Source organism: Phoenix dactylifera, chromosome 7 (genome assembly GCF_051530095.1).
Source record: "Phoenix dactylifera cultivar Ajwa chromosome 7, Ajwa_hap1_PhDact_Kaust_v1.1, whole genome shotgun sequence".
Classification (NCBI taxonomy): domain Eukaryota; kingdom Viridiplantae; phylum Streptophyta; class Magnoliopsida; order Arecales; family Arecaceae; genus Phoenix; species Phoenix dactylifera.
Window position 1 is genome coordinate 8,883,328 of NC_143196.1, and position 60,948 is coordinate 8,944,275.

At 38.3% G+C, this 60,948-nt stretch overlaps 3 protein-coding genes and 1 long non-coding RNA gene across 9 annotated transcripts in view; 1 reads left to right on the forward strand and 3 right to left on the reverse strand.

Moving 5' to 3' along the window:
- Positions 1-17,776, reverse strand: part of LOC103715928 (protein DETOXIFICATION 42-like) — a 19,565-nt gene extending 1,789 nt beyond the window's left edge. For 2 of the 4 annotated variants that reach the window (XM_088701192.2, XM_008803728.6), the window contains exons 1-10: positions 7,554-7,999; positions 6,214-6,698; positions 5,930-6,051; positions 4,860-5,069; positions 4,465-4,658; positions 1,956-2,091; positions 1,297-1,393; positions 1,098-1,198; positions 250-413; positions 1-68 (exon numbers count right to left, since the gene is read on the reverse strand). The exon at positions 1-68 is cut by the window's left edge and continues 4 nt beyond it. In XM_088701192.2, coding sequence (XP_088557318.2) covers positions 1-68; positions 250-413; positions 1,098-1,198; positions 1,297-1,393; positions 1,956-2,091; positions 4,465-4,658; positions 4,860-5,069; positions 5,930-6,051; positions 6,214-6,572 — 1,451 coding nt within the window. In that variant the 5' untranslated portion in view covers positions 6,573-6,698; positions 7,554-7,999. Of the gene's footprint in view, positions 69-249; positions 414-1,097; positions 1,199-1,296; positions 1,394-1,955; positions 2,092-4,464; positions 4,659-4,859; positions 5,070-5,929; positions 6,052-6,213; positions 6,699-7,553; positions 8,000-9,802; positions 10,261-17,229 lie in introns of those variants that run through there. The other 2 variants (XM_039127446.3, XM_088701191.2) reach the window with 2 other exon arrangements.
- A 13,739-nt stretch (positions 17,777-31,515) lies between these two features.
- On the reverse strand, positions 31,516-46,720 carry DIT1 (dicarboxylate transporter 1). Its single transcript, XM_008803729.6, has 3 exons — positions 45,473-46,720; positions 37,495-37,716; positions 31,516-32,180 (listed from the first exon to the last, which is right to left on the reverse strand). Exons 1-3 carry the CDS (start codon positions 46,562-46,564, stop codon positions 31,818-31,820), a joined length of 1,677 nt encoding a protein of 558 aa, XP_008801951.4. The 5' UTR covers positions 46,565-46,720; the 3' UTR covers positions 31,516-31,817.
- A 3,375-nt stretch (positions 46,721-50,095) lies between these two features.
- Positions 50,096-55,926, reverse strand: LOC113463303 (uncharacterized). The gene is made up of 2 exons (XR_003387329.4): positions 54,231-55,926; positions 50,096-52,671 (listed from the first exon to the last, which is right to left on the reverse strand). It is a non-coding gene; the product is annotated as an uncharacterized LOC113463303 (long non-coding RNA).
- A 126-nt stretch (positions 55,927-56,052) lies between these two features.
- Positions 56,053-60,183, forward strand: LOC148714141 (uncharacterized). 3 transcript variants are annotated; one of them, XM_089924272.1, is made up of 6 exons: positions 56,053-56,361; positions 56,508-56,599; positions 56,746-58,568; positions 58,653-58,786; positions 58,875-58,950; positions 59,043-60,183. In XM_089924272.1, the coding sequence occupies exons 3-6, from the start codon at positions 57,383-57,385 to the stop codon at positions 60,065-60,067; spliced, it is 2,421 nt and encodes an 806-aa protein (XP_089780398.1). In that variant the 5' UTR covers positions 56,053-56,361; positions 56,508-56,599; positions 56,746-57,382; the 3' UTR covers positions 60,068-60,183. The 3 variants fall into 3 exon arrangements, with proteins under 3 accessions (XP_089780398.1, XP_089780399.1, XP_089780397.1); XM_089924273.1 differs by having other exon boundaries at positions 56,526-56,599; XM_089924271.1 differs by having other exon boundaries at positions 56,053-56,599; positions 56,764-58,568.
- The last annotated feature ends 765 nt before the right edge of the window (positions 60,184-60,948 follow it).

The following is a 60,948-nucleotide window of genomic DNA, read 5'->3' on the forward strand; positions in this document are numbered from 1 at the left end:
ATTACACGAGCTGTAGCAGTCACCGCCTTGTGAAGGTCCCCTCTTGCAAATGCACTGGCAAGTATTGCCTGCAAAGAAGTAAAGTTCAGTTGCTTGGAAAACTAATCATGGTTTAAAATGCACTAACTTTTGTTGACTAAAGATAAGATGTAAACATAATTATGAAGCTAGAGATTTTTTATGATGCTTCACATGCTTCCTTCAACTAGTGCACATTAGTCATAAGCTCTGATGAAAATGAGGTCTAACCTGTCCAGCGACAGCCAGTCCATCAGCAAGGAGAGATGTAGACAACCAAATCTGCAAGCATATCTGAAATGCTGCCATAATAATTGGTCCATTGTGTGCAGCCAATGATGCTCCTAGCGTCACGCAGAATGTTACAGCTATCACCCTTCCCAGCAGCAGAAATCCTGGGTTCCAGAATAACAGTTAACCCAACTTTGATCAGAACCGGAAGCAAAAGCCTGTGCTGAAAGCAGTTAGTGTATACCCATGTTCTGCAGTTATCTGTAATATTTTTCATATAGTTTTCAGCCATTTTAAATTTCAAGAAGAAGATATTGCTATTACTGCTACAACTGCATGTTGGTCAGGAATTGGCCAGGTCAGCAACTGCTGACCACTGCCATTGTGGAAGAGCTCATGCTCAGGTCCCTTAGGACCTGAAACTATAGGCCTTAGATGCATCCACCCCAGTCTTCACCTCAATCTGGATGTCCATGCCTTCTCAGATGGAGAAAATGAAAGATTGCTTGAAACCACAGCAGTCACTTAACAACTTAGTTATTACACTGTTTTAAACACACCATCTGAAATGGCTAATATGGAAATTTATCAAATTATATGAGCTAAATCTCAGGCACATACAGAATCTAAAATTTAGGCCAGCATGACATTTAAATTAGCCACATTAAGCTGGATTGGAGATTTAATAGAACAGCAAGCTCATCAGGCCATAGTTTGAAGCTTCACAAATAATCAGAAGCATCAACTAAATCAGTTCAGTTTAAGCAGAGGATCAAGGTAACTAATATTAATTTGATATTCCAAAACTTTTGCTAGGTATTTTACTGCTGGAAGGTTCCAAGTCTTACCACATCTAAGGAATCTGCTAAATTTCAGGGCTTTGATACTAGGAGGCACGACATTAACTTGTTGCACCAGTCTAACGAACAGTATCAGTGTAATAAGGTACCTGCAAGGAGCAACTTCTGTGAGACATCAAATGATAAACATATGAACATAGGATTCCAAGATAATAAATAGCTAAAGAAAGTAGGTAGTAGTACATACTGAGAAATAACATGGGCAATGGCTGCACCACTGACTCCCAGGTGAAAAACAAATATCAGAATTGGATCTAAAATGATGTTGGTCACATCTCCCACCACTGAAATGCCAGGGAAGGAATTTTGAAGGAATTAAAATGACATCATAAATCATAAAATGAAACAGAAAAAATAGATTTAATATCTCTTGGATTAACCACTTGACAAATGACAAGCTATATCCCATTCACTGGGTTTGCTTTATCAAATTAAGACATCATACACAAATGCTTGAAAATGCTGCACGGCCAGATTACAAACTTGATGTCAATCAGCAATTGATAGGTGTCTGATTGATGGTCAAGGCATCACTTGATCAAGAGATGATTGGCAAGATAGGTTTTCTTTGGGATTGATGCATATACAAGTTTAAGCCAAGAATCCAAACCAACACTCCAATCATGTATATGTCAAATCAGTAACAGATCCAACCTCCGAACTCACTTGACCCTTTTGACAGTAGTCTAACCTTTTTTTATTGGCTAACAGAGAACATAAAGATCAACTGTTTCTTTGTTTGCCCCATGATGATTAACTTGCAAGGCAAGGAGATACCTTCTGAGGCAACTGATAAAGCAAATTACCTAGTTGTTACAGGTATATGCTAAGCTAAATTAAACTTACCAGTAGCATATAAAGGAGTTTTTGTGTCCTTGAATCCTCGGAAAACCCCTTGCATGGCCAGAGACAAGAGAACAGCAGGAGAGCCAAGCGACCTCAGTGTTAAGTACCGTAATGCTGGAGTTAGCATAGGAGAGCCCTAATATACAAGGAAAGCAATTAGCAAGGGGAAATTCACTGACATCTACTATGTTTAACCATAACAAAAATTAAAAATTGCTAACAAAGTTATTCTATTTGTCATTTGGTATGATAATGCGTATAGACACACAATTGGAATATGCAATCAGGTGAATTTGTAAATAATCATTGTTTGTCTATCTGTCAGAGACAAAGCAGTCATTAATAAATAATGCAGCAGGACACAAAATATGTTCTACTGATAGAAAAATAGAAGTAGAAAACACCAAGGAGACAACCTATAGCATTGAAACTGACATAGAACTCTTATTTCGGACTAAAAGCATAAAACAACTCCTCAAGTAGGCAAAACAAGGAACAAGAGCAGGAAAAATACTACAACATAACATTAAAAGCTCACAAGAGGCCCAAAAATATGTCAAACGTAATGTAGAGTTTTATTCCATCAAATTACCATCCACCAATGTTCGTGCAATATTTGATGATGAAAATTCATAATGGTCAGTGAAGCACAGTAGACCAATTCCGTTGGCCACAACTGTTTGCATAGCAGAAATCTCCTTTTTGGCCATCCTCATCTTCCTCATTTTACCATTAGAAACTCAAAATTCTCCTATTTAAACAAGAAAACTACGAGGATGCAATCATTTTAAGGAGAGAAAAAGAGACAGCAAGTAGAGTGATGTCACTTCACTTGTTAGACATAGTATGGAGCAACTCCTCAAGTGATAGCCCCTATCCTTGAGGTGTCGTGCAACAGATTAAAAAAACCAAATCGAGCATGATGCTGAATGCAAGACTTTAGCCATCTTCATTTAAGTATTCAGAACCTCAAGGAAAGAAATTACTATGTTTCTTTAATTGTTTCTTTTAGAATGGAAGTTGATAATAATTATACTGTAAAATAAAGGATTACAAGTAACCTAGAATACACCAAAAGTTGCTCTAGAACATGAAAACATGCTAATTGAAGATGTCGTACTGTCCAAATCTATACAAGAAAGCATATATCCTCTCCATCTTTAGCGTTTTGTGTCAAAATCTTCCAAAACTGCTCTCCCAAGTATTCCACAAACTGACAAAGGGAAATCCTAAATTTGTCAAAAGTACCTATTTTGAAGCATGCCAGGTACCATCATCTAAACAAACTGACTAACAAGTTCAAGTCGAATTGGTATTTGATCGAAAGAGACCACACTTGCCTTGGAGTAAACAGATGTCAACATCAAGCAGAAAAGTTTCATAATTCATCTACATCTTTGCCACAGTCTAAAGCTATCATCCACAAGGATTATTGCAAGGATCATAATCCAAGAAAAAAATCATTTTAAGAGGAATAGAAGCTCCAAAACTTGCACAAGAGCATGAAAATAGGCTCCTGATCCAAACGATAACAGTAGATTCCCTCGATATCATTCTCGTTGGCCCCACCTTTCAACCATGATATGAGCCATTTTAGGAAAAGAGGGAAAACATTGAAGAAACTTGAAAGAAAAAAGGAGAGATGTATGATTTTGATATCTGTGTGATTCACCAGTTAATCTCAGTCAACTAAAGTTACGATCATATCAGAATATGTGTGTGACACACACACACACAGAATGCAATCTTTAAGGAGCGTCCTTCCAAAACCTGTCTCTCTCTTGTAGTTACTGTCCTGGTCATTTCTGTCACTCCACCGATCCTCAGTGTGATGCTTATAGGGAGCTCCAATGCAGATTATGTCAATGTTATCGATATATAAGTGAACAATTAACTGAAGGTTAAAACTTGTGCGACATACAGCAACATGTGACACTTAATTTGTACCCATTTTCACAATGGGTACAATGTTCATGTTTCCATCTGGTGACCCTAGAGAAGTTTGTTTTGTTACAAAATTTGCTTTGCTTTTATGTTCTTCAGTGACACTCTTTTTCTTTTGGACCCCGTATTTTACTTTCTTGGCTATCTTGGTGTTCCTTCAAAAAAAATTTGCAGGGGCAGAACCTCATTTCATAGCATTGGAATATGGATTTGAAGCACACTTGATGTCACACAGACCCTCACAAGATCAAATATGGTATAGATGACTTTGGCCAAACAGGAAGAGATTTATGTGTCATTTCCATAATACCATATTGAAAAAGAAAGTTCAGTCATGCATAATCATGATTACGAGGATAAGTTTTTCTTTGTGAATATATTATATCTCAGTTCATACTTTTTCATTATGAAAGTTGAAGATTTGCTGATCTAAAGGCATGATTAGACAAACAGGTTATCATTCTAAATCTGAACATACTCAAGCAAGGTGATATGAGTCGAAAACCACAAAGCAATGATAGATGCAATATATTGAGTTTTCATAAATCTTAACTCATATACTTACAGACTTTACACCCATGATGCTTAAGACCTGCCTTGCTGCAAGAGTAAGGAACATAGTCTGAAGAAGCCCAAGCACTCCACCAACAATCAAGGCTGAAGAAACTGATGGAACATATTTTCGGTTACGCTGAGACCCGGATAGTTTCATACATTCACTGGCAATATATGATACATTGCACCTTCTCTTCTCAGAATCTGAAGCAGGGACAGATATTTCAGAGTTGGTCAAGCTATGTACAGTAGAAAGGATGAAACAGTTAATGCAAGCATGAAAGCTAGCACACATGCACACATGCAAGTGCAAGTGTTCATGCACACAAAAACACACAGAGATAGAGAGAATTCTGCATATTCGTTCAGCAGAATGGATTTGGATTTTAGACTATACAGGCATACCATGGCAAGGGGGAAACTCTTTCTCATCAGTATTTACACGAGAGGCCTTTTCCAAGTCTTTGCTGTCCTGTTCTTCAATGCCCTTGCCAATGATGGCATCTTCCTCTGCTACAAAGGATGTTGTGACACTGACAAGTGGATAGATGCAAACTTTTGAAACTTGATTGAATATGGCAATGGAAACCCCTACAGCAGCAATCTCCACTGAACCTATACTCCATTGACAAAATAAAGAAAGGGATATATAAGGGACACTTTTAAAATGTTTGACTATGAAAAACTCTACTCACCAGATATGATGATTTAAGCAAATAACACGACGAGCAAAAGATGATAAATTTTAATATCGTGGTTTGTGGTACCAATTTTGATACTTGTAATGGTATCATGCTAGCATAGTTGTACAGGTTAGTTCATGGTGCCAAAACTTGTATGCCCCTGTATCAAGTATTTGTTTGCTACCAGTATGGTACGGTACACCTAATACCATATGGTATGGTCTGGTACAGTGAACCATGTTTAGTATACCAAATGTCAATCACCCATAGTTGGTAGCTACAAGCAACAAAAGTTACTTTTAACTCAAAAAGGAAGTTTAGCATCATAACAAATGTACCGTCGGTTGAAAGAATGCACAATCAGTAATATCTGGCCCTTAATTACCTGTTGATTTGCTTATGGTTATAGTATCCTTACCTCAACTCCCTGAAGCATCAAAACAACAAAAAGCACTCTAATGTAATATAGGCATGGGAATTTAAGAGACGGCTGCAGATTTCAAACCTCCAAATAAGGAATTAGTACATGATGGTAAATGGCAATTAAACCTTCATAAAACCCCTCGAAATATGCAGGGTATCTTCATAATATTTTCCGTAGTATGTCAACAAAATGGATAATATCACCACTACATGCAACATAAAGATTAATCCACCAACGACTATACAGTAAAATGGGAAGCACACACTTATTCAAAGCATGATGACACACACGTCATGAGTTATGCGCACAAGGAAACTTGAGGTGACCAAGGATCTGGATAAAGAAAATATAAAGGTTAAAGGACAAACCTAGTCGGCCAATGAAAGCAGTGTCAACTAGCGAAGCCAGTGGGTCAGCTGCTAATGCCAGTGCAGCAGGCACCGTGATCCGCATAATCTCTGACCCCAGCTCATCCAACTTGTAGACACATCTGGTCAGTCAATTGTAGAAACAAGCATTAGCTTAAAATAAACTCTTTCAGGACTCAGCACATATTTCCTTGAATAATCCATGTCTAGCAAATTAAATATACTGTGATATTTGCTTAGTTTCAACTAAAAGTTTTTGAATTAGAAACAGATCCATGTGATACCTTATGTTCATGAAAAAGATATGAAACCCTGTCTTCCTTGGTTTCCCCAGTGGTGATGGCAATATAGTCTCCTCCTCTTTGGTGTCTTTTGGAGTCATTCCATCCCTTGGTGCATCCACAGAACTCATGGTTCCCTCCAAACAAGCAGGGGTGGTAATTTGCCTAGTTGGCGTATTTGGGGCGGTTTCCTTTAGTACATCCAAGGATTCCTTTGTGCCCTCTGAAGGAACCAGGACAGAGATCTGCTTCTCTGGTGCATCTGGGGCGGTTTCCTTCAGTTCATCTGAGGAAACCTTCATGCCCTCTGCAGGAACTGGGATAGCAATCTGCTTCTCTGATGTAGTTGGGTTATTTTCCATCAATCAAAATTCTCCCCAACAAACAACAATGTTTCTGATATCAAGATGCCGCTGTCCTCGGCAATGACCTACTATGACAATAGGCACTGCAGGACTGCTAATCCTTGCCAGGTGTTGCCGGTTCCCCTATAACATGTGGCAAGTGTCAAATAAACCAATTGTTTTTGTACAGTGTATAAATGCCGTGAATTTATTATATGCCTAATCTCAAACAGAGATGAACCTGGACAGAAAAATATATCAGCAAAAAAGAACACAATTTAGAAGAGGTTGAAAGATAGCAAGTGAAATCAGATTTCAGTAACTAGAAGCACAAATTAATAATTTCTGGCAAAAAACCGATGCCGCATACACCTTTCAGGGCTCCATAGGCCTTGGAAATATACACAAAAATTGTCCGAAATTCATAGTGTTTGATATACCCAGAGAAAGAACTGTCAGACAAAAATGCCTGACCTATATAAACCCCCTCCCACAGGTTGATTGCACAAACTTTCATCCAACAACTTGTAGGTGGATATATCATGCAAAGTGTATCATAAATTCAAAAATTGATGGACGAAGAGAGCACCAATTGCAATTTAAAAAGCAAGAACCCCTCAGTATTAATAACCAGTCAGTGCAAAAGATTGCATTATAATGATTGGTTTATTTATACATCTTATAGAGAGAACCATGGCATCTCCAATTTTAAAAATGCCTACCCCATTTAAACATCCCTCCACAATGGGGATTGCTCAAATTTTCGTGCCAAACACCGTCAGTGTTATACAAGGTACATCATAAATTCAGAATGTGATGGAAGAAGAGACCAACAAATGCAACTTAAATGCAATCAAATACATAGTTGGTGCGAAAGACTAAATTTTTAAAGATTTGTGATGGATGCAAATAAATACATAAAGGAAAGAAGGAATGAGAGACCAATCTAAGCAACAACCGTTTGCGTTCTACGGGCAATCCCATGGGAATGGAACCCACCTTCCCCAAATAGAGCTGGTTAGCTATCTTTCACAGAACCGAGGTCTCGATTTTGATCTCTCTCTGCCCTTTTTCCTCTTCTTCGTCTCCATTTCGAGGGGCAAATGAAACAGAGAGCCAATTGGATCGGCCCGTAGGCAATGAAGCTCTTCGAATCCATAGAAATACGAGAGAGCACCAAAAATCTGAGAAGAGAGTCACGAGCTCTTCGACTGATTCCCATTGTTTCTCGTGCATCGAACCCAAAATGATCGATCGCGAGCCAAGATCCGAACGGGAAACTGGGGGTTGGGAAGAGAGAGAGAGAAAGAGAGAGCTTTTCACTCCCTTCTCTTATACAGAGAAACCGAGGTTAGGGTTTAGGGTTTCGAAAATTGCCATGAACCGCCGGAGCCGAGCTCCATGCATCACGGATGTGCTGCTTTGCTCTGAAAAGCAGAAGCATCTGTTTTTTAGGTGGATAAGGCGAATAGGAGAAGGAATAGGGATTTGTGCCAGCTGGAATAACTATATCATAAGTTATTCTTTTTTTTTTTTTTTTGCTTTGCTATATATAATTTCCGAAATTACTGTGGTGCTTTTCACCCTATCCTATTCCCTAACACTGTAAATAATAAAAGATCAAAAGAATTTAAATCGAAGAAAAACAAGGAAAATAGAAAGACAGGCATATGACTTTAAGGTAGGAATAACTTATGACAGTTTTTTCTTCAAATAATTGTATTCGACATAAACACAATTAATTATTTAACTATGCCTATTTTCTAAAACCTATATGGCAATTAAAAGACTTATTATTCCATATCTTATACCCACTTTATTCCCATACCAAACACTGCCCAAAGCCTCGGTGGTTTCTAAGAATATTCTTGTGCATAGGATAAACGACATTAGGCCTAGCAAGAGTTGCGAGTGGCCAAGCTTAAAGGAGGCTTAGCCATAAGTTTATATACTAGAGGTCAAGGTTGTGCAAAGTTGCCTTAGCTTGATGAAAGGAGCATTAGAGCACACATTTGAATTGCACAAACTTGCCCAAACTTGTGCTTAGTTACTTACTTGAGTTGGCAGACTATTTGGCTCCAAGTTATTTGTTGCTCAAGTATGAAGTATTGGACTGAGATCAGCTCATTCTCGAATTGAATTAACTTGAATGAGTCTATTATCAAGCCAACCTTTAGTTGTTCATATATTCTACTTGTATTTGGATATGTTTATTGTTAAAGATAAATTATAATTGTATAAACTATGCATTGTGAATTAATGCATCACCTAGATTTGACTGATCTTATCCGAAAGACAAGATACTATGTGGCTTTAATTTCCTACAGGAAGACGCAATGGAAATGGAAATTTTTGATGTTATCTAGAAAAAATCTAGTAAGTTTTTTTTACCAATAAAAGATGTAAAACTGATCAAACAAGAACTCAAAAGATATTTTTAATGACCACAAAAGTCTTATATGCTTCAATTGATTTATTCCCTTATGTTTGATTTATTTTCAATTTGAAATGTCCATTCCATTTAAATTTGATTGCTTCTATGAAGTAAATGATGTCTAAGTTTCATAGAACATAAAAATCTCACATATCACCTGATTGGAAGAATTTCTTACAATTGACTTTATCGAGGACTCAGAAGGGATTAGATCATTTATAGAAATTATTGGTTTTTTTATGCTGTGGCTTTCTGATAATGTTTGGGATCATAGATTTCAAACCACCATCAACCTTTATATATATATATATTCACACTAACCATCAACCTAGAAAAAAATGGAACTTGTAAGCAAGTTTTAACATATGAGATGCAAAAAATGACTTGAATGAAAGTGTCTCTAATGGATGAATATGGTACAATCAAGCAATGCTTTTAGTGGACTCTAAATACACTCCCAAGTTTATTATCCTCTACAATATTGCATAATAGAAAAATATGATCAAGAGAGGCATACTTGGTACGAATAAATTGCATTGTTATGCACATTATATGCAAACCAAGATAATCAGGCAACTTCATATGAGGTTCATGTATTTGTAATTATCAAAGCTCTAAAATTTTGGTTGCAGTGGAATATATGTTTCATTCATTTGGAATTTCTAATTTCAGGAACCAAGGTGTTGTGATTGGGTTGGATCAATCTTCTATTCAATGATCATTACACCTAGAATAACCCTAGATGAATGACAGAGAATAATCAGTTTGAAAAAATGGATGCAAAACTTTCCAAAGTAAATACATGAGAAATCACCTCCCAAAACTTGGACCCAGATCCTTTCGGAAATTAAGGATGTAATTACTGCATTCTTGACCAAGCTACCACTGGATTTCATGTGCTTGTTGATCCAAATCAAATCACTCCTTACCCCTACACGGATCTACAATTGGACTTGCTTGTTTCTTGCTTTGTTTCTCGAATTCTTTTATTTTCCAGGGCTCCAACCTCTCTCAAGTGGAGAGCGATGCCAACCAGCTAAACGAAGGCTGGTCGACTTCAATCCTAATCTCTGACAATTGTTACAGTTCAATTCGCTATTGGATTACACAAGCAGCTCAAAGACAACTCCTCCGTACACCAAATCCAGATCTAAACTCTAAAGTACACCAAGACAACAAGAAGTGATAAGCTTTTTTTTTTTTTTTCCCTGTAAGAATACAAGGAAAGATATGCATACTCACATGCGACGAAGTAGACAGCTAGCTTCCGCTAGTCTTGTCTTGACCCATCTACCATTGGATTTTATGAGCTCGTAGATCCAAATCATGTCACCCTTACCCCTACATAGATCTATAATTGCAAGTCTCTCTCTCTCTCTCTCTCTCCCTCTCTTCTTTTTTGTTTTCTTATTTTTAAAAGTATGATAAAGATACCACCACCAGTGATTTAATGCTCCCCTTCTTCCAAGTGGAGGAGAATACCAACAAGCAAAGGCTGGTTGACAACAATCCCATTCTCTTACCATTGACATTTGCCCAATTAGCATTGAATTTCACAAGCATCTAAAAGACAATTCCTTCATACACTAAACCAAAAATGCTAAACTAGCTAGGTAAAGACAATAAGGAGTTCTACTTCAAGAGGATAGGCCAAAAATAAAAAAGAAAACAATGAGCACAAAACTAGGAAAAAAAGAAAAAAAAAGAGCAAAGATACTTTGTGGTACACAATTTATATCGTTAGATACTATGTCTCACTCGAAGGCTACCATCAGGATGGCCATCAAACAAGACAGCCTTACGTGTGATGTATGATGCGCTTTGTTTGATTGTTGTCCATCACTGATGGTAGTTATTGAGTACTGCATAGTACTCTATGGTGTAATTAAGCACCATGCAGAGGATTTTAGATCAAAAAGAAAAGAACAAACGGGAAAGATAATTGCCTTGGCAGCGACGAAGTAGACAACTAGACGTCCAAAGACTAGCCAAATTTCCTCAGTCCTCCCTGCACGGATTGGCCGGTTGGGCTTTCAGACTAGTCCATTTATAAGGACTAAGTTTTTGTCGCCTTTGGTTCGGCCAGTTCTCTTCTCTCGCCCTCCACGTGCCGACCTCCGGATGCACTCATTTGTGGCGCTGTTGACGCGCGAATTCATGCATGCGAGCGAGGAAGTTTTGGTGCAGCGCGCTGGACAATGCATGCATGCTTGCAAACCGAGGGGTTGCTCACCTGCTTCCTTATCATGCAGGCCAGGGAGCAAGTGAAGATTTTCAATCCTTTTTGGCGTACTGGCGTTAGTTTGGGGCCTTAGATTAGTGATATTAGTCCCTTTCATGGCTTGTCTGCTTGTTAGTTTGGGTTATACCTAAAGGATCACTGGGATCTGGGAGGTGACAGCCTACCAGGCTTGATTCTGGGATGCTTGAATTGAGGGAACTTGGATATAACCTAGCTAGAGCAATCCCTAGCTAGCTTGTCCAAGGGATTCATCTTCATGTTAGCTCTCCAATCCATTATATAGTAGCTAGTCTAGATCTAATAGTCGGAGGTGATCCGATCGAGTAATCATCATTATTGTTTTCTTTTCCTTTCTTTTCCCTAAGAAATATTATAGTTTGCTTTCTTATCATGTCTGGCTTGCAGGATTTCATGACTAAAGATCTGACTTTGGTGTACTTACATTTCTCGCATGTTTTCCTATCTTTTTTCCCCCTAGGGTTGCGTTCGTTGGCACCGTAGCATCATTCTTCTATATGCTTGTTAAACTTCAAATATGAGCTAGTTGATAGTGATGAGGGCTAGCAAAGTAATTTCCCAGTTGGTCGCAACTTGATTCCATAGGAGGCTATGATGTATCTATTTTACGTACTTGGATACTAAGACATATTCCCTGCGAGTATGAGTCCTATTTGGTGCATGGTTTGTATCGTAGCGCGCTATGCGGCTCTTGGTGCACACCCTCAAGAGATGGATTGTTGTTGATAACCGTCCATCTTCAGATGGTAGACATCGAGTGCTGCACGGCACTCTACGATGCAAAAAACCATGAATCGTAGAGGATGTTGGGTCCATTTCTTACACCTTCCAAGCCCAAGTCCTTTGCATGTGTGTGGATAGACAAACTTGTTTGGCTAGTCTTGTACCAATTCTAAAGTTTCTAGCTCGCAACCCTTCCAACTCCATATTATCATGAAACCAGATGTCCATGTTCAATAGTAGACTCCGGCGAAACCCTCTCTAAAAAATTAAGATTTACTTGATCATTAATAGACACCGACCAAAGACACTGGCAACGCGGCCTTAAACAAATTAATCATGTATATAACCAATTCTCTAGTTCTTGCACCATGAGAATGTGTCATGCAAAGTGCAAGGTGTGCCCCAAGGGACATGCAATCTGTTTCAACGACCACTTATGTCAGCAAAAGTTTCCTGTGGGAGAGAGTTCAGACATTATGCCTGTTCAATGCTTATAACATAAGTTTTTATTAACTTTAGGTTTAAAACTCATAATTAATATTTCTATTCTGACTGTATCGTTGACTTTGTATGTAAATTTCTATGTATAACCACATGATGTGTATATTTCCCCTTGAGATGTATTTGACTTTGTGTATATTTCAAAATCAATCTTAGCCCATGCCTTTGGTACCTTCTTCCATTTGGAGGAAGTCTTCGAGGTCTAATCCATCTTGAGATATCTTGATACTTCAATGATCATTATGATTATATTAATTACATGCAACTTTGATACATGCATGTTATGGGGAGGTTCTTTGGAACTAATGGGAAGGCTCCTATAAAAAAATCTGTCCAATAGTTTTATTGTTGAATTAGCTATACTATGTTATATCCTTTAGAATAAAAGGTGCTGAGAAATAATAGTTCCATATGATAGGGTCAAGGACTCTTATGGTGCTAATTATATACTCTTAGACTCATCCATCTAAAAGCTAGCTAGGGTTTTTAAATAGGATCTTAACAAAAGAGACATAATTAATAAAGTTGAGAAACAAGGCAACTGCCAAGTGTGAAAGATTGGTTTCTTTCACAGCCCTTGAATTTAATAGACATACGCTGAGAGATCTATTGTGTTCATGCAACATCAAATTGGAACTTGATAGAAGCGCTGAAACTATTGTGGATTCCATAGAGTGCTCTAGATGGGTCTAGAAATATTTTATTTAAGCTTCGTACATATGAAAATTAAAAAAGAAAAAAAAGAACTAATTTCTGTGAAAAGTTGAACTTCTAACGTGCAGGGTCCCATATCAATGCTTAGTATGAATCCACTTCCAAATATTTATCACTAAATGCTCTAATCAGATTCATTTGCAGACCCCTTTTTTGAAAGGTTATTATAACTAAAGCAGTCTGATCCATCTCTAAATAAAAACCTCCCAATCCACTCCAATTCCCCATGGAATGGCTCTTGCTCTCCATCTGTTGAACCAAGAAAGAGTTGATGCAACTCCCCCACTGCTTTCAAGGAGTGGGACGCAGACAGCCACCTATATATGTTGGTCACAAGTCCATGGTATGGCATGCTCTAAGACACTTAGCAAAAAAAATACATAAATCCATCCTAAACTGCCAACTTTTGATTAACAAAATCATAAAAAAACTAGTCAACGTTTGCTAAAGCTGGTCCACTTCACAAACCCACAGTTTAAAGCTGGCCCAGCAAGAATCCGAGGGAACATATGGACATGTTTATTTCTAGGCAAGTGATGAAGTATCTGAATTTGATTTCTAATTACTTGAGTTTTGAGAACTTGGTTATAAGATTTAAGTTCTGCTATAAGTGTTTTGGAGGAAGATGTGCAGGACCTAAGAATTTTAGGTACATTAATGATTATTATTAATAATAAGGATTTTTTTTTTGTGTGTGTCTATAGATTTATAAATATCTAAAATTATGTGAATACCCTCTCATATTTACTATTTACATGTATACTCTCATGAATATTTAAAATTATATGTATACCTCATAAATTTACTACTTGCATGTATACCTTTATAAATTACTTGCTTTTGCATGTACACCTTTATAAATTATTTCTTTTTGCATGTATGCCTTTAACTCAATAAAGGAGGGTACGCAAAAAGAAATAATTTACAAGGATATAGATGCAGATAATAAATTTGTGAGCGTATATATGTAAAAAAATAGAGTTTTTTTGTGTACATACCCTTTTAAATATTAGAATTTGCATGAATATCCTCTCAAAATTGATATTTGCATGTATACGCTTATAAAATACTTGTTTTGTATGCATATATTCTTTTTTCTTGTTTCTTTTTTGCATATGTACCGTACCATCTAATGTTAAGAAGTTAGCAGTTTAAAATTGAAATGATGGAAATACTCTTAATGGATAAATATGAAAAACAAACGTTTATAAGAGTGTACATGTAAATAGCAATTTTGGAGGGTATTCATGCACATATTTTGGTGGATATGCATGTAAAAATTATTTTTTGTATTTTTGCATAAATACCCTCCTAAAAATTGAAATTTGCATGAATACCCTCCCACATTGATATCTACATGCATGCTCTCTCAAAACACTATTTTTGTATGAATATCTTTAACATAGCAATTCAGTTGATGTAATTAGCCAAAATTATGATCTTTTAAATTAAAAATTATTAAAATTATAAAATTATCTTTTTATCCCTGAGGCGGGTAACAGATTAATGGGTATGACTGAAAACTAATATTTCTATCTTGTTTGAAAAATTTTTCGATCTCTCTTAATCTCTCTTTCACTCCTTCATTCGGGGTCAAATTTATTTCCCCGACTCTCCTTTCCACCATTGGTAGCCCTTCTCCCTCTCTTCCGTTCATCGGAGTTTTTGCCATTGGAATCTAAATCCCTCTCATTGCTGTTGTATCCTTTTTTTTACACAAAGATGGTCAGGTCCTACCTTTAGCTTTATAAATTATTTAAAAAAAATGTTGTGAAAGATTTGCAATATTTATCTTTTAGTGCATGAGATTTGCAATATTTATCTTGTAGAGCTAAAAATTTCTTGTGTGCAAACTAATGGCTGATTTAAAATTGCTATGACAAGATGGGTCCCATATACTAATTAAATCTTTTTTCTCCTGACTTTCTATCACATGGCTGTGGTGGTTATTAATAAGTTTGAAAGGTTATGAAGTCCTTTATTGATTTTTCTTAGGAATGATTGATGTACTCTTCCATCCATAAGTACAGTAGTAGCAAGAAAACTTGATCATTGTAATCTATCAAGTGTCTTTAAGAGATTCTAATCTCTTTTTATATTCTAATACATGCCCTCATATATGCATCTAGAATAATGAATATTACATGCTATTTTTCGATAAAATAACATATAGTGGTTGTTAAAAATGAAGAATAATAAAGTAGAATAATTCCATGATTATGAAAGAACTTCTATAACTCCTTTTGTTATCTAATTGCTGGAACAATATTTTTCTTGAGCAATATTTTTACAGAAAATATTGAGTAGCAAGCACTAGACTAAAGTTTGAGTGTTAAAATAAGTTAAAATAGATAAAAATAAAATTAACTTTTTTCGCATGTAAACCCTCCTAAACATGTGAAATTGTATGAATACCATCGCATAGTTGCTATTTGCATGCATACCCTCAAAAATATTTCTTTTTGCATGTCTACCGTACTTTAGTGATTTTTAGTTTCAAACTGCTAATTTCTTAATGACATTAGATGGTGTAGACACATATGCAAGAAAAAAGAAGAAAAAAAAAAGATATACGCACAAAACAAGTGTTTTATAAGGTTATGCATACAAATATCAATTTTAAAAGAATATTCATATAAATTTTAATATTTAGAAGGATATGTATGCAAAAAAATCTAAAAAATAATGTATAGGGTGTATATATATATATATATATATATATATATATATATATATATATATATATATATAAGTAGCAAAATTAAAATTGAGAGGGTATATATGTAATTTTGGATATTTATAATGCTATGCATGTACAAAAAAAATTATAAGGGTATATGTGCAAATAATAAATTTGCGAAGGTATACCAGCAACTTGTGATATTTTCATCTAATCTTACTTAAATGGTCCATTAGTAACAGGCTAGGATCGCAAGCAATTAGTGGGCTAGAATTAGCAGCAAATGCCAGGCTAGAACTTGACCGTGGAGCCGCCCAGCTGAAGTCAAGTTCGAAGTTTGTTTTTGCTGAAGTGGAGAGTACTCAAGTTCTTCACTTTGAGCTGGATTACATGGAAACAAATGCTTAATTAGAAGTAACCACTTCCAGTCGAAGTGCACTTGAGACTGTTCGCTTGCATGGAAACAAATACACCCTGAACATAACAAATCAATCGCCACAACTGCTTCTGCTAGTATTAGATTAAGAAGTGAGATATAAGCATGGACGCCTGTACGCATGCATGTCTCTAAACTTATTATATGGCTTGATGCATTATTAGTTTAAGAAGTTTTACCACTGTCTATACTCATTAGGCATGAAAATATCTAGCAATATCAAAGTGCCACGTGGTACCGCTATGTTTCTACCTCAGTTCCCATTATATTACATTCCCCATAGCATGAGTTTGTAGTAAACCAAGATGGAGCTGAAGTGGGAGGGAGAAAACAGTGGGATTGCGTGCTCATGGAGGGTAACGCAAAGAGCTATGCACTGCTAAGTCAGAAGAATACTCAAAAAAAGGTCACCCAACTCTCTTTTACCCTTCACAATGCAATGGCACTATTGCCAATACAAACATTTGCTCGACAAATGCATATGGATGATGCAAAGTTCGTATCCATATTTATTTTAAATAAATATAGATATAAATAATATATTTGAAGCATAGATATTAATACTGATATAAGTTAAATAATTAAACTTTGTGATCATAAACTAAATGGGTGATAAATCAAATTAATACTACGTTAATATATATATATATATATATATATATATATATATATATATATATATATATATATATATTAAAAATTCATGAGTACTATATAAAATTAAATAGGATTACAAATAGAATCGCATATTCGGATATAGATCGGATAATTGTTTAAATTTCTATGCATATGAAAGCAGATTCGAACATATAATATCCGGTCCATTTTCACCCCTTGGGCGATTCTTTTAAGTTAATTTTTGAGTTCCTAAAGCATTTTTGTTAAACAAAAAAAGATCAATACATAGGAAGAAAGCAACATACGTACCTTGTCGATGCGTTACAATCCTCCTGGTCGTATCCTCGAGCTTCTACTGTCTTCTCTTTCTCCGTAGCTACTCTGGATAATGACTACGACTGAAGGAAGACCTCACCAACCATCTCGTAGAGACGGCATGCCACCACCCCTCCGGTCCCTTCCCTTTTAAAGGGCCAACCCAGTCCTAGTACTGGTCCTCTTTCTGTAAAGAATGCATTGTTGGCCCACGGAGGATTTGCAACACCAAAATATTTTAGCTGTCCCCCTCCATGGCTTGTCTGTGGGTGTCGCTTTGCTGCCCTGACCTAAGCACCCTTACCTTGCTGTTTGATGACGTGTCGTGCCACGATAGGCACTTAAGATGGGCTCTTCAGAGGCCCACCAATGACTTCGTGGGAGCTGATGAGGAGGAGGAAGCTAGGCTTGTCCATTTGTGGGTGAGTGGAGATAAGCAATAAGAAGGCTAGAGAGAGAAAACAAGGTCCTTGCTGCTCCTTATCACTCTCCCTACCTGATCTCTCCACTAGAGGAGCACTAAGCCACTAGGTTCCAGGCTGCTCTCTCCTTTAATCCCAGTTGTGCTAGTATTAGGTGATGCATAGGGATAAGGGGGGAAAGAATTAAGTGGGAGTGCGTTCTAAAAGGACGCACTCTACTCAAATGACAAGCTGATTGAATAAATATCTAAGAAGCAATATTATGGAGCCCAGCCATGGTACCCAGGACCTAGTTCCATACTGAAGAGATTCGTGCGAATCGTGTGAAGCACCAATCCTAGCATGACATGTTGCAATGGCTTTTCTTTCGGTCCTAGGTTTGGGCTTTGAAGAATTTTTTCAAAGATGGGGTTTGGTGGCCTCTGATATCCAAAAGGAGGGGCGGTGGGGGAGCTCAGCCACTATATATGTCTGTGAGCTCTATTTCTTATGGGCGCGTGGTCTGGATGGAAAGACCATGTTGTTATTAATATTATATTTATAAGAAATCATACAGATATGTGTTTAGTTTTATATTGATTGTATTGTATAGATTTTGAGCACTTATAGAAAGGCAACGAACTCCAATAATATTTTTTAACTATTTTTTTTAAGAAAATAGTGGTCCATACGATCTATGTTTGCTGCTGGCATTTTTTTGAGAGAGGTAATGCTCATCGGAAAGAGAAGGTTCACCACAGAGGTGGTAGTTCAGTGGAACGGGGCCTTACTTCTAACCAGGTGGTTCCGAGTTTGAAATGCACGGATGTTGATTAAATTATGGAGACCGGATGCTCTCTGCTCGGATATGAGATTTGGAAGGATTACTGATCTTCTGGCAGCCTCGGTGGTATTAGGTGTGACGTACTCGCACAGAGAGTTCGTGCCGGAGCCAGAGAGGTATCCGACCCAGACCCATAGATGGAGAGGATATGAGTAAAACCGGCTGAAGTGTCCAACATATGGTATTTCTGCATGCATCGAATATTCTTCTGGTAAGATGGGAGCTCAGTAGGGGGCTGCTATGTGGGGTGGGCTCGTCCCCTTCTCCACTTCTCTCTTTCTCTTATTGTTTACCAAAAAAAAAAAAAAAAAAAAAAAAAAAAAAAAAAAAAAAAAAAAAAAAAAAAAAAAAAAAAAAAAAAAAAAAAAGGAGGAGAGGAGGAAGAGAAGGTTAAAGGCATCGGTAGTACACTCAGCCATCCATTTGTGTCGGCAAGAGCGCGTGGTGGGCACGTTCCAAGACACGAACCTGTGGCTTCCCACGTCAGGAAGCGCTAAGTCCGGACTGGGATTTTTATTTATTTGGGAAAAGGTGAAGCCACTAGTCTAAAGGCTGATGACGACACGCACGCTGGAATGTCACGTACGGGCAGCACGGCTTCGTCCGGTGTCGAGACCGACGAGATGTCATTGTCGTGTTCGGAGCCACAAAAGGCGATGGAAAAATGCCGACGCCACAACTATTCCAAGGCCCGTCGTTTACGAATTGCGCAGCCGCGCACGAGCTCTGATGTGGCAAAAAAAAAACAAATGAAGTGCTGACGTGGCATTAGGAGACTGATCTGGCCTCAGCACCAACCTACCAATGTGCAAGTGTTGCACCAATCTCCAACTGCCACGCACGATGTGGAGTTGCGGCCATGAGCCGGGCATTAAATGGTGATGGCTCGCTATACTTGAATAATATACTGCATAAAAATGATATGATTCAACTAAATGGGCGTTAACTAGTTTAGTTGATAAAATTATCAGGAGTTATTATCAATATTTTTTATTTCAAAAGCAAAAAAAGAATTATTGCGCCATCGTCCAAAGAGCTCGTTAGCAAGTTAATTTGTCGTAAAAGAAAATGGAGGCAGAGGGCTAAGTATGGAGACCTGACAGACTCGCATGTCTTTCGTGTGGGTTGGTGCAGCTCCTTCTTGTGCAGAGAGATATGCGCCCGTGCCCCCTGGTGCTTCCGAAGATCGGATGGGAGATCGGTGATGGCTGAGCTGTAGACGTTCTGGAGGACTGTTGGCTGGTTGATGTTCCATTGTGCAGGTGGCCCACCTTTTACGACCTCGGGGGATTGCAGGGACACAGGGTTCACAATCTATTAGCCCCAAGAGGGCGGGGTTGGGATGTGGACCTTGTCTGACAGGTCTTTGGTGAGTAGCTAATCGAGCGGGTGTTAGTGGTGCTGATCCTGGTGGCTGAGGCGGAGGACATGCAGGTGTAGGGCCAGACTGGTAGGCCAGAGTGCGGACACAGAACCTTATTAGGCTGGTAAGGAGGCTTGTGGCTATGCAGATTGAGAGGGGGGGGGGGGGGGGGGGTGAATCTGGCGGTTGCATATTCATCCTCGAGTGGTCTTGTTTGTTTGGAAGGTCGCTTTGGGGTGTCTGCCTACCAGGAGAGTGCTGACCTGATGGGGGGTACGCATCACCCCGAGCTACTGAGCTTGTCAGGAGGCGGAGGAGACTATCTTCCATATCTTTTTCGGTTGCTAGAGAGCGGCTTCATTATGGGAGTATGCCTCGGCCTGCTCTGGTCTATAGTGGAGATGGTCATTGACCAAGAATTTTCTGACCTTCCTGATTGAGTCTTTTCGGAGACCGGACCTCCTATCACGGGGATTAGGACAGCTTATCTGGCTTATCACTGCTGGCTAGATAGGAATGCCCAAGTCTTCGAGGACAAAGGCAAGCACCCGAGAGTTGCAGTAGACAGGGCCCTACTTGATGCGACGAAAGTCCTTGACGTCACTGTGTCATCATCCCTTAGGTTGGCCAGAAAAATCTGGGACTCTCATTTTGCTCACGTAGCGTCGGGGTGTGTTCTCGTTTTTTAGGAGCCCCCGCACCTTGGTTTCCTCAAGGTAAACTTCGACGACATTACCCAGGAGGGTGGTTGCTACGGCTTCAGCTTTGTCATCAGATATCAACAGGCCAAATTAGTGGCGGCCGGGGGTCGGCATATCTTCGATTAGTATGTCGACCGCACTGAGATTAGAACAGCATGGGAGAGAGTATTCTTTGCGAGAGGGGTGCGAGGGCAGACCGCATCTTCTTTGAGGGGGACTCTGCCCTGGTGATCGAGGGGATATTCGTCGTCTGTTAGATGAATGCATCTTCCATCAGGCTACTCATGCTTACAAAGAGGCCAACAGTATAGCGGATTGGGTGGCCTCCTATGCAGCCTATTTTACTTGCCTACCTTTTGGGCAACACCCACACCTGTTATATGTGAGCCGCTGATGTACCAAAAAAAATAAAATGGAGGCCATATTGACGTGCATTTAAATACCTATAAATCATTTTCATTACATATATCTGTAACTTTAAAATCTTTTATAACAACATCACTTGCAACCAAATAATTGGATTCCAAGTGCACCTGCAGGCTTAACTTACATCTTAGCTTATACAAGCACTCGCACTGCTGACCTACCATCAAGTTCCAATAAACCCGTCATCTCGATAGATATATTTTCGATCACTGATGAGGGCTATCAGGAATCCTCTCTCTTTTTCTATATAAGATATTTAACGAGTCCATCCAACCCCAACTGCCAATTTTGGCTTCAAACTTGTGCAAATGACATTTTAGATTCACCCTGTTAGTAATCAATCTTCCTCCCACCCGTATCTCGAAAGCTAATATTTTTAAAACCGGACCGGCCAGTGAACCGAAAAGCTGTCCGATTCCCAGTCCGGCTGGCCGGTCCAACCATGATGTCAGCATGACATCATCACGATGTCATAATTATATATATATATCTAAAAGTATAAAAAATTCAAAAAATAGAGATAAATACTAAAAACAAAAATACAAAATTTTACCCTACTTTTAATTAATGTACACCAAATTTGTGCAAATAAATTAAAATAAAATGAATCTAGCTCAATATTTTAACTCTTAACTAATCTATAGACCGGGATCCTAAAAAATCCTCATCCAAGTTAAAATCCACATACAAATATATAATTCCAATAAAGTCTATGTACAATATTCATAGAATTGCATCACACCATATCAATAATGCATTAGTCTCACAAAATCCACATACATTGTCTAATAATCCATACTTTGAATACCACCATAAACCATCATCGTCATTATTGCGATGTCCGCCACTATTTCTTTCACTACTTCCATCATCAAAAGATGCTAAATCAACTCCTTGAATTTGGACCACATCATCCCCATTATCTACAAACATTTCAACAAATAAATAAATATAAGTATGTTTCTAAAATGGATAAATGAATATAAACCTAATGCTCCAATATTTTGCATATAGTTTTAATCAAATCAGTAACAAACTAACCTCCAGTTGTATTGGAACTTTGCTCCTTTTGCATTTCCTCCTTTGATAAGCATCTTTTCTAACTCCTCATAATCAAGCTCTAGTTCCGGATCTTCCTCAACTATCCAAAACTCCACTCTATCATGCATTCATAGTCAACCGGATTATAGGATCTTTTCTTGCTGTAAGGACTACAAAATTATTTGAAATTCAAGAATAATTCAAATATGTTCTTACTAATATGAATAACAAATTAGCAAGTAAGAAAGTAAGAAACGAATCAAATAAGTGACAAAAAACAAAGTATTTACAAAATGATAAATCCTTATATATACCTATTCTTCAAATGGAGGTTATAATGAACATATACAAGATCATTAAGCCTTTGACGCTCCAACCTATTTCTCTTTTTGATATAAGTATGTTCGAAAATGCTCTAGTTTCTCTCACATCTTGAAGAAGAAGCCATTTGACTAAGAAGTCGAATAGCCAACTTTTGCAAATTTGAAGCATCATGCCCAAACAATCTCCATGGCTCATCTACTGAAAATAAAACAAATATTATCAAATGAATAAATAGCATGCATCAATGATATGTATATAATTAGATATAAAGAATGGTATATTTTAAAATTTGAGTTTGTTATTTTTACGAGGCCAAGTAGTCTTTTAGTTACTTAAATCCATTGCTCGTCCAAAGCTATTCGATCATTCTCAAAACAATCTAATCTCATCTAACAACTTTGAGTTGCTACATGTACCCTTTTGCTCAATAATATCTAAGGGCTTTGACATAATCTCTTGCTTGTGACAGAACTTCTCCTGATTGTCCAAGAGATCTCCTGGTAAATAATTTAGTGATTGTGATCTATTATTTGTTGTCATAGACGTAAAATGTAAATATGAATAAATGGATATTTAGATATGTCTTAAAGTGAGAGATATATTTTACCATAGTCATGAATTTGGACTTCATTAGCATGCTATACTTGCTACTAAGGGTGATCTTGAGCTATTAGTCTGTATATATGCCTTTTATGATTCTCATGTTTGGAAAATATTGTGGTTATCAGCTTATTTTATATACAATTATAGAAGGGGCATCTGCCAGAGTTATTCCAAGTCCAAACCCATCATAGTCTTCATATTTATTCTTGGGATTATTGGGGAACAGAGGAATGAAATGGGAAATAGAGAAGAGGGGGAATAGAGGCATCTTTCATTTAGCCTACACTTAATCTTTATTCTTAATATGAGACGGGGAATAGAGAAGGAAAGGGAGAACAAAGCCACCGTGATGGGGAAATGCCCTTCGAATCTTATAGAAGTAAGATATGGAAGGGGAACTCGCTAATTAGTGGTTATATGTGTTGGGAAAAATGGTTCCCCACAAGTGTAGATCAATAAAGAGAACAATAAGCAAAACAACAACACAAGAGATTTTTACATAGTTTCCTCAATTGAGGTACGTCCATGGGATCAAGGTCCAATTTCATTAACTTTGTAAGATTACAAAGTGTTTACAAGAGACATAAATGTCTCACAAAAAATGACTAGGGACTTATAGGCAAAAAGGAAGCTTTAACAAGTGAAGAAAGAAGCTACACAAAAGCTCCAAACAAGAGAGTGGAAAGGCTGCAGAAAAAACTGAAAAGAATATGACATCAAGCTCTCCAAGTCACCGAAGAGACAAAGAAATGCAGTCAAAGTAATAGCTATAAATTTCAGCACACTAATCTGTATTTTTCCACTCCTATTCACCCTTTGAAATCCCAAAAGCCAGTTTCCAAAGAAGCACGAATCTTGCACAAGTTTGCATTAAAACTAGTAGTCAAACAAGCTTCAATTACCCAACTAAACATTAAATAACCAAGTGTCTTCCCAGCAAACTTGAAGACTACACATCCCACAACTTCTAAGCATAATTAAATGCATAAGGAGGGATGCCCAACAATTCTCTCCCTCTCGACTTATGAGGAGAATCAACCATTCCCGCCAAAGCTCTACATTTCTCATGCTTATCTTTAGACAAGGCTTTAGTCATCATGTCTGAACTATTATCATCATTGTGAATCTTCTCAAGTTGCAACGCCTTTAAAATCAACACATCATGAATCCAATAGTATCTGAAATCAATATGCTTTGACCTTGAATGGAAAGTAACATTCTTGTTCAAATGAATGGCACTTTGATTATCACAAAAGAGAACATACTTCTTTTGCTTCAAACCCAAATCTTGTAAAAATTATTTTAACCAAAGTGCCTCCTTGCATGCTTCCGTAATGGCAATGAGTTCAGTCTCTTTAGTTAATAAGGCAATACACTTTTGTAACTTAGATTGCCATGAAATAGCTCCCCCTGCAAAAGTTATCAAGTACCCCGAAGTGGACTTCCTAGAATCAATGTCACTTGCTATATCGGCATCCTTAAACCCTTCAAGCATTGGTTTGCCTTTTCCATAGCATAAACATATACTAGAAATCCCTCGGATATTACTTATAATCTATTTAACCGCTGCCCAGTGTTCCTTTCTAGGGTTAGAAAGGAATCGATTTACAATTCCAACGACATGTGCAATGTCCGGCCTGGTACAAACTATAGCATACATCAACGAACCAACCGCTGAAGCATAAGAAATTTTCATCATCTCCCTCTTATCTTCTTCATTAAAAGGACGTTGCTTTGAGCTAAGCTTGAAGTGTGCAGCAAGTGGACATCCAATGAGCTTTGCTTTGTCCATATTGAACTTTTCAAGCACCTTCTTGACATAGTTTTCTTGAGATAACCAAATTAGCCCCAGTTTGCGATCCCGAATGATTTTCATTCCAAGAATTTGTTTTGCAGATCCCAAGTTTTTCATGGCAAAAGACTTGCCCAACTCCATCTTCAAGTGATTGATCTTAGACGAATCTTGACCCACAATTAACATGTCATCAATATAGAGTAAGAGAACAATGAAGTTCCCATCCGGAAATCTTTTCACAAATACACAATGGTCCGAAGTTGTTCTTGAATAACCATGCTTCACCATAAAGGAATCAAACTTCTTATACCATTGCCTTAAAGCTTGCTTCAAACCATACAAACTTTTCTTCAATTTGCAAACTAAATTCTTTTTACCCTTTACCTTAAAACCTTCCGGTTGCTCCATGTATATTTCTTCTTCCAAATCACTACGAAGAAATGCCGTTTTCACATTAAGTTGCTCAACTTCTAGATTCATGCTTGCAGCCATTCCAAGTACAATCCGAATGGATGACATCTTCACAATTGGTGAAAAAATTTCATCGAAATCAATACCCCTTTTCTGTCTAAAGCCTTTAACAACCAGTTGTGGCTTGTACCTTGGGTTTTTGTCACCATTTTTCAGCCTAAAGACCCATTTATTCTCCAATACTTTCTTCCCATTTAATGATCATAGGTTTTGTTCTCAAGCAAAGATGCCATTTCTTCTTGCATTGCCTTTAACCAAATATTTTTGTTTGCATCCTCAATGGCTTCTTGGTAGATTTCGGGCTCACCTTATCACTAACCATGACACATTCATGAATAGAATACTTCTTGGAAGGTTGTTGCTCTATAGTTGACATTTTTAAAATAGGTGGTATTGGAGTTTCTTGACTTGATGGCTCCCCAGTATCAACGTCATTTGTATCTTCATTACCAACCTCGTTGTCATGGACTTTCTCATGAGTTTGCTGCAAGTCTTACACATTTTCACCATGCACCAAAGATGGAGGAATAGGTCCCAAGCCCACAAGATCATTGGTACTTGACTTGGGTTGCACAACTTTGTCAAAATCCTCCATAGTTTGATCTTCAAGAAAGACAACATCACGACTTCTAATGATTTTCTTGTCCACCAGATCCCACAATCTATAGCCAAAATCATTATGCCCATAGCCAAGAAAAATACATTGCTTTGACTTGTTGTTAAGCTTGAATCTTTCATCCTTGAGGATGTGCACAAAGCCTTACAACCAAAAACTTTCAAGTGAGCATAAGAAACATCTTTACCACTCCAAATTCTTTCGAGAATATCACCAAGCAAAGGATACGAAGGGGACATATTGATTAAGTCTACCGTTGTCTGCAAAGCTTCTCCCCAAAATGGTTTAGGTAGCTTTGCATGCGAAAGCATACACCTAATCTGTTCAACAATGGTACGATTCATCCTCTCGGCAATACCATTTTGTTGAGAGGTTTTCTTCACTGTTTTTTGATGTTTGATGCCTTGGGCATTGCAATAAGCATCAAATGGCCAAAGATATTCACCTCGATTGTCCGTCCGTATGCACTTTAATTTTCTCCCCATCTCTCTTTCAAACTTGGCCTGAAAATGCTTAAATATATCTAGAACTTGATCTTTAGTTTTAAGTGTATAAGCCCAAACTTTTCTTGAATAATCATCAATAAAAATAACAAAGTGAAGTGCACCATCAAGTGATTTCGTTTTCAAAGGACCACAAACATCCGAATACTCCAAATCCAAAACATGTTCTTTTCTAGAACCTAAGTTTCTTTGCAATGAAACTCTATGCTACTTACCATTTAGGCAATGAATACAAGTCTTTAGAGACACATCTTTCAAGCCGGGTAGGAACTCTTTCTTGGCTAGAACTTGCAGCCCCTTTTCATTCATGTGGCCAAGCCTTTTATGCCATAATTTGATGGAAGAATCATTTTCAAGAGTGTTGATGCCTTGCATCCAATAAAGAGTTGAAATCTTTTTACCTCTAGCCACCACTAGAAAACTCTTGGACAGCTTCCATTTACCATCACCAAATTGGTTGTTATAGCCTTCATCGTCTAATTTTTCGGTAGAAATTAGATTAAGATGAATATCCGCTACGTGTCTTACATCTTTGAGAAATAATTTGCAACCAATATTTATTTTCAAGTAAATATTACCCATTCCAACAATTTGAGATACACCTTCATTCCCCATCGAATATGCCCAAAGTCACCTTTAGTGTAGGAATTGAAAAAGTCAGCATGTGAGGTAACATAGATGAAATTACTTGTCCGAACCAACTGGGATGTTGGGGACTCCCGCTTGGTTAGCTTGTTGATAGTGTTAAGACTTAGAATTCTTATTCTTAAAATAATCAGGGCTCTTGTCAGGCACTAATAAATTTGGACACCCTCAATCTCTATTGACTCACTTGCATCCTAGTCTGATCTTATTTATATAAAATTATTTTGTTCGGATCGATCGGGATGTTAAGCACTTCCGCTTGGCCAACTAGTTGAGGGTGTTGGGACTTAGAATTTCTGTTCTTAAAATAATCATGGCTAAGTTTTTGAATATTATTCTCTAAGAGAGATTTTTGGAGTAGATTGGATTTATTGGTTGATTTCACTCCCAAGGTAAGTAATGTAACTCTTTTTCTATATTTGTCGATAAATTATAAAATATTTTTTAAATTGAATTATGATTTATGAATTTGATGCATAGGATTTAGATATTGAATATGCCTTTTTATAAAATATTATATGACTTATGATTGAATGTACTGATTTCGATGTGGATTTTGCTCGATTGGTTTTAATATTGTATGATTCTATATATCTTTCGATTTTGAACATTGAACATATTTTTGAGAAGAAAAAAAAATTGATGCGAGACAAATTTATATTCATAACTAGACTATGTTCCAATTCCCTGCTAGTGGAGGTTATATATTGGTACTTTGATACCCTACTAGTAGAGGTTATATGTTGGCATTTTGATACCCTATCAGTAGGGGTTATATGTTGGCATTTCAAGACTCTACCAGTGGAATTTATATGTTGGCACTTTGATCCCTGCTAGTGGGGATTATAAGTTAGCATTTCGATACCTGCCATTGGTGGTTATATAGTGGCACTTTGACTATTTCTGAGCTTATTCTAGCCTAGCCCTACGGTATAAGTGTAGGGGTTGTAGTACATAGCTAACGAGATGAACTTGATATTTTTTAAAGAAACTGAATTTTATGATTGGATTTGATTTGCATGTATGATGCTTTTACATTGCTTTATATTTAGATCTGATTTTGAACTGACATACTTCCATATGCATCTTTTCAATATATCATTATTATTTATTTTATTGTTTGATTTATATAGTTTAAGTGTTCATTGCTTATTGGCTGTTGAGCTTATTATCTCTTTTTTTTCTTACAGATTCAGATACTTGATGCGAATGCCGATGCTACCATGGAAATTAAATTAGAAGCAAGATTTGACAATATCGACATAGTCTAGATTCACTATTAATATTAGAATCTTTTTATAGGCTTATTATTTGAGATGTAATTGTTGTAAGAGTCTTGGACTTTATTTTTCAGATGGATTTATTAATTATTGAATTTTGAATTTTAGTTAATTAAATTCTTTCTGTTGTGTTGCTTTACTATCATGATAAGATGTATTGCATGCTTGTGGAAAAAAATTTTATGAGTATACGGTGGTTGTCATGACTTTAGGTTGTAATTTCGGGCTGGGGTCACGACAATTAGTGGCGAAGATGTTTATTTGGATAGATTTAGGAGGCATTAAGGCTAATTAAGTCTTTTGGTGATGCTATGAGGGCCAAACATAGAACATTAAAAGCAAGCTACTGCGTGTAATGGGATTAGTATCTCGAATGGCTAAAGTTTGTTATGGAATATTATTCTATAGAGCTAAAATTTGGTATGGAGAGTAAATACAAATATTATCTTAGGAGGCGCATGGCAAGGAGAGAGTGAAGGAGGAATCAAGTTAGAGAAGATACAACGGTGGCATGATAGAAGGGTGTCACTTGGTAAGTGATCTAGGGGGGAGGGAGAGGATGTCAAGCATCTGGTGGTTTTATCAAAGTGCATCCCCCATGGGTGTGAGAAGATTCCTTTAGTAGAGTACTTATGATAAGAGGGGCAGGTTATGTGGTGAAGACATTAAGTAATTCAAATATTTATTCATGAAATTTTGACTTTGCCCAATCATGTACTAGGTCTAAAATAGGCTCAATTTAGGATGCAGGTGCAAGAATGCTTGCTTAATTAGATGTATGTATCATGGTTAGCCCACCTAAGATGGGGTTAATTGGGCAATGCTGGGGTTAAAGTGAATAAAATTAGATTTGGATCGAATGCAATCAAGCATGAATGGATAAGATTGAATGTGATCAGGTTTGATCGGATGAGGTTTCTTCCTACACGCATATTCCATATATTGGAATTGGATTAAGAAGCTTGAGTTGTTGAACATTGTTGTAGGACATCAAAAGATATGTAGCAGTTGGTAGGAGAGGAATGAGAGTGCATGTAAGAGCCCTTGTTGATATGTATTTAGCCCTACATCGATTATGCTTTAAAACGATCTTGCATACTTAAACGAGAATATTAAACTCAATTAAAACCTTTTGTCTAGACTTTGCAAATGAGGTCCTAGATTATACAAATGATACTAGAATGAACCTAGCTCATGGCCTATACAGACTAGAAATAATATAGCATAAACCCTTTTAGGCTAACTATGGGACTAGAGGTGATCAAAACCCGGGCCGGGCCGGGCTCGGGCCGGGCTCTACAGCAGAAATTAGGCCCGATGGCTATGCCCAGACCCGGCCCGGCCCGACTGTCGGGCTTAAATCTGGTCCCAGGCCCGACCCGACCTTATAAATCTGGTCCCAGGCCCGACCCGACAGGCCCGACCTGATAGGCCCGACCCGACAGGCCCGACCCGACCCGATAGGCCCGACCCGACAGGCCCGACCTGATAGGCCCGACCCGACAGGCCCGACCTCCCTCCCTCTCTCCCGCTCCCCCCCCCCACCTCTCCCTCTCCGAGTTCCGACTCGGAACTTCCGAGCTCTCCCGCTCCCCCCCCCCCAACCTCTCCCTCTCCGAGTCGGGCTCTCGGCGAAGGAAGGGGGGGCGGCTCTCGGCGAGGGAAGGGGGGGCGGCGGCTCTCGGCGACGGAAGGGGGGGCGCCGGCTCTCGACGAAGGGAAGGGGGGGCGCCGGCTCTCAGCGAAGGGAAGGGGGGGCGGCGGCTCTCGGCGAAGGAAGGGGGGGCGCCGGCTCTCAGCGAAGGAAGGGGAGCGGCGGCTCTCAGCGAAGGGAAGGGGGGCGGCGGCTCTCGGCGAGGGAAGGGGGGGCGCCGGCTCTCAGCGAAGGAAGGGGGGCGGCGGCTCTCAGCGAGGGAAGGGGGGGCGGCGGCTCTCAGCGACGGGAAGGGGGGGCGGCGGCTCTCGGCGAAGGAAGGGGGGGCGGCGGCTCTCGGCGAAGGAAGGGGGGCGGCGGCTCTCGGCGAAGGGAAGGGGGGGCGGCGGCTCTCGGCGAAGGAAGGGGGGGCGCCGGCTCTCAGCGAAGGAAGGGGGGGCGCCGGCTCTCAGCGAAGGAAGGGGGGCGGGGGCGGCGGCGGCTCTCAGCGACGGAGGGGGGGGGGGGGGGTTGGGTGGGGGTTTGGTCGCGGCGGCTCTCAGCGAGGGGAGGGGAGGGTTTAGGATTTAGTTTTAGTTTTAGGGTTTCTTTTTTTTTTAAATATTATCAGTATTTTATAGTCGGGCCGGGCCGAATCGGGCTTTTTTTTTAAGTGTCCAGGCCCGGCCCGATTTTTTTGGTCGGGCCGCTTTTCCTGCCCAGGCCCGACCAACGGGCCCTTTTTCAATGCCCAAGCCCGAAAAATTTCGGGCCGGGCCGGGCGGGCCAGAAGGCCCGTGATCACCTCTATATGGGACAATGGCGGTATTTGTGATTAAATTTAGATTCTTAGCCTAATAAAAATATTACAACTTAAATGGAGAAAAGATGTAAGAGCCTGTGTTGGCATATATGCTAGAACGATTTTGGATACTCAGATAGGATATTAAGAATCCAAATAATATTTACAAATTTTTTTGGGTAAAATCTTGAATTATTACTGTCCGTTGTCACAGTAGCTTGAAAGATGGTCTTGACGGGAGAGAAGGTGAGATTGGGTTGATCCAACTGTAGTTGGGAAGGAAGTTGTCATAAGCAATTATAAAGATATAATATAGCTGTAGCTCTCATCTTGTCCATCAAAGCAAAATGGAAACTAGACCAATAATTCCTTAGATTTCACCTGTCCCATAATAAAAATATACAATATTTTTGGATGTTTAATTCATGTAGTAGAGAAACTTGTTCCACACCTTCGGAGTAAACAATAGCAATTAAGAACAAGGCTACATGTGATGACAATTTTTTTTTTAGTACTCTAGTACCTTGTAAAATCACAACAAATAATACAGATGATTCGAGTTCTAAACACCTAGTAAATTAAATGGGACCTAAGAGCTCAAACTATGAAATGGTTAATAATGACAACAATGAGAACGAATTTTCGGTGAAACTTGATCATAGCAGAAGAAAGTTCTCCTAATAGCAACAGTAGGTACCAACCACATAAAAAGTAGCATAATGGACCAACAACAACAAATGAACTTCAATATGCATGATCTTGTTCAGAGACTGAACTGAACTGTGAAAACATTCATAAAATCTGGACATAAGCAAAAATGATAAAAATGAACTGATCAAAATTAAGTTCATTTTCTTTAATGTTTGCCAATCAGGCTGTAGAGCATAGGAGAAACTTTACCCCCCAACAAAATCACATGGACAATATCCCATCAGCAATACTAAAAGAAATTGTATACAAATTCATAATCATGAAACCTGTAGCCACTTCTCTTTTCTCTACCAATCTTACCAAAATAAATCATTCTGCTCGAGGTTTTAGGAAAGTAAGATTTCTGAGCCTCCCAAGAACATTTTTGGGAAAAGGCAGCTATGCCTCATGCAAAAAAGAATGGCTAAGATAGAAGCATGCTCCTCACCACAAGCCAATGGTCTTCCACCAGAAGCCCCCAACACCAAGCCAGATGAGTATATTGACGACAGAGATGAGAAACCCGTAGCCCCACCACTTCGCCAGTGGGACGTAGTTTGCACCATAGAAGACCGGAGCAGATCCAATGCCATAGTGAGTAAGACCACCCATGAGATTGGAAAGGAACGAGAGTACCATTGCTCCAAAGAGGGGAGGGGTGCCTAATGCACTCGCCACTGACAAAAAGGCAGTGAACATAGCTCCAATGTGTGCTGCCCCACTGGCAAAGAAGTAATGAGAGTAGAAATAGAGAAGCACCAAGATACCAAATGAGAGCTGCCATGACAGACCCAAGCCACCTACAAACTGAAATTAAGCAGTTTTTCATGTCAATGAGAACAGGAGTTTCACCCGTGAGTAACACAACATAATTTTTCATGATAGCATGGTAATATACAGTTGCAAAAGGCTTCCCACTTTACATGCTAATAATTATAAATGACAAAATGTAAAAACTATATTATTACTCCAATTTCAAGATGTCTGAATCGAACTGGTGACATCACATGGTCAGAAGCAGCCCAGATATCTAAAATAAAAACCACAACTGTCAATTATTCTCCTGGTTGGTTTCGCTTTATGAATCCTTATTTAACAAGTTGTCCTACTACTAATGAATACCAGTAGTGTCATCACAAGATAATTTTCAAAACTGTAAACTTTCATCAAAATTCAGATTTCTACGTAATTAACTTTGCTGTTAATACCCTACTCCAACTTCCATCCAAATTCAGATTCCTAAATTAACAGGAAGCCATGAACCTTGAACTTGTTTGCAGATTTCACAGAAAAATAAGTTGAGGTACCTTAACAACAGAAGACAGCTATACAGATTTGTCAAAGGCAGTCTCCACAGATTAACAGGAGTTATTGTGTTACAAAGGAATGAAACCACAAATTTTGACAACTGGCTAAATAGAATAAAATAAAACAAGATGATGGTAGTTTTGAAGCACATAAAAAAGCTCACTGCAAGAATCACATAAGATGCTCAAAAATCAATTCAAGTAAATTACTTTTCATAACATAGTCATGATCTATTAAGCTAAACATTTTTCATTAATAGCTAGTTATGCAGAATAACAGCAATCAGTAGTGAAAGCTAATGTGGCCACATGGGTAATGCATATATTTCCATTTGCATGAACACTATATTTACATAAGTTAGAAACTGAACCAAATTCCAAACTCATTATTTTTAGAGTTTAATATAACTTTGTGGAGTTAAATTGGTTCCATGTGCAATGAAAATTATGCTTTTGTTATTGACAAGCAAGTTTTCAATCCTGGAACCAACGGCTAGTCATCGTCTCAGGCTAGGTTGGTACATTACCAGGACAAACCAGAGCAAGCATTAAAAAAAAGGAACAGAGTGCAAAAATAATAAAAAATTAAAAAAGTTGGTGTCCCAAGACACCAGGCTATCTCAAGTGTTGCACAACCATTCCAGTCACTCCAAGCCATGGGATGACCCTAACTGAAGAGACCCAAGTCCCAGATGCGTCCTATAACCCAGTATCCCCATGATTCAGCATGACATTGCTAAGACAAACCAGGACAAACCGAGTCCTTAATCCTTGCTGATGAGTATTGATTGCCCTAGCTTATTGATGTGAAGGACTTTGGACATCTCTGATACTAATGATGAGGAAAGAAACTAGTACGATGATTAGTTTGAACTCGATATGCAAAGGTTGGAAAACTAATAAGAAATATATAAGCAACATCAATCAATTCCAAAGTTTTCAAAAGTAAGCATTGACCCCTTTAAAGGCATAGGTGGAATGCCTAGGTGGTCAGGTGGACAACTATGTAAAAAAAAATCCAAAAGTCAATAAAATTATATGTTTTCATATAGAGTCTCATAAAGCGTTTGTAAAAAGTGTATCAAAGAACATCATATTGACAAATGATAAAGTTGACAACTACTTAGGAAATGCAATAATGATTTAATTTCTTTAGTTTTACCTAATAATTTTTCTCTTAACTGATTTAAAGTATTTAGAACTTCTTAGAAACATATGTTCAAGCATTAATTATTATCTAAGGAACACAATATAGATGGACTCAACTTCTTTTATGAAGTACTTAACATTTTCAATAAATCAATAAACAAAGTGTGCATTCAAGACAAAGGTTGTGCTTAAGCAGCCAAGTTCCGACCGAGATGCCAACCTGGACACTTGGGTGGCAACGTTGCCGGAGGGCTTGGAAAGCACCAGGTGCATAGGCAGCTGGATTGTCCAAGTACCTAGGTGGTGTTGCCTAGGCACCTAGGAAACTCCCTATGAGAACTTTGGTCTTAAGACGTTATGGAAATGTGATTCGACAAAGTTTTGATTTAAGAACAAACCAGATTTGGTTTGCCAGAATTTTCTGGCATACTGGAACTCTATGTCCCATTGAATTGTCTAGAATAAAGTAATATGAAAAAACCTATGCGAGACAACAGCATAGGAGCAAATGAGCCTTTTAACTCAAGTTTTTTGGCATTTTCGAGGGTTTTAGGCAAAAAATAAAGTTTGAATATGAGATAGAACAGAATAAATAATTAGAGAAAATCTTAAAAAAGGGAATACAATATAAAGTTTGAATATGAGATACAACAGAATAAATAATAAAGTGACCATGATCGGTGGTGAAATAGAGATAGAATGAGAAAAAGAATGAAAGAAAAGGATAAAAGATGGTTAGGAAATGCGCCGTAATCAAAGTGCTACTTCTGAGATAGTGATTTCCTCATGGAAAATCCTGAAGGACTAACAAAAAATCTACCTTAGGATGTAATGCCTAATACATTTTAGATCTCCAAGGGTGCAATTGCACCTTGTAAAGGCCTTAGGGACCAAAGCTCCCAACATTTAAAACTAGAAAAAAAAAACTTCAAAATTGAAAGTAGTGTGGCTTAATGTTTGATTTCGAGAGGGAGCGAAAAGAGGACTTGATGTTACAAGTCAGCCTTCACCAGCTCTTGGTAAGTTTTCAATTTAAGATTGGTCATTTCAATAGGTGGCTGATTTTGAGATGAACCAAAATCTCAATTTATCTCAACCAAGAAGAAAAGTAGAGAAATTGTAGAAGGGATCGAGTCAATGAGCAGCCAGGGGAGTGTTTTAATATTTAAACAATAAATACAGAAAATGCACAAAAATTGCTATAAATTACAGAGTAAATTTCAGAAAAAAAATAGAAGGTGGGACTACTGAATGAGGGAAAAGAGAGGTAGGGAAACTGGAGAAGAGAGACGAGGGGAATAAGCAGGGATCTGAATCAGATTTATAGGAAGAGTGGAAGGGGGAAAGAAAAACTAATCCAAAAGCTGTTATTTTCTATCATTCATCATACACCACTATATGCCAAAGTCGTAATCTGGTCCTCAGGTGCTAAAGCCACTCGCCGTTCCTCCAATCTTCTCTCTATTTACGAGATCATAGCTTAAGATTCTAAGGATTTTGAAGGAAAAGAGTCGGATTAGCAGCACAACTGAGTCCTCGGTATCTTTTCAATAGCACACGCCAAAACCCACAACTAGCTTGCTTACAAGTGGCATCCAACTCAACAATCTACTTGAAACCAACTCAACTCAACTCAACGAAGCCTTTCCTCCATTCCGCTCTGTTTAGGGCCACACTTTCTAAAAGATGTAATGACATCAAGTCCTTCCTTATTACGTCATCCCATGTGATTCTCAATCTACCCCAACCCTTCTTTCTTTCTATATATATCAAATCACTCTTTTGTACTGGTGCATCACTTGGCTTGCATTGTACATATCTAAACCATCTAAGTCGTCCTTCTCTTAATTTATTCTCAAGTGGTGATATTTCTACCTTTTTACAAGTGAGTTTATTTCTCATTTTATCTTTTCTTATATTACTACACATCCATCTCAATATTCTCATTCCAATCATATTTATTACGTGCACGTATTGTTGTCTACCCAATATTCTATATCATAAAGCATAATTTGTTGTATGGCTATCCTATAAAAATTTCTCTTCAACTTGATCGATGTCCTACAATCATATAATATGCCCATTGCATTTCTCCATGTCATCCTCTTCAATCTCCCATTTCTTAGGAATAATTGATCCTAAATACCAAAGCTGATCGCATTTAGAAATTTCATTATTCTCGATTTTCACTCCACCTTCATCTCTACTTTTAATTTTACTAAAATTGCATTCTAAATATTTTGTTTTGGTCCTACTTAATCTGAAACCTTTACATTCTAATGCACTCCATAATTCTGACTTACAATGAACTCCAACTTTAGTTTCATCTACCAAGACTATATCATCTACAAATAGCATGAACCAAGGAATATCCTATTGAATGTGCCTAGTAAACTCATCCATAACTAGCACAAAAATATAAGGATCTAGAGTAAATTCTTGGTATAAACTTATGGAGATTGAAAATTTATTAGTATTACCATCAATAGTTCACGCACTAGTAACCGGTCCATTGTCCATGTCCTTAATCACATTAACATAACCAATGGAAATTCCTTTCTTTTCTCACATCCACTATAAATCTTCTCTTGAGACTCTATTATATACTCTCTCTAAATTAATAAAAACTATATGAAGAATTTGTTGGATTTCTCTATATTTCTCAATTAATCTCTGAAGAAGAAAAATAGCTTCCATAGTTGACCTTCATGACATAAAACCAAATGGGCCCACATAAGCGGAGTTTCAACAATCTGCTTGAAACCACTCTGCTCAAATGGGCCCACATAAGAGTGGCTGCATATGCAACTGCATAATGATAAACAGGCCACCTATTCAGCTCTGTAAAACTCAGCCACATAAAAAAACTGCATTCTGCATAAAAGAAATGTGGTCCAGTTAGAGGATCATATCTGCATATGTAGTCACATATGCTGATTTATGAAACACTAGTCTCAATGAAAACTACTGAAACTATGAGAACAAAACAAAATAACAAAATTCCAAAATAATTTCTAATTTCATTTCCTCATTTAGGTTATATTCTTATTTTCTCTAAAGTTAATTGACGATATTTTCCTAATTCTCAACCAAACTTAGAGAAAACAATACCTAAAGGAAACTCATGTTAGGGTAAAACCAAGTTTTCACAACTTTAACAGACTAAACAGATCACTCACAAAGGCATAAAACCAATAAATTGGTATAGTTGGATGTGTACCAACAAAAGACACTATTTCAACCATGGTCTGCCGTACCGGTCCGTACCGGCCGGTACGGGCCGGTACGTACCGGTTCGGCCTGGGACCGGTATCGGATCAGCGTGGAATCCGGTACCGGTAGTTTATTGTTGAAGAACCGGTACGGGACTGGTTCGGACCGGCTTGGACCGGCTCGGACCGGTACGCCACCGGTTCGGACCGGTACAGGACCGGGTTCGTACCGGTCCAGGCCGCCACCGATATGATGACCGGTACCGGTACGGCGGACCTTGATTTCAACCATCTATAAAATATCAGAATAGATTAAAGAAGATTAGGTAATACAGAAGTGTCAAGAAGGTTAAAACACATGCAGTTACTATCTTTGAAACAGTTACTATCTTGTTTCAAAGATATGTGACGGGCAAAAAAAGAAAACAGAGCAAAAACTATCATATATGATACCTTAACCACTGTTTGGCTAAACCAGGAGATTAAACCATATTTGTTAAGATAGCTAGCCATTGCTATAAGTGCAGCAAACCAAGTAAGGGTATCCCATGCCACCCCTTCAGCCAAACATTCTTTCCACGTTACAACCCCAGTTATGAGAAGAATAGATAAGCCAAGAATTGCAGCAGTCACTGCATCCACATTCAGTCTCCCTCCAAATATCCAAAGTCCCACCTGTTCAGAGGGAATACAAATGTTACATGGGCAAAATAGATATCCATTTTGTAAAAATTATCAATTACTCTGAATACATGTCTGTCTCCATGTTGGCACAGACATTAGCATGTGAATCAGCAAAGAGTGATCTCACTGATTGATTATGCAAATGAATTCTATTTCCATATATACACTTTTTCCCTACTTATGGACATTCGATAGGTAATGCAAATAGGTACTCATCATCTGCTACTATTTTACAAAACAAAAAAGTTTGTGGTATATGGTAACCTCAACACACAAAAGAAACAAATCAATTCCTAAATGAACCTCCATTAGCATAGGAGTAGGGGAAGTAAAATCCAGCTTTCCATCATCATCCAGAGAACCTCGATCGACAAAATGAGTGAGAAGAAAACACTTGACATGAATTATACAGAAAGAAGATATGAAATATATCACTTTTTTAAGACATCAAGATACCCATCTTATTTGTATTTAATCAAACCTGTCCAAAGTAGCCAAACTATAAATGATCATGGAAGCATGAAAATATCTTTATATGTTTTGAATTTGTCATGAATTAAACAATAATATCTCATAAGAAGAAGCAGCACTTCTGCATAAGATAATTTGTCCACCTAAGAAAACTGCTTTCTTTCAATCATGTCACTATGTTACTTGCTGAGTTAATTTTCATACACCACTGTTACATTTGGAACTGGGCTAATATCTAATTGCTAGCACCAACTATTAATAATCTCCTCTCTAAAATAAGTTTAATGGCTATTAATCAATCACTGATCCTTTTCCCATCTATAATCTTATCTTTTATTACTTTATTCACAATTCTTCCTACTCCACTTCTATGATTATCCTCAGTTATAGTCTACAACCATTCCCGATATTCTTGGATTTACTGCATTTTCCATTTAGTTTCTTGCAAACAAATAATATTGATTTTCCTACATAACAATGTATTTGCTAATTCTCTACTCTTTTGGGTCAAAGTTCCAACATCCAAGTAGGAAATCTATCTCTTCTTCAGTACAATAATAAAAATATAAGAATGAAAATACAAGCTCGAAAAAAAAAAGACTATTAACCAAAAATAAAATAGAATAGTAAATTTATCATGATGGAATGAGATTTTTAATCAAATGGACTAACAAAAAATCAAAGTAATCCAATTATCCTCTAATTTAAATCCTAATTGCATGCGACATCAAACCATTGGTAGAAGTAAAATCCCTCATCCCCTTGCTTGCATCTCTCTCTCTAAATAAGAAGAAATATTATCAGAAATATTATCCTAAAAAGAAAACAACAATTGGAAGTCAACGACAATCAACAATTCCTTTTTGTCCAATTGCAAGGATTCAAAGGTTATGCTTATATTTATCCCCTATTCCCTTAGGCCCCGTTTAGCAGAGCTGTTCGTAGTAGAGCTTTCGAAAGTAGAGCTTTTTGAAATAGAGCTTTTAGAAAAAGTTATTTGCTGTTTAGTAACTACATTTCTAAAGTGCTGTGGAACTTTAACATGTGTTTAGTAAACAAACTGAGAAAGTACTTTTGGTATGACAAAATAATCATGAAGGACATTGCATAGTATTATACAAAAAGTATAATAAAATATAATATGTATTAATACATAAATATATGATATAGTATAATATTACTGTAATGTAATATAATATTATTATAATATAGTAATATAATATTATATACTATAGCATAATAATATAACATAATTTGATATTATATAACATAACATATCAATGTATTATGATATAATGTAAAATAATATTATATTTAAAGTATAATACAATAATAAAAATATAAATTATTATAATTATTATCATTATATATTAATATTTAATTAATATAGAGGAACTAATTTTTTAGTTTTTTGTTTTCTTTGTTGGGACTTCTGCAGATTTCTGTAATATAAAGAAATATTTTCTGTAATTATAATATTTTATCATGGGTATTTTGGTCCAAAAAAAAAAATTATAAATCAAAACATCTTTCCAACGCATGCTAAAAGTGTTTTTTTCCAAAAAGCTCTATTTTGGAGCTTCTCCCAAGAAGTTTTAGCTTTCTGGCAAAGCTAATACAGCTTCTTAATTTTTTTACCAAACATATCTATTCCATCCAAAAGTACTTTTGAAGGGTCCTACCAAAAGCTCTGCCAAATGGGGCCTTACTTTATATTAGCATAGCAGCTTAATATCATTTTGCCGAAGATCAAGAAAAAACATGAACAAAAAATCTAAATCTCAAAGACTCGAAGTTCTTGCACATTTCAAAAATTTTTCATTAATTGCTAGAAGTCCAAATAATCCTTCTATACATACCTTATTATCTACTTCAAATTATTAGACAATACCATGATGTTATGCAATAATTTAATTTTTATTTTGTTAGATGATGTCAAAGGCAAAGACAAAGTAAATTTTAAGTTTCAAGTTCTCAACATTCCCAATTCTTGTGGGAATCTAGATATAGCATTTTTTACTCATCCCTTATTTTCTTTTTTGTAAAGCTACCCCCCCCCCCCCAAGCAAAAAAAAAAAGAAAAATCCTAGCTCCACCCCTATGTAGGGGTGTGATCATTAACACCTAGCAAAGTTAAAAATGGCTACTATACAAAACAAAGTAATGTTTATAAAAAATATTAAGCAAATAAAAGAAGAATAAATTGATAGATATTAAACACCTTGACTTCACTGATTGACCTTTCCTCTATTTAGTTAATGGTCTCATAATCTTAATGAGTGCACTAAATAAATTTGGGGGGGTGGGGTGAGGGAGGGAGAGGCCAGCTTGGAGAGGCAATTATTGGAGGAGATTTTACAAGGCAATCCTAGATTGCAAGGCAAAAGCTAATCAAGAGGCAGGAGGAGAGAGAGAAAGGGAGAGGTGGGGTAGTTAGAATATAGAAGGCAAGAGGGAGATGGGCAGGCAAGGACAAAGATTATCAATGAGATACAAGAACAAATGAAATGAAATTAGAAAAAATAAGCGAGAGATAGAGACTTAGTTGTCATAATCGGAAGTAAGTGCGGGTGCAGGGAAGAGGAGATATTTTAGAAATACCTCTAGCAAGGAAGTGCTACGCGGGAAGATTACAAAGCAGGTGTTTTACTCTAGGTAGAAGATTCCGGCTGCTCAATGTGTGTGTGTGTTTGTGTGCATGTGCATGTGAAAGAGAGAGAGAGAGAGAGAGAGAGAGATCAATGGGGTGCGAGCGCAGGGCACACAAAGTGTTAAGGTTTTTTAAAAAAATATATATTTCCAAAACAACCATGTTGATAATTATGATACAATAAGGACTTTCTAGTAAACTAACAATATTCCATCTGAGGTTAAATTTGATAGACCCAACAACTCAAACACACCCTTATATATATAAATATGTATATGTAGGTGTGCTAATATGTATGTACGTACACATGCATTTATGTGAATGTATATACGTATCCACAAACAGGCATATGCGGATAAGTATATGCTGCACTGGCTTTAGCTTTTGCTAGGATATATATTGTTTATCCATCATGAAGAACATCAAATATCTTAAGGCTCATTTTAAGTAGATGTAGAAAACACAAAAGTCGAACCCATAATAGGAATTACAGAGTTTACAAAGTAGTCGCACTGAATGTTTGCTTATTGGGCTGACAGAAAAAAACTATATATATTGCATTGACATTTATAAAGAAACAAAATAACACGTCATTGTTTCTCAATGTTGTATTTTTCCTGCTCATAAATAAGAGGATAAAGAATTGATAGTTGCCATTCACAAGGACTGTAACTTATATATTAAGTACACAGACAACAAATTGAAACAGAAATTATTTAAGGTAAATGCATTAAAATTGTTGGTTTCCTTGTATGAAATATCGCCTAAGAAATCACTATGTTGCAGTGCCATCCTGATTGATAGGGTTAACCATACAGATAAATCTTCTTTTAGGTAAATGGAGGATGAAAGCAACATGCTAATACAGAAGCACTCTTCGGTACTACCATGACATTTGACATGACATATATTATAAACGAATCTCACATATTATATCAGTGCAATCAATCTGTATTGGATACACCACATAAAATCATGCAACAACTAAATCATATACTTGGGTATTTGAAACATCAATGAACGGTGGCATTTTGTTCAACTTGCAAAATCAATACAGATCAAGCAATCAAAAAGGAAATTGCAAAAAGTCTTTCAAATATGATGCCTCACATTGGAGATGGCAAGCATCATCCAGGCATGTATCAGACATGGACTTCGGTGACAACTTTGAGCATCAACCATTAACTCACTATCTAGAAATTTTTGAATCAAAATAGTCTCCATCACCAAACCTAGGACCAAACAACAGCTCTTCAATATATGAACAGTGTTCACAGTAAAGAGTGGTAGACATTTTTGGTTTCATGTCTTCAGACCAACACTATGCAAGTATGAATACCCTATATAAGGACATTGAAGGTAATATCACTTCATAAATTTATCATGTATTATTTAAATTGGAATCCTGTGTAAAAAGGCCAAAAACTTTTGAACAATACAGGCAAACCCAACATTATCTCTGTGAATCCAGAAAGGAAATAACTTATAAGACATATTTGTAAGGTTTATTAAAGCAATCAAAATTGACTGTAAGGTTTGATTTGGAGAAATAAGAACTGATGGTTTGCATGCAATTGTTTAAGTTGAAGCTCCTGTAAAACCAAATGTAAATAAATACACAGATAAGTGGTAAATGTGGATTCTTCCTCAGCCAATTCTTTTTGACCAATTGTTGATTCTCCCTCAGCCAATTATGTTTAGTGGTATGCTATGTGCATTTGTTGTTAAGGTGTAGATGCATCTAAAAATAGACTCTATGCAGTCATACATATCTTAAGATGATGAGGTAAAAACAAAAAGATGGTGATATTGATAAGTTGCTAGGAAAACTACAATTGATGACTACAGAACATCTAAAAGCATAAGATTCAATATACAGCAAAATGACAAACTCTTCTTACGAGCTCTATTTTTATGGAACCATATGAACTAACACAACTAAATAAATAAAATTATAACAATGAATAAAAACAATTCAAGGGAATGGCCAAGATGAAAAACTCATGCAATCATCAAGAAGAAATATTACTCAGTCTAGAGAGGCAAATTTGGTGAGTGACAGACATTTATTGAAGCATCGTCTCCAATGACAGTACAAGGTTTATAAGAGAGTAAAAGCATCCAAGTCCCCACTAAAGTTTTAATGCAAAAGAAAAAACCAAAGAAATGAAAGAGATGCAATGGAAAGGGTTATTATTCAGACTAGAAAAACATCAACAAAACTTTGCAATGAGAAATTTTGATTCAAATGCATAAATCAATCAGTGAGTTAAATGCTTTGCATTTTCGTAAGCACATGATGCAGAATGATGCAATGGATGAGCTAGCTAGAATGAAAGTATGGAAGATATTTCTGAGGAAGTAAAAAAGATTGTGAGGAGGAACAATTGAAAAAAAAAAAAGTGGGCTTGATAGTTTCTTTCCTCATACATGCTGACTAGTGAAAAACTTCAACATATTGAGCATTAAAACAAGATATTCAAAATTAAACAACTCTATGCATCTACATATACAAAAGAACCATAACAATTAAGAACTACTAAATATCCATAGGATAGTTTCTTACATGCATTTTTTCCTTGTAGCAAATCCCCAGAATAAATTATTAATATTTGTCATAAGAAATTTTCTCAAAAAAAAAAAAATCTATCATATGCATGTAGCCAACAAATGCATCCAACAATTTAGAAACAGTGTACATAAGTATGAATTTACATGTGTATGATGTGTGGCTACTAACAAGACGTAATAACTAGAAACAATATAATGAATAATAGCAATGAGGCACAAACTATGTGCAGATACAATACATATACAATGCTGCACACACTTACACCCACATGGATTAATATTATGCAAGGAAGGAGCAAAAAAGTCGGAGTCTCTAGAGAAGGACATTTGGTAGGAGAAGAATGACTGTTGACAGTATAATTTAAAGAGGAGGGAGGTTTGGAAAAACATTATAGAAACAATTATTGTAGAAATGACAGGTCATATGAATAATGCTGGAGAGTAGGTTCATAGAATGGTTTATAGCATTTAAATTTTCTATAACTTGAACACACAAAGGAGATTGATATGTAAGCTTCAAGAGATTATGAGTGTGCAAGTAGATAGCATACATGCACTGAAAACCCATAAGCAAGAATAGAAACAAAATTTATAGAATGCCATCAAACATTTAGTGACACCAGCATGGGGCAGAATAGAACATGTGATTAATGAAGTGTGTATCATTCAGTATGGCCTCAGGCACTCAGTTGAAACTAAGTGAGGAAAACAAAAAGTGGAGAACAATATTCTAAATATATCATTTGACCTAGATGCCTGGGATTGGAGAGCAGAGAAGCAGTATTTTGGTGACAAAGTTACAAGAGAAGAGTCTCCTGGAATTGGAGTGGAAGACTTCAATTTTTTTTGAAAAAAAAATAACTGAGCAGAGTAGAGAATTGCTGATATACATGGAGAAGTTCACCTCCATTATGCATAAAGTACAGCCAAGTGAATCAAAAACAATTGTGCAAAACATGATACAGGTCACCTTGTGTAACATAAAAAGGCAGATATCTATATGTAAAAATAATAAAAAAAGAACAAGGATGAAGAAGTTGAGCCGCTAAGTGGAAAAGGCAAGAATATGTCCATAAGCACAAAAAAGCAAGAGCAATTGTTTAGTAAGGTGAGAAAACCATGAATAGAAGGAGGTTGTCAACCTAAAAAACAAGGATATATGCATGCCTACTAACAAAGTAGAGAAGCTTAAGCTAAAGGTGCGGCTAAGCATATGGTCCCATGGGAAAAAAGGAAATAGAAAGACATCCAAAGCCACAGAACCACGACAGAAGGAAAATCTAGAAAGCATATAAAATAAACTTTCAATGCCTATTAATAGCCTGGCACATTTGTCTGCTGATGACATTATAAAAATTAAGAGGTTGCATCAAAAGATAGTGTCATGATGTCTCACTAGATGCCTAAGAATTTAAAGATGAAAGCTGTATGACTCACCTTTCTTCAGTGAAAGAAAATTCATGGAAAAGATCACTAAAAGAGACCAAACAACAAATTGTGCTCCTTCATGAATGTCAATATAACTCATTTTCCGTGCATCTTTCCTATCTACCAGCACTTTCACTTTACATCTGGTAAAAATGTTTTTTTATCTTTCAGGATGGATTAACCATGTTTACATTTGCAAGTACTAAAGACTGTCCCTCATATTGTTCAATATAATTTCCATTTCTTCTCACATCCTTACATAGTTTATCTCATCCATTGCTCCTTTATTTTTTAATTTTGGTGAGACCTACCATTTAATGTTTGCCCCACACAGGATTCTCTTGCTGAATAAATATTAATCAAAAAGAGATGTTGTTAGTATCATTATGAAATACTTCAAAAATTAAAGGAACTGCCTTCAAAATTCAGTACCACAATTCACCCAACCTTCCAACTTAATTGTAGCCAAGACAATTAACTAAAAAACAAAAATTACTCGCCTTAAACAGCAGCTAACTAATAACTAGCAAATAAGATTTATAGCAACCAGCATTTGTGTGTATACTGCAATTTTTCGAAAAAATAAAAACGGATGTCTGAAATCAATGAGGAGAAAAACATCTTTACCGTCAGAAGCAGTGTCGCTGCCATGATAATCTCATTCTTAGTCATCGGCCCCATCTTCTCCAGCTTCTCCCTGGCAAGTTTTGGAGCGTCTGGGCTGCTCTTCACTGTTGGTGGATAGATCAAGTAGAGCAGGAACGGCACAACAACCAGTGAAACCAATCCAGGAACTATCGCGGCCACGGCCCAGTCCGTCCATCCAATTGTTTGCTTAATGGTATTGAAAGTGAGGTTAGCACTCAGTGGGTTGGCTGCCATGGCAGTGAGAAACATCGAGGAAGAGATCACCGAGGTCTGGAAACAGGTGAGCATCAGCCAAGAGCCGAGCCGGTTCTCAGTCCCATCGCCGACGTTGCTGCCACAGGCCACGCAGAGGGACTTGACAATGGGGAGGAAGATCCCGCCGGCCCTGGCCGAGACCGAGGGAATGGCAGGGGCGAGCAGGGCTTCGCTGAAGACGAGACTGTACCCAAGACCAAGGGATGAGCTACCGAAGAGGGAGACGAACTGGTAGGCGACGCGGTTGCCGAGGCCGGTCTTGATGAATCCCCGCGCGAAGAAGAAGGCGAGGGCGATAAGCCATGGGATGGGGTCGCCGAAAGCCGAGAAGGCGGCGGAGAAAGGGAGGGTCTTGGTGAGGACGGAGGCGCCGAGGCCCATGAGGGCGACGGCGCCGAGGGGGAGGGGCTGGGTGATGATGCCCACGATGGTGGCGAGGAAGACGGCGAGGAGCTGCCAGGCGTTGCGAGAGACGCCGGCGGGGGCGGGGACAAACCAGAGGAGGACGCCGGTGGCGATCGAGGCGACCAGGGGCTTCAGGGCCGCGCCCTGCCACGGCGGGCTGGATGGGACGGCGGGGCCCGGGGCGGCGGAGGCAGATCCGGAGGTGGAGGCGCGGACGGAGGAGATCGGGCGGAAAGCGCCACAACGAGATGGAAGGCGGGGGAGGGATTTGGGGAAGGGGGAGCGCAGGGACGGGAGGATGAGATTTTGGCGGGAGAGGAGGGAGTGGGACTGGGGGGGTCTGGAGACGCGGAGGCGGCGGTGGGGGAGGGTAGGGAACCCTAGGTTGCAGGCGAGGGCGGAGGACGTCATTAATGGCGGAGGGGGAGAGCTCGGGGCTCGGCTCTGACCGCAACGAGATGAACGGCCCTTCAGTCGCGCATCAGACACGAGGAGGCGAGGGAATTGGATGGAAGGGTGGGGGGGGGGGGGGGGGTGTGGGGGACGAGGAAGGGGGTGTTCGATTTAGTACTAAAGAATGGGATGGCTCGTGGACCGGTGGATTTTGATCGGACGGGAGAGGTGGGGTAAGGAATCTTCCGGGAGGGGGGTCGATGACATCCAGATCTCCATATGAAGGGTGGAGAATCTGCGTGGAGCGATATGGACCGTCCATTTCGGAGGACGCAATCTGGATTGGTTCATGGGACGGTGGGCGGAGATCTTAAACAAGAGTTTTTGTCACCGCACGGACGGACGATTTCTGGCAGCATACGATGAAGTTTTTTTTTACTTGTATTTTATGTTGCATGGTTGGAGTTGGATGCAGGACGGCAGGAATAAGATATCCATAACCATTTATCGGTCAACACAAAAGCAAGATTTATTTTTGTAAAAAAAAGTAAATGAAGCAATGCCCATGACAGTCTCAGGAACAAAACCATTTCTATCTCGGCTGATATAAGGCCGAGACATCAAATTATAGTGGTAGCCTGTAAGATATAATTTATATAAAAAAAATAATCCATCAATTGTGGGCCCGTTTAATTCGATTTAACCTATTTTACACCAGCTTAGATTATCTATTTATTGAAATAATCAAACTCGGAAACAGATTTTTGATTTGTGTAATAAATTGGTTGAATTTAGGTTGATAAATTTTTGACTGTTCTAACCCGATCTGATTAGCATCTCTTACTGCATAAGATTGTTGTTGGATCTATCTTGGTTATTACTATATCTTCTAATATATATGGATATAAATCGATATATTGAGCAATATAATATCAAATATTGGCCCATATTTTCGAATTTATTTTTAGGATTTTCAATAATGTTTTAATTATTATTATTCAAATTAGCTAGTATTTACAAAATTAATCTAATTTACTGTATTAGCCAAGATCAGGTAAACCTCGACTTTATAAATATGGGAATCTTGGCACTTTACTTTTTTTGTTGTGCTTCTTCCTATCCTGCATTGCGACGAGTAATCTAGCTAAAAACTTTGGGATCACTTTCAGGTAAAATCAAAAATAACAAATTTCATAACTTTAAAGCAAGAGACACCTTCCCATGCTATGCTAGGCTCTGGCATTAAAACAAAGATTCCAAGGTATCTAAAAACTTATTTGGTTGCCTGACTTGAGCATGGATCCTTTGCGGTGCACGGTTTGCACTGTACAGTCATGGATGATTATCAAACAAGGCATTCTTGTTTAGTGAAATATTCTTCTTTTTATAGAATTGCACAAACACGAAACAAAAATCTCTCGTATGATAATTTTATCTGAATGTACCACTAGCAATTGCATCGTCTAGGCAAAAGGCAAAGTTCTATAATCTATCGTAGCTTTTCTTTTTTTTATTAAAAAACATTTTTTAAATAAAATTATTATAATGAAATAATAGTCAATAGTAATAATTATACAAGTATCCCTTATCAACATACCATATATACAATAATCCCTTTCAAAAATTATTATAACAAGATCATAAAATTATAATAGCTATTGCAAGAAAAGCTGAACCGATCCGTATCAGCCGGTTCAGCCCAAATTGAGCTGACCTCGTCTCTGATCGGATCAGTTCGTTCTTACAAAATGGTTCTGATTCCTACGGGGTGGGAACTGGGTTGGCTCTGGCCAAAACCGACCAGAACATGATAGAACCAGATAGTTCCATCTGATTTGACTCGGTTCGAACCGGCACCGACCAGTACTGGATGCTGACTAATACGGGTCTCAGTACCGGTTCGGTGAACTTTGAGCTATTGTAGCAATTTCAAAGAAGGTTGGTCATGCTATGTATATTAATAATTAATAAAGAGTGTGTAAATAATTACTGTTAGTTGATCATATCTTATTATAATAAAAATTATATAATAAACACAATAATTATTATCTTTTATTTGCATCATTTTCGAGATCATGCATTTTTCAAAATTCAATTTTTTCATCAATTTTATACCACATAAAAAAATTTCTCTAGTGAGTGAAATGGCATAAATATCTCTAGTGAGTGAAATGGCCTAAAAAAATATCTTTATAATCATTTTACAGCGTGCACCATGTGGCCGTTTACACTGCTAATTACAACCATTCATTTTTATTAATTTTATTTTTCAACGAGTGGTTGTAATTATCAGCATGCACGATAGGAGAGAATTTCTCGTCGAGTGGAGCGGTAAGCTAACCGGGGAGGTGGCAAGATGAAACCCATCGCCGCTCGACAACCTTCTTGTATAACTTGAGAGCAGTTTGAGGACGACCTCTCGAGATCGGAGAAGGACACGTAGAACTGTTGTGCCATGATAAAATGGCTCTTCTGCGGTCCCTAGAAGCAGAAACATAGAATGTCAACTGCTTCATTCCATGTAACTCATGCGAGACTAAAAAAAACCAAAACAAAAACTCAAATGACGCATGATAACGAGCATGACATGAGAAATAAAAGAAGAAAACGAAACACCAAACAAATTAGACGGCCGCCTTGGTTTCAGAGAAATCAATGGGCTCATGTGTGGTCATCAGGTACTTGGAAACTTAGGAAGTAAAAAATTTCTCATTCCCTAATGGTGCAGACACTCTTATGATGCTATTTTGATTAGATGGGACTCATACCATAGTTTTATGGGTGTCTTCAATGACGTTTGATGCTACATGTAAGATGCTATATATGTATTCTAGCGCAACTCTTGTGAATTATACATTAATAATTAATTAATCAACCAAATGAATGTGGTTTTTATATATTTAGTCATTGGCATGCTGTTGATGACATTGCATGAGTTGTGATACATGAAAGTACATAAGTCGTGCATTTTTTTTCATATAAAGAACCCGGATGGCTTGCATTTCTAGCCAAGCTAAATAAGACTGAAGCAATAGCCAAATGATATAAAACATGTTTTCAAATCATAGCAGAATGCACATGATTTATGATGAAAATAACGGGTAAAATGTACAGAAGAAAAGGAGGAAAAGGAATAATGGAAATGATATTTAATTTTCTCTCAAATTGAAATGGCATTTGATTAAACAAGGTATACATATTAATTAAATTTTTTTACTAAAATAATGATTTTCTTACTATAGATGCAGATAATGTCCAACATTTCTAAGGTCTTTAAAAAGCTGCATTTTTTTCTAGGATTTTTATTACTTAACAAGAAAAAATAAAAATAGAAAAACTTTTGGACTTGTTTGTTGAAGAGAGAAAATAGTAGTATATTTATTGAGGTTAATTAGTCTCCACTTATATAGAGACTAATCAACCTCTCTATTTATAGAGGTTGATTAGTCTCTTTCACACCCATCCGGATGAAAAGTTACATCTAAGTATCTTGTTTTTTGTTTACAACTAAATGGAAGAAGAATTAGATCCCAAAGATTAGGGGCTTAATAATCATATAATGAGCTATCTAGAATGACCCAAATCTGTTTAAAAATATCATGTGATGACCCAAAATAATACATCAAAAATACATGGATATTAGAGATGGGTTCAAATTAGCCGTATCTTAGTACTTGATGGCTCACATTGTGGTGGCTCTCGTATTGGTCTAGGTAGTTGTTTTCTCTCTCTTTTCCATCAAGAGAGAGACCAAGGTGACAAAATGACTTGTTCCCTGGCAGAGAGTGATAACAAACATGAGAGCTAGATTAGGTAAACATGTGGATAAGCCATTGGTACCAGATTAGCCAAAAAGGAGACAAAGTAAGGATAATAATAGTAGCGTGGATCCAGATGCCTTGATCTTTAAGGATTTTTACTATTATTACATCATTTGTTTGAAAGAAGATAAGGTAGGATGTAGTCAGGGCTACGAGATATTCTACTATTACTATTATTACTATTATGGATAACTTAAAATCCTACTAGAAAACTAAAACATCGAATTTGAAAAGTAAAGATAACTCATAAATAAAGATGAAGATAAATTGGTTTGATTGATTAGCTATTCAGATTACATGCAATTTTTTATACTATAAGATAAATAATATGGTAACTACCTACTCTCAAAGGTAACATCCCACATCTGACCTCTACCTTTTTGATAGCTCTAGTAATTGGGACCAACTATCCACCACTCACATGGTCATAATGGCCATCCTCTACATAATCTGTTAGATGAATAGCTATGCTCGATCAATGTGGTTCTCTTTTTTAACTTGTCATATCCTTGTTAACCACCATAATTGTCCGCTCAGTCTTGTGGTTGTGTCATCTTTGGTTGGTAATGATTCCCTACTTGGAACTGCCAGTTAGGCTGATTTAACTCCACACTTCAACCTTCCTGATAGCCACGCACTCAATCTAATGATTACTTCACTCGATCTATTAGGTGCTATATTTTTTTTTGATAAAGACTGAATGATATCAAAGTTCAGTCTTGGCCTAAAACCCTTTGATGTTCCTGTTTTTGATACAATTCAAAACCGCCACAAGTATGGTGATCCCCGAGTGCCAAGATATGGTGTAAACAATGCCCTCCACATCCTATCGACAATCGATTAGGAGGATAATGGTATGTACTAAATATTACATCCATATCATATTAGGTATTAGCACTTAAGATGTTTGAAAAGGGCTTCACCTTCTTCAAGCTCATGTGCACTTGGTGTCACGCCCCAAACCCAAAGCGTACCTCAAACTCAGAGCATAATAGACGCCGCATACATGTATAATGGATCATACAAGCATGCAAGACTAAAAATCATATCAAATCAATAATAATTCTAAAAAAATTATTTAATCAAGAATTTATCCAAATGATTCTTAATAGTTCTAAAGTGACATAAGTCAATATAAATTAAATGAAATATTCTAACTAGACTGACTAAAACTCTAATGACTGAAAGTATCTTCAAAAAATTTAGCGTACTCCCCAAGTCCCAAGCAATCATACATCTGAATCTGAAAAACAGAAAAAAAAAAAACATAATAATGTGTAGCCCAGTAAGCAACATAATATCTTAAAATGGGCTCAAATCCACCAGAACTGCAACTCGTTATCTTTGAATCTGAGTGAACTGACTCCTCGTTAACACACTATTGGAGTTGTAGATGCTTTTTGTTTTTCTTTTATTGGTGTGCTAGATAGCTGAATCAGTGTGAGTTTTTAGTTGTTGAGAAGAAAAAGTGGCGGAAACCTCTCCGCCACTTTCACCTATTGTCGGGAAGGCTTTCTTAAGCCTTCCCAACAACATATAAGGCAACAGACAAAAGAATAAAGGGAGCCCGGTTCAAAACCGGATCGACTCGGTGCAAACCGCCCGATTGCATCAAGTTCGAATAGAACCGGTTGGTTCCCGACGATTTCGACCAGCTCGCACCGGCTCCGGCCAGTTCACACATTTTCCGGCCGGTTCGGAACTGGTTCCGGCTGGAACTGAAAATAAACACCAAACCGACCCGATTTCACACCGGGTCAGCTTGGCACTACTCAAACCGGACAGTTCGGCAGACCATTGCTCCGGTGATCTTTAAATCACAGTAGAACAATTTTACCATTTTGCCAAGTCAACATGCCCTAAATAGAAGAAGATTTCCCTATTCCCCACACCCTCGTTTCTTAAATTGGGTTCGGTTGATCATGGAGTTGCCAAATCAGTATTTGGAGGTCTCTGCATGTGCATAACAGGTGTCTCGAAGCATTTTTCATCCATCATCCTGCGAGTCTCCAACTCTCTCCAATAAAGCAAAAAATGGCTGCAAGCGGCTGCCTGTGGACCAGCTGTTATTCTGAGTTTGCCTTGCCATCTGAAAGGACGATATTTTGGTAAAAATTAAGGAAAAATGCAAATATTGGAATCCAGGATAGGAAATGTTTCCCATGCCAATGTAGAGCTCAAGATTGATGGATCATCACAGCCTCTTTTAAAATGAAAATAGAATACATCAAGATCACCACCACCACCAACCCGAAGGAGAACAAAGAAAGAATAAGAAGGGTAGAGAAAAATGGCCTCTGCTACCTGCAAAAACCTTGAACATCAGCAATCCAGTTCGGATCAACTAGTTGCAACCACTTAAGCATGTAGTTGGAAAAAAACTGGGTTTGACAACAATATCGTAATTTGACTGTTTCGTATATAATGTTTGGTTCTACAAAACAAACCCAAGGGTGTAATCAGGTCAGTTTTGTACATGAATGAAAAACCTTTATGCTTATAGTTAGCTGTGACAGAAAACAAAACCAGATGGTTCCAATGTAGACATATACCTCTTATTCTAGAATTTAGAATTTAATGAATTCCACAATATTAATTTATTGACTACATATATATATATATATAGACGGGTAATAGTGGGCAGAAAAACTAAGGTTTGAAAGGGTCTTAAACATTTTCTCTAGAATGCATCAAGAGATTATAACTATAAATATATTCCCCATCACAATATGGGGCAAACTCCTAGCATCACCTGTATGCCAATTTTTCATCTTTCAATCCGCTCATGATCTTTCAAAGTTCCAACTCAAGTTCTGGAGTGTGTGCCAGCTCAATAGATCTGCTATAGTGACTTGGACCTAGGCTTGATGCCAAAGTTTGCCGTCTTGGTACCGAACTCCATACCGGTGCCATGCTAGCACAGTATCGGTACGATACCGTATGATTTTTTTTTTTTAGCGAATTGAGTATCAATATGCCACCCGTACCTAGTATCGGTACACCACCCGTACCGGATACCGGTACTGAATTGGTACGGTACAGTTTGCCCTGTATCGCCTAGTTCAGGCCGGTACAACATACCTTGCTTGATGCTATAGCTTCCTATTTTTGAAACAGTTAAGCTTGCAATCCCACGGGTATAACAAGGACAAATCAAAATCAGAGAATAAAAGAATTTGACAAGACATTACATTTTTGGCTTAAGTTAGCTCAAAATCAAACAAATTGCATATGAGAATTTTACAATAAATTAAACATGTATCTCCAACGATTTTATTGCTGGAAGTTACAACTATAAATGTAATTTACAGCAATACTTATCATCAAAATCCTATTGGCAAAAACAAACACCTATAGTTAAAAGTAAATTTTAAAAGGAAGAAGTTCAACAAACCACATAACAGACCAGGAAGATGCAGATATTCAATGCAAGACCCTTTCTAAGTAATTTACTTTTGCAAAGTAAAACATAAACAGCAAACTCAAATCTCCACCCAATGGATGTACAACAATATGGATCCTAAATCAAGTATTCCCCTCTGAGGATTCTGATTTATTTTCTCAAGCAACTAGCAAGAATTTTAGAAAAATGAGGTTGATCATAAATCAAAAAGATTTGATCAAACTTTAGTAAAGCAAATGCAGTTCTTCTATGAATTTCAACTATAGTTTCAAGATATTCCCTAAGCACGATTTAGTCCACTTTCCCTTATCTAGGCCCTTGTATAATATAGCCACACTCACTACAAGCTTACCTTTTTGTCAGTCATATAAATAAAAGATCCTGACTTTAGGATTTAAAGCAAGTCCTATATATAACTGCACCATCTATATTTTTCAGCGATAGACCTGAGCTCACATACCAGAAGACCTGCTTCTAGCTCCTCGTTCTAATAACAGCATCAACCTTCTTAGATAGAATCCGATTGTAATATTGAAGAAACTGTGAACAAAGGGGTCCTGATATAAAAATGGAATTGTTAAAGGGGTAAAAAAGGGTCTTGACATAAAAACAAACATGCAACACAAAAAGGGTAATAAGAAAGGTTAGTGTCTCAAGACTGGGGAGAGGAGGCTCTGCTTTGCTCATCTATCAGACATTTAGAGTCCGAAATGTTGCAACGATTTGCCTGCAAATCACGGGACCAACCAAGTGAGCCAAGCAATTATATTACAAAAGTGATAAACTTAATAAACTTGCCTTTTCAAAACAACCAACTCAAGAACCATGCTGAAATGGATCAGGAGAATGCAGTTTTCCAGACATGTAATGAAAGGTGAGCAACTGAACCACCCTGACATAGGGTGCATCTGCAGACCCCTTCCAAATATTACAGATAGCCCAATGTAAAGATTGGGAAAATCATCATCCCCTCTAAGGACTTCTTTTTCCTAATAACTAAAAGATGCAAACAATGAGCTTACAGCAGCTTCCATTAAGTGCAGTGTTCATTCCATATTTGGAAGCTCAAATCACATTTCACTGTTCACTCAAAGTAAAAGAAACATCAGATGAGCAGTTGTATTGACTGGACTACCAGGTATTTAAATTAAACACAATCAAACATAACAGTCGAATAGAAATCAGAAATTAGAGAGGGGAGAATACGTAAAGTGAAGAACCAGCACTGCAAAAGAAAGGTCATATGCAATCTTGAGGGAGAGATTATTGGCTTGGGAGTGCAAGGGGCAACTATTCCTAATACCACCTTATCCAAGCACTATCATGAAAGGGTAGGACCAACCTTCACTTACTAATCATCCCTATAACAAGCAATAGCAATGATAATACCACTAGCATCGATCAAAATAGTGCTGTCTATAAGTTGGAGTTCTTCACTTAATCTTGCACCTTGATGACTGAAAATAAATGATTGACAGGAAATGCAAACATTGGAAAGGTTTTAAACATATATTGAAAAAACGTTAAAGAACAAGAGAAAAGGGATCAAACATATATCAAAATCATAATCCTCAAACATCAAACCAAGAGAGAGAGTAGAAGAAATCAAAAGCACTAAGCAAGCAACCAAGATGACAATTTCTGAGAATGATGTAAAAAATGGCATTAAATAAAAAAGTAATAACAAAGAGAAAAAAGAACAAAACAGTAATAAGGTTAGAAAATAAGCCACCAGCTGCTAGCTCAGCTGGTTGGTGGGTCTCAGGTTCAATCCTGATGGTCATGACCAAGGAAAGCCGTACCGGTCCGTACCGGCCGGTACGGGCCGGTACGAACCGGTCCGGTGCTTGACCGGTACCGGAGAGCGATGAAAACCGGTATATCCGGTTTTCATCTGTGTACCGGCCGGTACGGACCCCGTACCGGCCGGTACGGGACTCGTACCGGTGCGAACCGGCCGGTTCGCACCGGTACGGGTGGTTTTTTTTTTTTTTTTTACGAAACCACAGCTTCGCGCTGTGGTTTCAAAAACCACGCGCGCGCGTGGTTTCAAAAACCACGCGCCGCGCGTGGTTTTAGGGAGAAGTGGCCCACGGGGCCACTTCTTTCAATTTTTTTTTTTTTTTTCGGGGAACCACAGCGAGGCGTTGTGGTTCCCAAAACCACCGCGGCGCGTGGTTTCAAAAACCACGCGCCGCGCGTGGTTTTGTGAAGGAAGTGGCCAACCGGCCACTTCTTTCAATGAAAAAAAAAAAATAAAAAATTGCTGTGGCCGACAGGCCACAGCTTTCTCCCTTTTTTTAATAGGAAAAGGAGTGGCCGGAGGCCACTCCTTCCCATTAAAAACCAAGAAGCGGCCGACCGGCCACTTCTTTCCGTACGAATTTAACATTACTAAGCTGGGATTTTCTGTTAATCTGGGATTAACTTAAGCCTCTCGTTCGGTTATAAAAACCGAACGAGGCTCACTTCTTTCCCAAACAATTTGAGGTTGAGACTTGAGAGGTTCTAGTTAAGGTGCGGAGACGGAAAGATTTGAGAGATAGCGAGGAGGAGGTCCTGCCCAAAAAATCCAGCGGAGACTATTTAAGGTGCGGTTTTTTTATCCTATATTATTTCATTAATTTTGTTAATAATTTATTTAAAAAAAATAGTTTATAAATTACTTAAATAATAAGATAATGCAAAAATTTACTTTATTAGCTTAATTTTTTGATAAGTTGTCCTTTTATGATAGAAATGGGTTCTATTTAAGGTGCGGAGACGGAAAGATTTGAGAGATAGCGAGGAGGAGGTCCTGCCCAAAAAATCCAGCGGAGACTATTTAAGGTGCGGTTTTTTTATCCTATATTATTTCATTAATTTTGTTAATAATTTATTTAAAAAAAATAATTTATAAATTACTTAAATAATAAGATAATGCAAAAATTTACTTTATTAGCTTAATTTTTTGATAAGTTGTCCTTTTATGATAGAAATGGGTTCTATTTAAGGTGCGGAGACGGAAAGATTTGAGAGATAGCGAGGAGGAGGTCCTGCCCAAAAAATCCAGCGGAGACTATTTAAGGTGCGGTTTTTTTATCCTATATTATTTCATTAATTTTGTTAATAATTTATTTAAAAAAAATAGTTTATAAATTACACCAGTTTCAATGCAAGTTTTGCGACAAGGTTTTCAAGGGAGGAGGGGTAACCAGGTTGAAGCAACACTTAGCCGGAAATTCCGGTGAGGTTGCTACGTGCCGAAATTGTCCTAACGAGATTCGTGTGCTGATGAGGCAGAATCTTGCTGAGGCCAAAGAAGCGAAGGAGGTGGCTTCCAAGAAGAGGGCGGAGGTCGATCGCCAAGCGGCAGAGCCACCTTCCTATCACTCTAGGGAGCCAGAGGAGGTCGAGGATCTAGATGAGGAGGAGGCAGATATTCAGGCGGCCATGCATGCAAGCCTGGATGATCAGTGGCAGTAGGAGGAGGTGGCCAGGCATAGAGCTCGATTTGGGCCCTCTGCATACGAGTCGGGCGGCGGTTCTCGAAGCACTAGACAAGATCCAGAGTTCTTGAGGACAACTTCAGTAAGGGAGGGCGTCGGCAAAGAACGTGGCCGGATTGCATCTATGCTGGGCGGTTTTGGTAGCCGAAAGAAGTCATCTAGAGGAGTTGCAGAAGGAGCGACAATTCATGATGTAGATCCGCATGCTCTCCCCAGTAGAGATTCAAGGCAGCAGAGGGTAGACACAATGTGGATGAAGGATAAGAAGAAAACTATGTGGCGAGCTATTGGATCCTGGTTTCACTTCAGCCACATCCCAGCGAATGTGGCAGACAATACATACTACAGGTCTGCCATTGCCGCCATACAAGCTGTCGGTCCCGGTGTAGCTCCTCCAGGCCCGAAGGATATATACGGTGAGCTTCTTGACAACAATAAGGAGGAGCTGGAGAATTGGATTGACTCCTACAAGAGCAAGTGGCCCATATATGGACTAACCATCATGTGCGATGGTTGGACCGGTCCGACCAGGCGGAGCATCATCAACTTCCTGACATACTGTGATGCTAAGACCTTCTTCCACAAGTCGATTGATGCTTCGGCTTCTGTGCACAACACCTCGTACATGCTGAAACTTATGGAGGATGTGATTGATCTGGTAGGAGAGGAGAATGTCGTGCAGGTCGTCACTGATAATGGGCCGCAATATAAGGCTGCCGGGCAAGTCTTGATGGAGCGGCGGCCACATATTTTCTGGACCCCATGTGCTGCACATTGTATCGATCTTATGTTGATGGACATTGGAAAGATCCGTAGGGTGCAACAAACGGTGGAGACAGCCCAACGCATTACGAGGTATATTTATAACCATAACTGGGTTCTTTCATTGATGAGAAAGTATGCAGGGGGAGAGATTCTGAGACCAGGAGTCACACGGTTTGCTACCAACTTCATCGCACTTGATAGCATACTCGAGAAGAGAGGAGCCTTACGTCAGATGTTTGCCAGTCCGGAGTGGTATGATAGTAGATATTCTTATGCCGGCTCTGAAGGGAGCAAGATAGAAGACTTGGTGACGAGACAACCATTCTGGCAGCGGGCTACTACAATAGTCAAGGCTATCAAACCATTATATGAAGTGCTGCGGGCCGTAGATAGCGAGATCTACCCCCAGATGGGATTTTTGTATCACATGATGGTCAAGGCAAAGGATCAGATTATGGAGGCAGATCCAGCACATGGCCGGTCATACATCAACATCATTGAGCAAAGGTGGGGAGCGCAAATGGGTACGGAATTACATCTAGCAGGTAAACTAAGATATAATTATAGTGACAATTATAGTGATGGATATAATTATATAATTATGCTAAGATAGTCTCGTATATGTGCAGCATACTACCTAAACCCCCGGTTTCAGTACAGCATAGATGGAATTGGTATGGATGAAACACTTCTGGATGCTTTGCGTAATGTGATTTACAAGATGGAGGCAGATCCAGAAAAAGCGGCCCTATGTCTTGAAGAGGTAATTATGATTTAGTAATTACTAGCATGTGTAAGTATATCAGCATCTTCAATTATTAACATGGTTTTCTTATGCTTATTTTTCACAGAGCAAATTATTTAGAGAGGGCAGCTACAGTTTTGGCCAACGAGCGGCTGTCGTCAGCAAACACAATATGAATCCAGGTACGTGACACATCAGCAAAACATTCACCTGGTGTTACTTAGTTACTATTATGGAACTATCATATATGTAATCTTCATAAATATTTTTGCAGCTGAATGGTGGGTGCATTTTGGCGGATCCGCGAGAAATCTAAAGCGGATAGCTATCCGGATCCTCTCCCAAACAGTCTCCTCTAGTGGATGTGAGCGCAATTGGTCCACCTTCGCCCTTATCCACAGCAAACAAAGAAACCGTTTGACGCAAAAGCGCCTCAACGACCTTGTTTATGTGCATTACAATTTGCGGTTGAGGCTAAAGTGCATCCAGGAGGAAGTGGAGCTCAAGTATACAGATCCGATTTACGGGTCCTTCACCGCTGATGACGATGATCCACTACTCGGCTGGCTTGTAGGCCAGCAGCAGGAGCCCGAGCTTGACGAGCCAGGATCGCCTCCACGACCAGCTACCTTCATAGCCACCGAAGCTGGGGTCGATCCAGAGCAATGGGCTGAGCGCAATATTCCACGCACTCCCAGAGCTGATCAGCCGCAGGCACAGGGGAGCCAGACAGAGAGGGCCAGGAAAGGAAAACAAAGAATCCCAATGGAGAGTGTCGAGGAAGAGACTTGGACTAGTAGCGATGAAGGTTCTGGTGGTGATGGATCTTCTAGCCATGGAGGGAGCGGAGGACAGTATGGTACTCATGAGACACAGCCGGAGGGTGGTCTTTATTTCACCGGTGAGTCCCAATTTATGGGTGCTACACAGGATACGGACCACGGTCGACCACCTGATAGAGATCGTGAGGATATTATTGGATATAGAAGACGGGCTCCTCGAGGTCGTTCAGGAAGACAGGATACGACTGCAGATCCGAGGACATACGGATACGGATTCTATTATCCACAGCCTCAGCCTGACGAATACGGATATGGTGCATTGGATTTTGCTTCCGCCATATTTGGATGGGCCCCTACACAATCAGAGGACACCTCTCAGAGCCAGAGCGTGAGCGAGAGATCCGACAGTTCTTATAACCTGGCGCGTGTTCCTTCTGATTGGGTTGATTTGCCTCCTCCTGATTATACTTATGATCCAGATATCTACGAGAGCCATCGGCACTCGTCCCGATTTTAGATATCCTAGAGTACTTTAAATGTATGTAAATGATTGTATCTTAATTCGAAGATATTTTATGTGTATGATTTTATCATTTCGAACGGGAGGAAAACGTAACATGCAATCATGCATCATATATGTTTCAAATTTCAACCCTAAATTTAAATATGAAAATATCAAAAATCATGAAAAAAGTAATAAAAAAACATCAATTTTCATTTAATTTAAGATCCAACAGAGACAACATTTAAAAAAAAAAAAAAGTCTGACTCGTGGAGCCCGGCCGGTACCGTACCGGTCCGGACCGGTACCGTACCGGTCCGGACCGGTACGGTACCGGTGCGGACCGGTACCGTACCGGTCCGGCCGGCGACCGGTACGCCGGACCGGACCGGTACCGCGGACCTTGGTCATGACTAACCACTGTATTCTCAAAATAAAATAAAATAAAATAAAATAAAAAATGAAGGGAGGTGGGGCAGGTTTGCCCGATTACTAGACTGTTGCAACATCAGAGTGGAGGGACTCAGGATTCCCAATTGTCAAACTGTGTGCATAATCTATGAAAGTTGCAATGGTTGCCAGTGGTGCACCAGGGCATCCAATTACTGTGCAACAACTACAAGAGTATGGCCACCTACAGTTTCCTCTCTCTAAAACGAGTATTGGGAGAAAGTGCATTCATGAAAATTCAGTGCTTGAAGCATAAAAGCTTCAGCCGGAAAATCATCCCTGCCTCCATCGAAATGTTAGAATAAGGAAACAAGAACGAAGATTAATGGCATGGTTAACTATATCAAACTTCTGGTGACATAAACACCATCCAAGTAATCCACTCTTGGGATGAAGGTCCATGTGCCTCAATGGCTGGCTCTTCTCTGGCAAGAACTTCATTGGTG

Coding starts and splice junctions, on each gene's coding strand:
- DIT1 (XM_008803729.6), bottom strand. CDS start 46,564: ATGACGTCCTCCGCCCTCGCCTGCAACCTAGGGTTCCCTACCCTCCCC. Junction 37,717..45,472: donor CAGCGACACTGCTTCTGACG/GTAAAGATGTTT, acceptor CCCTCTGAACAG/GTGGGACTTTGGATATTTGG. Junction 32,181..37,494: donor TTAGCCAAACAGTGGTTAAG/GTATCATATATG, acceptor GCTTAATTTCAG/TTTGTAGGTGGCTTGGGTCT.
- LOC148714141 (XM_089924271.1), top strand. CDS start 57,383: ATGCTGGGCGGTTTTGGTAGCCGAAAGAAGTCATCTAGAGGAGTTGCA. Junction 58,787..58,874: donor CGGCCCTATGTCTTGAAGAG/GTAATTATGATT, acceptor TATTTTTCACAG/AGCAAATTATTTAGAGAGGG. Junction 58,951..59,042: donor CAAACACAATATGAATCCAG/GTACGTGACACA, acceptor ATATTTTTGCAG/CTGAATGGTGGGTGCATTTT.